We start from the raw sequence: 72,089 nt of genomic DNA, 5'->3' as shown, positions 1-72,089 counted from the left end.
GGAAGTATTTTCGGTTGTCGGTTTTAAAAAATGGTTCTTGGTCATGGGTTGGATTTCAACCAATCTGACTGTTTTTGTTTCACCTTTGGGATATAAAAAATTGAATGTCATCATATAATTGATCTGTATACTCTATGAATAAATAAATACGAGGGTATGCCCATCATACATACATACTCTCATGAAATCAGTGATATGATGAATGTCAATAGATATTTATATAAATGGGTTACTAGTGGCTTTCGATGATGAGGCTTTTGAGCATGCAACCTGCTCTTTTGGCGAGGTTGGTTGATGAAGAGGCATTGGCCCCGGGGCTTTTCCCTTGAGTTTCTTGTCAGAGTAAGAGTGGAATTCTTGAAGAACTTCTTCAAGAGTGGCTATCAATTGGAGAGGTTTTGGCATTGGAAATAGAAGCTCTTTCTCGTTGGTGAAGATGGAGTCAGAGGAGTAAATGGTATATTGGAGTTGGGTGTTGATGTAGAAGTTATATTTCCATGTAGAGGGGCTTCCGAGGAAGAGGCTTGGAGCTTTTTGCATTCAGTGTCATAGAAATCCCTTAGGGTTGGACCCTCTTCCTTGCAGTATGGTATCGTCAACTTTATGTTGTTGACCATCATGATAACCCTATCACTAGAGCAAAGCATAGTGGTGCTTGGGCAACAAAGTCCATTTATGCCCTAAGATCAAATCTGCTTCCAACATAATCAACCACAAAAAACTTGCAAGTAAGGGGATTAGATTCTATATATATTGTTTATTCAAAGTACCCCAAACATAGTATGTTCATGTCTTTTGTGAATGGAAATTTCTTTGGATAAGAGTTTAGTGTTGGTTGATTTAACAAATCCCATAACTCGAGGGACATGAGATTGTGCTTTCATTGTGAATAAAGCTATGCTTAGACTATGGTGATTTTATTGTAAAGTTCTAATCCAACCATAACTCTTTGGATATCCTGTTCAAGATATGTTGGGAGTTCTAGCTCCTCTCCAAGGGAGCAATTTCACAATGCTTTGCAAGAGTGTTCAAGGTGACTATTTGCATTGATTCATCAATTGAATACCATGAGTCATGTACCCAACTTCCACAAAGGATAACATTGTATTCAAGGGAATATAGGGTTACATGATGGAAGTCAAATTTCACACTTTGACCAATTGTTTGAGTAGCATAGCTAAAGCAACCTAGAACTTCAATGGTTTCTCCATTGGCACCTTTCGCAAGAGAATTTTCTTTAGGGATATGATTGTAGGTTGGCCCAATGATACCCATGTGTCTATTGTTACAAGGTTATGGCTTGCTCGAGGGATAATTAATACGTGCTTGCACTTAACATTATTCCCCACAGGGAAATCTAACCATACCATGATATAATTCTCAAGTAGAACCATGAAAGTTTCAATATTTGTTTCAACTTTAGTTCCCGTTTCAGTTTCATATTCCCATTCACTTTCATCCTCTTCTTAGCTCTTAATTTTTTTCAAGAGTGCACAATGTGTACAATGGCACACTTGGTCCTTTGACAACTTGAACTGAGGTATGTTTGGAAACTTTCGAATTCTTATAGTACCCTTCTATGTAGCTTTCAAATATTGGTATAACTCATGGTTAGCCAGTAAAGGTGCAAGGGCTGAAGCTATGCTAGCCTCACCACCATGAGAAAAGAGCACTCCTCCAAATGAGGATTTTAGAGAGTGCTTCAATTTCATAAGGGATTCATCAAATTCCTCATATGATTTTTCAACTGCATCATTTGTGCAATCCAAGATTTTTAATTAAAGGATAAAATCTCTAATGGTTTCGTTTTATCTTCGCTCAATCGAATAGAGTTGTCTTGTTGTACTCCACCGATCACCTTGTCTTGAAAAGCCGTGGATAAAGGTTATTTTCAAGGTCCTAAAGTTTGTCTTAATCGCATCAATGTGATGAACCATTGATTAGCCTTTCCCACTAAGAAAAGGTTCAACGTATGTACCTTGGTGGGGTAGTTTGGATTTCCAAAGACTTCATATCTCTGTTCAAATATTTGCATGAATTGAATAGGATCAATCGTTCCATCATATTTGCCTATGATTTTGGAAATCTATAGGGCCGTGTTTTTGGATGAGTCATTGAGGTCGTGTGTGGGTGCTCTTATGTTAGGATCTCATTTAGTCCTTGGGCAACCTCCCTTCCTAGATTAGTCAATATGTCCAAGGTTTGGGCATTAAGAGGTTACAAAGTGTTGGTATCTAGTACTTCTAAAGGTTTAGGTCTTGTGGTAGTGCTAGGCAAAGGACCAAATCCCGGAGGGATTGATGCGATAGGGGATGTAAAACCCAATGACATGCTTGTTGTTGGCATGGTAAATGGTATTGGAAGGTGCATTTGGGGCATGGATCTTAATGGTCTAAATATTTCAGCCATATTAGGTTCAGTTTGGGTGTCGGCCCACATAATCTCTCTATCGTTGTTGCCATATCTTGACGTTGCCAATTTTTCCTTAATGAGTAAACGCACACGTTTTCTTTTTTTTTTTTTGCTTTTTATGTTTTCTTAGAGCCTGTTTATTACAGCCTGTTTTCTTAGAGCCTGTCAGCCTGCTTACAGCCTCAGGAGGCCTAGCACACCTTTCTCTAGGTCAAACGAGAGTCTATTTTGCTCTAATTGTGAATGACCTCTTAGAGATATTTTTTCGAAAAAAGTGCGTACCAGTGGTGTCTCGGATGGAAGACAAGGTCTAAAAAGCGCATGTAATGTCCTCTTAGGATGAACCTTTCTGAAGAAAGTGCAAGCTATTAGCATCATAGATGGAAGAGATCTCAAAACCTATTTTCCATCACTGTCTTAAGATGAATTTTTTTTTCGGAAAGATTTTTCCTGTTTCGAAGCCTATTTTGAATGTGTTAAAAAAGGAATTTGGAAAAACGTCGTATATGAGAGAGTTGTAGTATTTTTGGAGTACTACAACTTTGTCTCTCTGGCTTTTTTATGACTTTGTTATTTAGACACTTAAAAAGCAGCCCAAATATAGTACGCGATCTTTTTTGGGCAATTTTTATTGCTTTTAGGCTTGTTTTTTGCCTCGATTTTTGGGACAAATTTTGAGGCTGCTGGTTGGAGGCCAAAACGATGGATTTTGCCCTCGGACGCTCAAGACCAATTTGAAGAGCTCGATGCAGGCTTTCCAATGAGCACTAAAACGCGTTCATCGGGGCGGATGCATGGTTTAGGATATACGAGCCTCCAAACAGGGCAGTTTTTTAATTCTCTCTCTCTCTCTCTCTCTCTCTCTCTCTCTCTCTCTCTCTCCCACACACACACACACACACCCTTTTCACGCCATGAAATGTAGGGACCTTTTCAGGCCGTGAAATGCATCTCAAACGTGAAATGCATTTCATGATTTATTTTTTTTTGCGCGTGGACCTTTTTCACAACGTGAAAGTGTAGGAGCTTATCACGCCCACGACACGAAATGGGGTATTTCATGGATTTTTGTTTTTGCGTGGACCTTTTCACGACGTGAAATGGGATATTTCACGGGTTTTTTTTTTTGCGCAGACCTTTTCATGTGACGTGAAAGTGTAGCACCTTTTCATGCCATGAAATGGGGTATTTCACGATTTATTTATTTTTTGCACACGGACCCTTTCACAACATGAAAGTGCAAAACCTTTTCACGCCGTGAAATGGGATATTTCACGGATTTTTTTTTTCATGGACTCTTTTCACACTGTGAAATGCAAGACCTTTTCAAGCATGAAATGCATTTCATGATATTTTTTTTGGAGTCGAGAGAAATTTGAGTTTTCTTTGTGGAGGGAATTTTTTCAGTTTTAAATTGGGGAGATATGGGCATTTTTCCAAAAAGGTAAGTGGAAATAAAAAAAGAACACTTTTATGACACCCCCTTACACCCTTCACATAAATGACTAACAAAAGTGGCCATTTGTCAACTAAGGGGCATCTTTTCATTCAATGCTCATTAGCCTTAATGAGTTATGAAAAAAAGTGCTTAAGAATTAATCCTTCCACTAATCTTTTCCCCTTTTGAATTAATCAAAAGTCCCTAATTAACCCTTAATCATCAATTAATCCACACCATTAAGTGCATCATTAGATAGAACCTTGGATTGCTAACCTTTATGCTTAAACTAAGATGTAAATTAACTATTAAAGATTAATTAAGCCCTTCATTTTGGCTCTTTTCTTTATGCAAAATAGGCCAAAGAGAGCAAAAAATTCTCTAATTGGTGAAGAAATTGATGTAATTAGATGTTTTGACGCATCTAGATACTCCCAAAACACCCAAATTAATTTTGACACCCTACATAATCGATTTTGACCCCAAAAAAATACATTTTCTAAAATTTTTGTCCCTTGAATTGAATTAATCACCCCTTAATGATAAAAACTAGTCAATTAAAAAAGATTAGTCAATTTCAAGAGTTTTTAAAAGTTTTTGTGAAAATTTTCAAATGATTAAGACACCCCTGATACTTGCTAACACTCTAGTGCATACAAATCAAACAAAAAACACACAAATCAAGCAAAAATTAATGATTTTAGCTCTATGTTTAACTCTAAAGACAGCTAAAAATCACAAAATTGCAATCCATATCATTGTTCAATGCAATGGATGCAAATTGAACCTAACACACTTGATGTACACACTTAACAAACACTAAAAACTAGATTAAAATTAACAAAACAACACATTTAAGCCAAAAACACATTCTTTCAAAAGATTAAAAAGAGAGCTATTTCTCACAAAATCACACAAAAATCTCCATCAAAACCACATCTTTTTCATGGGAAACCACTAATCAAGACAATGGGCAATGAAAGAGAAGCTAGCACTTACGGTGGACGTCTAGGCCCTCGTAGGAGTTTCTACAATAAAGGCCAGTCATTTAGTGGCGACAGCAAAGACCCTTACAACAAAGAGAGAAGCCGAGGATGGCCAAGAAGAGAACTACCTTCTTCGCAAGACTGGAGATTGAAAGATGGATTCCAAAAGCTCACTCCTGGCTATGCCAACATCCATCACGACAGTCATAGTTACTTTGGAAGGAGAGGGCAAAGAAACCAGCATTCTAGAAGATGGCGATACAACAACAATGACACAAGAAGACCAGTTGCAAGAAGATAGCATGTTCTGAAGCCACTAACAGCAGTAGTAGCGTGGAGGATCAACCGAACACAAGGGCTCATATTCAAGGATCATGGGCAACTCCTTTGTCTCCCATTTTTGTGTTGCTCATATATCACTAGAAGAGGTAGAGCCATCCTCACCTCATCACAATAAGAGCATTTTTTTGCGCTTTGAAGTAAGGGTGGAGTTAGGAAAGCAGCAAAAGTAGTAGAAATGGTGATACCTTGATAGAACCTGGCAACACTAAATCCATAGACACCTATCAACGTGGGAAGGTTGCCAACTGTTGGAAGTGCTGAAGGATCATGCCACGAGTCCCTAGAAGAACTATGACCAGCTACATGACTGGCCAATCACAATGATAATGTCCTACAAAGAGCAGCACAGCAAGCGGACAAGCACGAAAGCAACGAGATCCCCACCACATCAAGGAACTCAAGGCAAGCACGCTAGGAAGAAGCCAGTACTACCTCGCAATTTTTCTTCTGGAAATCTACTTCTAGAAATCAATCCCCGGAATTTGTCTCATGGAAGTGTGCTAGATCCAGCAATCATGGTGGGTCACAAAGTTGGTGAGGGGAAAGTTATACAAACTTCAATGAGTCCCATCATGCATAGTGTGCCCTTGCCAAAATGACATATTGGGGTTATGGTTGATAAATGTTTGGAAAAAGGTATTTCTCTTTCTCATTTATTTCCACATGCTGATATGATCATGCTTGAAGATGTTCTAAAATCAATTAAAATTTTTGCGAAGTCAAGTTTGGTAAGTTATTCCACGATTTTATAGATGATAGTTTACCTCATTTTAAAACTTGGTTGTGAAATTCATTGATGAGCCCCCCCCTCGCCCCCCCCCCCAAAAAAAGAAAAAGTAAAATCGATAAATCAATGATATAAGGTTGGTAATGTATAGTGGTAGTGATATTTAGTTGTACTAATTTACAGGAAAACTCTAAATTTATATATAACTAAGGGAACAAGAAGCACCTTAAAGAAAGTCAGGTTTGTCCTAGCAACGGGAAAAAACTCAAGCTACAACCAAGCAACAAGTAGAATCGTAGGTTCAACTGAAGAAACAAAGAAAAACTTGGACTCCACCCAGGAACCAAGCAAAACCTTGCCCTCCGCCCAATCAGAAAGCAAGATCTCATACTTTAGCTGAGCAACAAGATGAATGCTAGCCTATAAAACTCCAAGATAAGCCCATAATAAAAAGCAAGAGCAAGAATTTAACCACTAGAAAAAGTAGTGAAATTTTCTTCCCTAGCTTATTTAACCACTAGAAAAAGGAGTGAATTTTCTTCCCTAGTTTATTTAACCACTAGAAAAAGGAGTGAATTTTCTTCCCTAGCTTATTTAGTTTTCTACATGTGTAGTAGACAATTGCAATCTGGGCACTAGAAAAAGGAGTGAATTTTCTTCCCTAGCTTATTTAGTTTTCTACATGTGTAGTAGACAATTGCAATCTGGGCAAGATTGAGGTTGTAGTCTGTGATCCTTCAAAATTGGTTTGGCGCTAAGGGGAGGGGAGATACCCCAAGCTTTTGTTCAATTACGCAATGCTTGAGGAGGTTGACTCCTCTAGATTGTAGATTCAATCTAACCACCAAAGATTTGATCTAACCACCAAAGATTTGATTTCTCTCTAACGGTTTGTAGAGTCCCAACATGAGGATGGGTGCTCGGGGTTAGTGAAATTGTGCCTCCATGGAGTAATTACAATGTTGGAGAAGAGCAAAATATATGGGATATTACTAACATACTGGTTTGTGATAATGGATGTACCCTCATTATAAGCAGCTTGTCCTCTATCACTTATGGCGTTAGTAATGGCCGTTTATATACAGATGGGAGCAAAATATATGGGAGATTACTAACATGCTGGTTTGTAAGCAGCTTGTCCTCTATCACTTATGGCGTTAGTAATGGCCGTTTATACAGATGGGAGCTTGTAATGATGCACACATTAAGATGGAAACAGAGGTTTATATAATCCATGGAAGCCATGTAAGTTTATTTTCCAACAATGAATCTGGTGCTATCCTTCTTTATGAGGGCACCATCAGTATCGTCTTATATATACCTTGAGCTAGATTATTGGAAGGATGAAAGCGAAGCAGGGGAGTGGAAATATATATAGTCATGGAAAAGCATATAGAGGTGGGCATTTCTTTCCTAAGTTTGATGACTAAGTGTAGTTTGGAATCTTGGTGGTAGCTTGTTAGCTTTTATATGTTCATAAAATAGGTGGGTTACAATGTGGAAGAGTTTTTTTGGAAGAAGTTGTTTGAGTACTTGACCATTTTGAGAGATGTGGTGCTAGACATCTACCTCGCGAGAGTTGTCCAAAAATCTAAGGGGAGACATAGTCTGTGTAGAAACATATGAGCATGTTAATGAGGTTTTAGTGCCACTAGGCAAATTGTAATGGATATAATGATAGAATCATAATGGATATAATGATGGACACATGAAGCTCTTTTTATGTTTGTACCCTCTTTTTCTTGCGATCAATGCTTAATATCAAAATGTAGAACATGCAATCAAGAGTAAATGATGGGAACTTGTAACTTTCTTTTGTGTTGGCCTCACTTCTTCTCTCTCTCAATGGTTACTAATATACTGTTTGTGATGGAATAATCGCTCTAGGTCTGTTTTGTATTTTCATGGATAATGAATGTGTGTGTGTGTGTGTGTGTGTGTGTGTGTGTGTGTGTGTGAGAGAGAGAGAGAGAGAGAGAGAGAGAGAGAGAGAGAGAGGCAAGTGTTCACCTATTTCACTTGTGCCTTGTTGCTAAGAAGGTATGGGACTTTATTGCTCGAGTTTGAGAGAGAGAGAGAGAGAGAGAGAGAGAGAGAGAGAGAGAGAGAGGCAAGTGTTCACCTATTTCACTTGTGCCCTGTTGCTAAGAAGGTATGGGACTTTATTGCTCGAGTTTGAGAGAGAGAGAGAGAGAGAGAGAGAGAGAGAGAGAGAGAGAGAGAGAGAGAGAGAGAGGCAAGTGTTCACCTATTTCACTTGTGCCCTGTTGCTATAAGAAGGTATGGGACTTTATTACTCGAGTTTGAGAGGCTATCAATGACTTCCTCATCTAAGGTGAGGGACTAGCTTTTTAGGAAGCTCTTGAGAGGGGTTCGTGAGCCCGAGTTTGAGCATCTTTTTGCATTCTTTAGGTGGACAAGATTTTTGCATATATGGCTTACAACAAGGAATACCTTTCTAGAACAACTATATTAAGCCATATTCAACGAATCCAAGGCCTCTTACTGTGGCAATTGTCATCATTGGAGGCGGCATGGCTGGTTAATAAAGATAGGATTGTACAGCTCATGTATGTGGTGAGAGGAACTAGGGTGACACTTGCATCCTAGACACTTCGGGTCAAATGGTGAAGGGGCAATACATGGGGTACACATGAAATTTAAGATCTAAGACTCTAAGATTATACAAGATGAAAAATCTAGATCCTACTATGATAGGTACATGTTATAATAAGTGATGGGATATGGAAGAGCTGAATAAAAACAGTCAATCAATAGTGTATGTCAGCAGGCAAGGGTCCATCATCATGGGTGATATAAGAAGGCTAGAGATGTCGATAGTTTGCTGTGAGGATGTAGCTACTCGATGGGGCAGGCCAGGATCTCTTGAATCCAGGGTTGATGAATTGAGGGTGGGTCAGGGTCCACGGGACAAGAGCGTCCAACTCTTTGGAGTGACTCCCATAGGCCTACTGTGAGGAGGCATTGTGGTATAGGTTCCCGTATCAATTGTGATGGGCTTTGGTTCCTCCCTATCCACCCCTCTAGGCTGGAAAAAATTGGTGATGGGTGGTAAGTTAAGAGGAGGGCTACTTGAGGGCAAGGATCTGTGAGTATTGACTCTCTATGTGTCGACTGAGCTCCAGTAGGAAGAGTCAAAGGCACCTCTAATTTGGGTACTCCATGATCCAAGATAAGGGTCCAAAGCCCTCTCTAAATAGATAGTGAAATCTTCCTATGATCTCACAGTAGACTAGGCAGCACCGGCAAACACAGTGCTCCTCCGACTCAACCCCTATTTGATAGAGTCTACATGTCCTATCCTCTCTAGGTATCTACTCAACTATACAAGTCTCTATCCTCAATCTATGGGATGATACTCTAAGTTGGCCAATAGCTATCCTCATAGCATGGGACATGAAAGCATCAAGATAACTTGGTCTCTCTCTATGAAACCATGTGATGTGAATATCAGGAAATGATCTCTGTAGTACTGTATCATCTTGGTTGGCAATGGGCCTATTGGTGTGATTCATGTGTGTGTGTGTGTGTGTGTGTGTGTGTATAGATAACACACCAATAGGCAATGGGCCTACTGGTGTGATCTATTGTTACGTGTGCATATCACTAGTAGATCATCTTATTGGATCATCCGATTCTTGTCCTCATGTGTAAGCCTAATGTATGGGGAATTTGGATCTTACTGAAATGGAGGGAGCCGGTCCATCTATGATCCATGTGCCCGAAACCAGGTGAGTACTGTGCCATACCAAGATGAATGCCCTCCTTCGGCTGCTATCTGCTATGATGAATAGAGTGTAAGTGGAGGGAGTCGAAGTGGATCCATCTCCCCCACCCTTTGTATATAAGTGATTGCTACCAGGGCCTCCAGCAATATAGGAGCCGCAACAAACTTTGCATGGATGATCTATGGGGTTGCTATGTATCAACCATGATAGCATCATGATCCGAGGACGCTTTATGCGCTGCCAATCTGTTAGGGATAAATTTGGTGCCCAAAAGGGAGTTACATACATAAGTGCCGGGGTGACTAGGGTGTCAAAAATATAACCCTGCATCCTCAGCTCTCTCTTGAAACACTGCCTCTCCAATAAGGCTAGAGCTGCATATCCTCTAGTGAGTCTATCCTTTACTGCCTGTCTCATAGAGAAGCATGCACTAGTGAAGGTAGCTTCGAGATAGACATATGAGTACACCAACTACCCATATAAGTGATTCTTGTACGGCCTACATTTGGGTAGGAGGTGTGGAATACCATAACCTTGGTTTTCCCCAAGGTTGACTAAGAGCTCCCTTTGTCTATAAAAATCCTGTAAAGTATCCATCTGTAGCCCCTCCTCATAGAATCCATAATGAGTACAATATCATCACCATATAAAAGGATGGAAACAAGAATACCTCCTAGAAAAGCTCCTTCGCCTCTGGTTATGTCTCAATGAAGTTTGAGATCTCATCTATGTAAAGTCCAAAGAGGGTTGGAGATAGTGGGCATCCTTGTCTCACTCTCGATGGTTATGTCTCAATGAAGTTTGAGATCTCATCTATGTAAAGTCCAAAGAGGGTTGGAGATAGTGGGCATCCTTGTCTCACTCTCGATGGTGCTTGAGACCTCCTCAGATAGTCCTCTTGGGCATCTCACCCTGCCAATCATAACTGACTCATATAAGGAAATCATAGCCCATATCATGTTAGATGACGGGATCTCGAGATGTTGTAAGCACTATAAGAGATGGGCTTGAGGCACTGTATCAAAAGCTTTGCAGAAGTCTAGATGCATAATAATAACACGTTACATAAAACTCACCATGCCACTAAAAAATATTTATTCACCATGGCAAACACAAACACTTTAACATATGAACTCAAGATGACAAAACACAATATGAACTCACCAAAATAAGGTTCAAATATATATTTCTACATATGACACATCAAATGATGCATGATTATATATACTAGCACATATGTTTCAATTATATTTTCTGCATATGACACATCAAATGATACATGATATATATATAAGCATATAAATAAAAAATTAAACATACAAAAATAGATAGATGGATCTCTTCCACTAGATTGTATGGAGAAAGCCTATACCAAAGGCTACCTCATATGTGTGTGTGTGTGTGTGTGTGTGTGAGTGGCACTTTAAATGTCCTTTAGAATCACATTAGCAAGACTTACTTGCTGCCCTTTGCGTGAAACGGGCCTAGGCCTAAGGTTTTGGCTTCACAACCATCTGGGAACCCAAAGTGGCTAATATTTTCCTGTTGAACAAGATTTTCGTGCGGTAGCTCAGTCGTTAAGGTGTTTGGTTGATATGCCCGAGGCTATGGGTTCAAACCCTGCTGGCTGCCCCAAATGATGCTATCTTGTAACGTTGCCCGTGAGTGTGTGTGGTGTTTGTAAAAGGACATGCGAGGCCCTAAAAGGAGTCCTCTCATCAACTAGGAATTAGTTGCGCAAATTTTAAATAAAAAGGAAAAAAAAAAGTGGCCTAAACTGTTATGGTGGGCCTAGGCTCTAGCCTCCACTTTTGCTATCTCAAAGAGAGTGTCCACCAGACCGGACGTGTGCCACGTGGACTAGCTGTCATTTGCAAGGCCTAGGCTCTACTTTTGCTATCTCAAAAGAGAGTGTCCACCAGACCGGACGTGTGCCACGTGGACTATCTCTCATTTGCAAGCAGTTGAAACCAGTTCAGCTAAGGAGAGATGGCAAACGTGACGATTCAAACGAAGCAGGTTTTCATTCTGCCTGACTTTCTAGACTCTTCTAGACTGGTCTCGTCCAGAGCTGGGAACGCCCAGGTTGCTCAAGGCTATAGAAAATATGCTGCTACTCAACTATTGAGGGCGAAAGTACCCTCAAGCGTCCGTGGTAATACCTTGTGCAGATGCGAACTTGGCCCCGACGGAAACCCCAGCTCGCATACCGTAAGCTAGTCCTTCTGTTATTGTTTATCTTGGATGATTAGTTCATTCTAATTCTCATCTTAAAGGGGAATTGTCCTTAATTTGGTTCTTTGGAGCTCACATTTTGAGTTCAAGTATCTTAACCATGTTCAACATATTTTAAAATTTCGAGATTTCTCTCCTTGATTTGTTTCTTTGAAAGCTCAACTGAATTGGTGAGATTAACACAAATGTTGACATTAGGTATCTTAACCTAGGTCAAGCTTAACTCGAATGTTGAGTTTAAGCATCTTAACCTTGTTTTCCCCCCCCAAAAGGAGACTTCTATAATGTATAAAAAACTCAATACAACTGCGCTTTTACCTTCCGACAGAGGCTACTGTTTAAAGTAAACCAAGCAGGGATGTTGTGGTTCCAAACTATGTTAGAATCAGCATCCGTCAAACAAGGGCTATCTCCCGAATACACATGAAGGTATTTATACTCTGCAGTTTTGGAATGCGCTCAGTGGAATCTCACCAAAGTAGATTACCTGAACCATACGTCTGTTGGCATCTAAATATAAATATAAATATAAATATATATATATGTACATATAGCATATATCTATATATACATGTTAGAATCAGCATCTCACACACACACACACACACATACACATACACATACACATACATATACACATATGTATGTATGTATGTATGTATGTACACGTATGTGTGTGCACTGTGTATATATGTACACACATACATACACACACATATATATACACACACACACATCATATACACATATATATATATATACACATATATACATATATACACACACACACACACATATATATATGTGTGTGTAATATATATACATACACACACACATATATATGTATATAGATATACATATATATATGTATATAGATATACATATATATGTATATACACAGGTTCCTAAAAGGTAGGCAGGTGGTATGGGCCCTCTGACTTCTATACATACATATGCATGTATGTATATATACACATATGTACAAATACATATACATATATACATATACATCTATATCTATATATATGTATATAGATATATACATATATAGACATATACATATATATGTATATGTATATAGATATACACATCTATATATATATATATACATGTGTGTATCTATATACATATATACACATCTATATATATATATATACATGTGTGTATCTATATACATATACATATACATATATATACATATACATATACATATATATAGAATCTATATACATATACATATATATGTATATATATACATATGTGTATATATATATATATACATGTATATATATATATACATGTATATATATATGTATGTATGTATGTATGTATGTATACATACATATATATGTATGTATATATACATACATATATATGTATGTATGTATATATACATACATATATAATATATGTATGTATATATATATACATACATATATTATATATGTATGTATATAATATATGTATGTATATATACATACATACATATATGTATCTATATATACATACATATATATATACATACATATATATGTATGTATATATACGTACATATATGTATGTATGTATTTATACATACATACATACATACATATATATGTATGCATACATACATACATACATACATACATACATACATATATATGTTTTATATATATATATATATGTTATATATATATATATATATGTTATATATATATATATATATGTTATATATATATATATATATGTTATATATATATATATATATGTTATATATATATATATATGTTATATATATATATATATATATATAACATATATACATAACATATATACATAACATATATATATATATATATATATATGTATCTATATATACATACATATATATATATACTTACATATATATGTATGTATACATACATACATATATGTATGTATGTATGTATACATACATACATACATACATATATATATATGTTATATATATATATATATACATATATATGTTATATATATATATATATATATATACACATATATATGTTATATATATATATATATATATACACATATATATATATATATATATATATATATATATATATATATATATATATAACATATATACATAACATATATATGTATATATATATATAAAACATATATACATAACATATACATATATATACATAAAAAGGTACTTAGGATACAAGGATTGCTATGGTTGACCTCAAGGAGTTGGGTAGATTGGTACATTGGGTGATCACTGTTGAAAAGCGTACTCTAATGTTAGCATAAGCTGGGCACATGAGCGTAATGTAACTATTTGGTCCTCCGAGCTCTTTTCACATGATGGACCTCATGCGCGGACTCATGGACAGGTTGATGGACACATGGAAATAGGGGTTCAGGAAAAAGCACCAGCTTCGGTCAAAAAGCAAGAAAAAGCAAAAAGTTAAACTGTGTTGATCACAAACCAAGGGCACCATTGGAAAGAGGACACTGAGCCGGATCGAAAGCTAAAAGCCACTTTTCTAAAAAAGTAGTTGCAAGACCAAAAAGCAAGGCCCTGACGCTAGAAAAGCATAAATCAAGAACTTTGGCCATAATTATTACAACTCATTACTTCCTACCTTCCTGATGGTGCTATCCCTATGGCTACTCCATTGGATCCCACCATCAAACTATCCTAGGAAGTGGACTCACCTCCACATGAAGAGCGAGCCTACCGTCATCAAGTGGTTGGGAAACTTATTTGGCACACAAATTCTCGTCGTGATATCTCCTTTTGCACATTCATTTTGAGTCAGTATTTCAATACTCCTAAGGGGCCACATTGGAGTTCAGCAATGAGGGTTGTTTGCTATCTAGCAGGTACCTATTTGTATGGACTTCACTACAGTTGTGGGATCACTCTGTGTGGTTACACGGACTCCGATTGGGCCGTTGATTTCGATTCCCGGCGTTCTCATGGTGATTATTTGTACTCCCTCGGATCTGCCCCTTTCTGTTGGTCTAGCAAGAAGCAAGATACTATTGCAGGTTCTTCCGTTGAGGCCAAATACTGGGCCCTCTATGACACCACCAGTAAGGTTATGTATCTTCGACAGCTTCTTACGGAGACGCGTGTTCCCATTGACACCGCTTCTACCATCTTCGTTGACAGTTAACGAGTGCGATTTCCCTTGTTGGCAATCCTATTTTTTCTAACTGTGCCAAGCATGTGGGTGTACATTTTCACTTTACCAGGGAACAGGTTGAGCTTGGTACCATCAGACTCCAGTACATTCATACGGCGGACAACCGTGCAGACATCCTTACAAAGTCCGTCTACCGGCCCATCCTCGAGCATCTTTGCGACCGGATCGGCATCGGTCCTCCACCATCACCCTCCACATATTGAGAGGGGGATCTTCCTCTCCTTTCACATTTTTTATCATTATTGTACTGGGCACATGAGTCAATGAAAACCCCATGAGGGCGCGGCTTATGTGAAAACCCATTGCATTGCATTTTTTCCATCTTGCATTCCCTCTGCATAGCATTCTGTTTTTTGTTTGGGGCGCATGTGTGAATGAAAACCCAAAAATGGGCATTCATACATGTGAAAACCTCTTGCATTGTGGCATTTAATCCAGTACCACCCAATCTCAACCGGTTCTACACCATCGACAACCCTCGCACCATTCCTCGTAATGATCCTCTTCAAACCCCTTTTTTAATCTTCTCTCATGGTTCCCTTTTTGGCCTCAGAGGGGGTGTGTGGAAATATGCCATTTCATCCAGCCTAAAAAGGGCACTTTTGGATATTTTTGGTTTTTATTGTCTTGTGCTGCTGGCCGTTGCCACTTCACCCTGACCGACCAACAGCCCTTCACTTATATAAAAGACTCCAACGTTTTCTTCAATCAGATATACATCAAGTCTTGTTGCTGCTGGTGCAGGCCGCCTACATCAGGTGCAACTTCAGCGTTTTCTACTGCTAGACTGGTTGCCTACATCAGGTGCAGCTTCAGCATTTTTCTGTTGTTGGAGTGGCCGCCTACACCAAGGCTGTCTTCAGCAGTTTACATCGCCTACATCAGGGCCAGCTTCATCGCCTATGCAGCCCTACTTCAGGCTATCTTCAGCGTTTACCTCAGGCTGACATCAGCGTTTTTCAGCAGCCTTACTTCAGGCTCTCAAGGTGTGGTTTGTCTAGAGCTACCCATGTCCCATAAGAGATCAGATTATAACTTGATCCCATATCTATTAATGCAATGCTCGTCGTATGAATTTCAGTCGTAGAGACTTTCACCCTGAGCCATGCTTGCTCAATGTCCAGTTCATCCTCATCAAGGAGGGTTAGTGAAGCCATGTTCACATGCAATACTCTCTTTTGGAGTATCTGTTTGGCCTTGGCCTCTCTTGCCTTGCTTCTTCTTGAGCTTGCTTAATTTTTTCTTTTCTGTCGTTTTAAAAGATGCTCTTGCATGAGAATCTCTTGGGTTAGTGGTCCAAAATATTTTTTAAGCTTGCTCCCATTGACGTAACCCTCCATTTGTACACCCTCAATTGTTTCAGTTCTAACCAACCCTTGAGGTGTGATTTTGGACACTCAGAAAGGTCCTAATCCTTTGTACTTGAGTTTCTTTTTTCTGGTGCTTCCTACACCATACATGAGGACAAGGTCCCCTGTTTCTAGTTCCTTTTGTTTCAAGTTATTGTTAAACCAATGTTTTCTTCGTAATTTTTTGACCATAAGACCATGTGATGCAATTAGTCGGGTTTCATCAAGTTTCTCTAAGTCAACTAGCCTTTTAGCTAATGCATTCTCAGTCAATCGTTCTTGGACCGCAATTCTCAGGCTTGGAACTAGGTACTCCATAAGCATTACCGCTTCAACACCATAAGCTAGACGGAAGGGAGTATATCCCGTCGCTACCTTATATGATGTTCGATATGCCCATAAAGCTACTGCTAGCTTAAGTTTCCAATCCGTTCGACTTGTTTCTAATGTTTTTGTCAAGATAGTACACAAAATCTTATTTGTGCTCTCTGCTTGACCATTAGCCTGTGGATAATAAGGGGATGAATTTCGGTGGACTACAAGGAATCCAACAAGTAAGTGATCAATCACCTTATTTAATGAAGTGTGAACCACGATCACTGACTAATTCTAATGGGCAGCCGAATCTTGAAATGATTTGTTCATATAAGAACTTAGCTGTTGTTCGTGCATCATCTTGCTTAGAGGCTTTGGCCTCTCTCCATTTCGTGAAATAGTCTGTGGCCACAATCACATATCAGGCTTGTGATGGATGCACAGATAGACTGATAGGTCCAACAAAATCAATTCCCCATTTCTCAAAAGGTTGTCTTACAATAATAGGGATAAGTGGCATCCTGTCCCTTTGTTGTAGAATAGCAAATCACTTACACTCTTCGCACCTTTTAACAAACTCCATGGCATCCCCAAATAATGTAGGCCACCATAGTCCTTCTTGAAGCACCTTGCAAGCTGTAATTTTCCCAGTGAAATGTCCTCCAGCTATCCGAGAGTGTACTTCATCTACTATTGTGACAAATTCGTCTTCTCGCACACATCTCCTTAAGACATTATCCTTACCTAGCTTGTATAGTTCTCTAGCAATTAATTGATAAGGTGCAGCCAACTTAGCAAGCCGACACATTTTATCTTTGTTCAAGGGTCATTCTTGCGAAAATCATAAGCTAGATAATCTGATATTTCTTCGCTCCATTCGGGCACCATGTCTAGTTTGAACAAACAAGCATGGAAGGTCACATCAACACCAGTTGTCGGTTCCCCATTTAGAATTCTCGACATATGATTGGCCAATACATACTGTGTTCCCTTTCTTACCATGACCGTGAAGTCGAATTCCAATAGTCATAACAACCAGCGTGTGATTCTTCTCGTGGTGCAAGGCTTGTTCACCAAGTATAATAAGGCCTGATGGTCCACAAAGAATACAAATTTGTTGGCCAATAGGTAACGTCGATACTTCTTGACAGCATAGACCATGGCCAACCCTTCTCATTCTGTGGTGGTATAATTCACCTCTGCATCATTGAATTGGTGACTAAACCTGAAATATCAGTCAATTCATTCTCCTGTTAATATAGAACCTCTTCAGGTGGAGTTGCCATGTTAGACCACTTGTTGGGAGAATCCCTTGGATTCAAAGAGTACAAGGAGCTTGATGAAGGGCTGTCAATAGAAAGCCAAAGATCCTTTAAATTTGTTTTTGGTTTTGCAGGTTTGAACAAAGTTGTTGAAGAAAAAGATCATCTGGAAGTGGAAATCTTGAAGATTACTGATGGTGACACAGTACCAGTCCAAACTAGAGGCCTTGTTTCTGATCCACATACAGAAATGTTGGCTGAGGTGGTTCAGGAGATTGCTAATATGCAAGATCAGTTTACTGGAAAAGGAATCAGACAAAGATACTAGGAAGGATCTTGCTAAAGATAGAGAGGGAGGATCTGAGTTTGTTAAGAGCAGTACCTGAAAGATCAGGTGGACCTGTTAAAGTGGGTTCAAACTAGTAAAATTTTGGAAAAAATTGTGTCCACCATGATCGCTAGGTGTAAAACCTATGGTTTTATAGGATAGTATTAAGTATAGCGAAGTAGACTGGGTAGTCCAGTTTGAACTCATTAGGCTGTGCCAATACACATCCAATAGCAAAGTTCAAGGCATCGATGGTGGTCTCAGAATTGGTGTATTGGCCAGTGCTTGCTTCAATCTATAATATGATTCGTGGCATTCTTCAGTCCATTCAAAGACAATGAGTAGCTTATATAATGGTCTAGCAATTTCAGCATAAAATATTGTGAAGAAGCGGCGATAGTACCCAACGTGGCCCATAAATCTGTGCACACCTTTGTAATTAGTGAGAGGGGGCAATTCCAAGATCAACCTGACTTTGTCTTCATCATTGGAGATACTGTTCTTAGAGACAATGTGTCTCAATATTACACCATGTTTGATCCAAAATTGGCACTTTAAAGGGTTTAAGGATATACAATACAATCGACATTGCTCAAAACACTTTTCTCAAGCAAGCTAAATGGTCTATCCATCAAGAGTGTGCCCACAAATCATCAATGAATACCTCCAACCACTTTTGCAAGTAGTCTTTGAAGGCTATGCACATTAATTGTTGGAATGTTGCTGGGGCATTGGTGAGGCCGAAAAGCACGGTTTTGTAAGAAAACGTCCCTCACATTGTATTGAAAGCTGTCTTATGCTGGTCTTCGGGCGCTATAGACACCTGATTGTAACCTGAAAATTCATCTAAGAAGCTATAAGCTTCTTCACCAGCTACTCTCTCCAAAACATGTTCCGTATTAAGGCAATGGGTAATGGTCCTTCCTAGTAGCTGCATTGATCTTTTTGAGATCGACACAGACCCTAAGTTTCCCATTCTTCTTTGGTACTATTACGATTGGTGACAACCAATCCGTATGTTCTATCTCGTAGATGAAGTCCACAGCAATAAGTTTATCAATTCCCTTCTTTATAATTGCTACATATTTAGGATTCATCTGGTATGGTTTTTACCTGGTTGGTCTTGATCCGTCCATGCTTGGGATTGTGTGTTGCACCACTTCAGGTGGTACACCCTTCAACTCTTTGTAGCTCCAGGCGAAATAATCCTCAAACTCCTTAAGGAGAGTTACAAGCTCCTTTTCTTCGGCCGGAGTCAAGTCCTTAGCGATATAAACAGGTTTGGTTTTCTCCCCTGGCTTTGCAATATCAATTTCCTTAACTTCAATTGGGCCATCGTATGATGTGGATAACCCATCTTTCTTAACCCTTTTTGCCATCAATCGGACCACTTTTCGTTCGTTAATTGTGTGTGTTTTGAAATGGTCTGGTACTGAAAGCAGGTCTGGTTTATCCACATCCTCACCTTTTGTTTTAGCCATCACCTTCTTAGCCTCTTGCTCGACTTCTGCCAAAGCTTTGTTTCGTTTTCAGCGCCCGACTTTCGTAAGCTTAGGCGTTTCTGGTTCTCGAAGGGTGACTTCCTCCCTATGTTTTCCTTCAAGGGATATCTTGCTTAATTTCTCACCCCAATTCTTAGAAAACTCATCGTGTACCTTAGTAGCTTCAAGGTATCTCAGCCCACTGGGCATCCTTGGGTTTTCTTTGTAGCAGGGCATTTCGTGAGCAATATACCATTTCTTCTTTTGCCATCTTCTAAGGTGTTGGGCACTGGTATAGCCTTGTGATCCAGTCCCTTCTATGCTTGAAACTTCCTCCTCTAACCTCTTCAATGGGTTGCCAATTGACCATACATACAGAGGTAGTGGAAACAGTCCCAGATTCAACGTATTGGGTTCCTTGGGGTTGCATCACATCTATGGTGGCTATAGCACATGCATCCATTTTTCACTGAAATCCGAAGGAGGAAGTGATGCATACATTTCCGCTTCCTCTTCCTCTTTTGAAGCTTTCACCGTGGGTTGGCATATTTGTATGGATGTGGTTCGCTCGGTTGTGACCGAATCATCACCAAACAGTTACCCTTCCATGGGGTGTGCTTTCCATGTTCGCAGATCTATGTTTAGAATTTGCGAGTCCCTTTGAACATACACATGGTCTAATGTCCAATCATGCACCAATTTGGATTCCCTCATGAAGGGTCTCCCTACGATTATGTCATATGAGTCTGGTTGGCGCAGAAAGTCCATTACCACAAATGTATGATGGTAGCAGAATGTAAAGAGTTTAAGTCGCACATTCTCTAAAAGCCCAATGGGTCTTGACGATGTTCCGGCTACCATTGTAATGATGATAAGATATGCTCTTTTCAGAACGGGTTTTTTCCAAATTTTCCAACATCGTTTTGTGATGATGCTAACTCCCGCCCCACCATCTAGGATAGCTAGTGCTTGGTATTCGTTATGATGAATTGGGATTGTAGCATTAGTTTCATCACTTTCGTAATAACGCCCCAATTGATTAACCAATATTTTGACAAATCTGGGCGTTCTTTCCCTTGCGTGTTGTAAGTTTCTTTCTGCTAAAGGTGACTGAATCTCCTTGTGTGTTGTAAGTTTCTTTCTGCTAAAGGTGACTGAATCTCCTCTGGAGAGTCTGCTGGCTTTAGTCCCCGCCCTGTGTCCATTCTTTTATATCTACCCACAATGTTGGTGAATTGCGTAGCAGTTGTCCCAATGGCATTTGCATGGAAGTGGACAGTACATCTGCGAGACTGCCTATGTCTCTGGACTCTCTGACAAATGAGGGTTCCTTCCGTATGTGCATCTCATATCCATCCCTAGGGAATGAATGAATAGACTAATCCTGCGCAACCTCCTCAAACATTCTTGACATCAGGTTTCCTTGAGATCCCTCTTCCGACTCTTTTGGAATTGGAGTAGGTACGTCCAATTCTCTTTCCCTTGTCAGTTCGTTTTCATACTTATCCATTTCGACAGTGGTGCTACCCACCACCATATTCATCCGTGAGTGGTTGAAGCCATGAACCTCCCTCCAGATAGGTTTGGAGTTCCTATTTCTACAGGTGCTGCCTTTGAGGGAATGTTAGCAGAGGTGACTCCTATTTTGGGAAAGCTTTGCTTACAGATTGGAGACTATGTGGATCAAGAGAACTTTGTTGTAGGCAAAGTTGGACATTGTGATGTAATTTTGGGTATGCCTTTGCATAAGAAGATAGACTCGACCATTGATTGCGCTGTAAACAAGAGTAGGTTTTCTTTTAAAGGCAATAATGTAACTTTTGATGTAGGAGTTGAGGGGAATTCCATTCCACTCATTAGCTATGTACAAGTTCCCAAATCAATAAAGCAATCTCTTTCCTTGTACTTGATATATATCAGAGATCCAAAGGAGTTGGAGAGTAACTCCCAACTCTTGATCATGAAAGAAAAGATTTCTTAAAGAAATATGAAGATTGTTTTGTAGATACTCTTCCAGGAGAGCTACCTCCAAAGAGACCGGAAGATTATCAGATTGACATCATACCAGAAAGTTCACCTCCTAATAGACCTCCTTATCGTGTGAGTCAGCAAGTGAACGAGCTATTGGAAAAAGGTTTGATTAGACCTAGCTCATCAGCTTTTTGCTCCCCAGTCTTATTGGTTCCAGAAAAAGGATGGTTCTTGGCGGATGTGTATTGATTCTAGGGCTCTTAACAAGATCACCGTGAAGAACATGTTTCCTATTCCTAGGATTGATGACATCCTAGATAGATTGGATGGAAGTTGGAACCACCATCTTTAGCAGGATTGACTTCAAGAGTGGTTACCGTCAAGTCAGGATTGTTCCAGAGGACATTCACAAGACTGCATTGAGGACTACCTTTCGACTCTATGAGTATTTGGTGATGTCTTTTGGTCTTACCAATGTCTCGGCTACTTTCAACCGAACGATGGAATGAATATTTTGACCACATAGAAAGTTCGCAGCTACTTTCTTTGATGACATTATTGCTTACTTCTTCACTTGGATATGATATTTTAGGAATTGTGGAAACACAAGTTATATGTGAATGGCAAGAAGAGTGAGTTCTTTTTGTTAGAGATTCACTACTTGGGCCACATAGTGTCCAAGGGAGGGGTTAGGATGGACCCAGACAAGATCAAGGCTATTATGGAATGGTCAAAGTTGTCTAGTGTGCTTTCCTTGGCTTATGCTCTTACTACAGGATGGAGCCACTATCTTTAGCAGGATTGACTTGATGAGTGGCTACCATCAAGTCAGGATTGTTCCAGAGGACTTCACAAGACCACATTGAGGACTACCTTTGGACTCTATGAGTATTTGGTGATGTCTTTTGGTCTTACCGGCTACTTTCAACTGAATGATGGAAAGAATATTTTGACCACATAGAAAGTTTGCAGCAGCTACTTTCTTTGATGACATTATTGTGCTCTCAAAGAATGAAGACGAGCATTGAAAGCACTTGGATATGATATTTTAGGAATTGTGGAAACACAAGTTATATGTGAATGGCAAGAAGAGTGAGTTCTTTTTGTCAGAGATTCACTACTTGGGCCACCTTGTGTCCAAGGAAGGGGTCAGGATGGACCCGGACAAGGGCAAGGCTATTATGGAATGGCTAGAGTTGACTAGTGTGCATGCAATTTGAAGTTTCCTTGGCTTATGCTCTTACTAGAGGAAGTTCATCAAGTGGTTTGCCGTGGTAGCTAGTCCACTGCATGATTTGACAAAGAAAGCCGTGGGATTCCGGTGGGCCAAAGCTGAAAAAGAATCCTTTGAAGCATTAAAATTCTATGCTAGCAAAGGACTAGTGTTGATTATTCCAAAGTTATCAAAGCGTTTTATGGTAGAGTGTGATGCTTCATGAGATTGCATTGGAGCAGTCTTGAATCATGTGGGCTATGTCGTGGCCTGTGAGAGTTGAAGACTTCAAGGAGCCAAAAAGACCGTGCCTACATACGAGAAAGAATTGATGGCTATCATTCATGCCTTAAAGATTTGGAAGCGCTATCTTATGGGTGTCGAGTTTATTATCAAGACGGATCATTAAAGTCTTAGGTATTTCATGTCTCAACCTAAGATATCCGAAAAGCATATAAGATGGGCTAGTTACTTGGCCCAATTTCATTTTTAGATTATGCATTCCCATGGTAAAGACAACAAAGTAGTAGATGCTCTATCTCGGAGACCCATGACTCATGCAATTTCTATGGGATATCATATGTATTATGGACTTCACTACAATGAAAGATCTTTATGCTACAGATGAGGATTTCAAAGATACTTGGAACAAATTATAAAATGGAGACTTGGTGACCTCTTATGTCATGAAGGAAGGGTTCCATATGATGCAAACCCGTTTATGTGTGACTAAGGACTTGAGGCCAAAAGTAATGGAGGAATGCCATGCCCCACCGTACATGGGACATAGAGGTATCTCGACAACAGCTCAGGCTTTGGAGAGTTATTTTCATTGGCCTAGCATGAGAAGGGACATTGAGCAATATGTTCAAGAATTTTTGGTTTGTCAAAAGGTCAAGTTTGATCGACCAAAACCTGCCGGATTATTGCAACCTTTACCAATTCCCAATGTTCCATGGAAAAGTATTGCCATGGACTTTATCTCTGGATTGCCAAAGTTAGGATTTGTGAATGATGGAATATGGACTATTATTGATAGATTTAGTAAGCAAGCCCGCTTTATTCCCGTGAAGAAGACTATCTGCACAGAGCATATGGCTAGATTGTTTATTCAGTAGATTTTCAAACATCATGGATTACCGAAATCTATTGTGGGGGGTAGAGATCCTCGGACTACTAGTTTCTTTTGGAGAGCTCTTTTTGACAACAGGGAGATATTTGAATTTCTCTTCGGCTTATCATCCTCAAACAGATGGACAAAGTTTGATAGCAAACCTCACTATTTTGGATATGCTAAAGTGTTACGCTCTCGAAGCAAAGGATCAATGGGAGAAGTACTTGCCCTTGGTTGAGTTTGCTTACAACAACACCGTTCACGCCTCGACAAGCAAAGCTCCTTTTGAGATTATTTATGGCAAACCATTGTTGTTGCTCATTCTAAAAACCAAGGTAGAGATCTTCCATGCGGACGAGTTTCTTTGAGATTTGGATACAACCTTTGCACAGGTTCGAAGGGCTATCGAGACGTCTCAAGACAAGCAAAAGAAAGCTGCAGATAAGCATAGAAGAAAGGTCACCTTTGAAGAAGGAGATTGGGTCTTATTGAGATTTGAAAAAGCCAGACTTAGAAAGTCTAAAGCTAAGGAGCACAAGGAACCCAAACTTGCCCTTAGATATTATGAACCTTTTCACATTACTGAGAAGATCAACGATGTATGTTATCGATTGGACCTTCCAGAACATTGAAGGATACATAATGCCTTCCATGTTAGCTTATTGAAACCATATACGAGACTACCCCCAGAGGAGCCTGTGTTGGAGGATCCACCAGAGGTGGAAGAACAAGAAGAAATCTTGCAGCCGGAACAGATTGTATTTCATTCCATGAGAAAAAGAGGAAAGACAGTGGTCAGGAAATTCCTCTTGAAGTTTAAGAATTATTCGCCTATGGATGCGAAATGGATGCCAGAAGAGTACTTCCAAGGACTATCCAGATATACTTCGAGTTTATGAGGAAGTTGTTGGTCCAGATGTATTTGAAGTAGAGGCTTAGACGTCTTGTGATCAAGATAGATTTAAGGGGGAGGGATTGTATATATATTTACGTTGGAATTGATTATTATTATGCTTATGTAATGGTTGATTGGACATGCTCTAGTCTTGGGTGGCAACAATGCCTGGAAGCCTAAGGAGCAACATTTGTTGTCACATGCACTCTGCACTCAATGTATGGTGACAAACTGGCTCATCATCAGCAGTGCAACATTTGTACATTATTAGAACCCAGTATGATGATATTTGTCGTACGCCGTGACCCCATTGTACATCCTCAGTCCAGCCTCCAGGATAAGTCAGGCACGAGCTACGTAGGTCATTCCTCAGGCTTAGCGGGTTAGTCAGTTAGTCAAGTCCCTTAACCCACTTGGAGAGAATCATTCATGCATGTAGAGTGAGTAGAAGCCTTAGGGTTTGCATTAGAAAGCACTTTGCATCCTGCATAATATGCATTCATATGCCTGTGCATCATTTAGAACATCCCAGAAACCTTAGGAAATTTACTAGGATTTATCTGGTATTTTTTCCATATTTTATGGTATTTATTTAGCATTTAATGTCATTTATAAATATAAACTTTATTAAATAAATGACCAGCCAACTTGATCAGCCCCTAGTTAGTATAAATAGGCTTGCATAGAGCTTAGTTCAGCATTCAGTCTTCAGTGTGCTAAGAGCTTTCCTCCTCAGCCCTAGGAGTACCCTTGCCTTCAGCCTAGATTGAACTCCTGCTCCTTGGTAGTTGGTGTCTTCTTGCAGCCCTTCTTGAAGCCCATCTAGTAGCCCTAGGCGCAGCCATCAGACCCCTTCAGCTAGCAGCCAATAGTCCTTTTAACGTAGCAGTTCAGCTCTTCAATCCCCTGCAGACCTAGGCGCAGCATACAGTCCATAGGCGCCTGCAGTCAGCACTCTTTCAAGCCTCAGATCAGCATCAACCTCTGCGTTTGTGCATACAACATAACCAACAGGTACACAGACCAGTACAGCCCTGCATTTGCAGATATCCAGCCTTGTAAACTTGCGTTTCAGTCATACAGCAGGTGTAGATCTGCGTTACAGCCCTACAGACCTGCGTTTGCAGATTCCCAGCAGTTTCAGCCTTGATTCATCAGTCTACATCAGTATCCAGCATTCAGTGCATCATCCAGGCATACACTAGTTATCTGGTAAAGGTATTCTATCATTCATAAGCATTTACAGCATTCTAACATAGCTTAGAACAGTCAACCGCCTTCTTTTCTCAGCCTCAGGTGTGCAGCCCTTCCTCATGCCCTTGGGAAGAGTGCATAGGCTCGAGATCAGTTCATTGAGGTGTTTCTCTACAGTCGTGTACATTTCAGCCAAGCTTCAGATCCTTCGAGATCTTACGTTTGGCTTATCTACAGTCCACAGTCATTCTCTCTAAAGTAATAAAGCAAATACTATCTAGTTATCGGGAGATAGGGGGCCCTTCAGTGGGTAATTCGGGACCCAATATGGTAAACAGTTCTCATGTCTCTTTAAAGTTTGAAGTATTAAAGTGGATTGCTAAACTCATGAAACTCAGGATACAGAAGACGGTGTGAGCATTTGTGTGACAGGATCCTTCCAATACAAAGACTTCCGCTGCATATCACATTTGTATATGGGAGGCAACGATGCCAGATGACCCACTGGACGGTAATGATGCCAGATATTTTGGACTTCACAGTCGGGCGGTCATTGTGACCAGATGGCCCAGATGACTGTATTGGATTTCACAGTCAGGCGGTCATTGTGCGACCAGATGGCCGAGAAGACTATATTGGATTTCATAGTCAGGTGGTCAATGCAGCTAGATGGCCCAGATGACTATTGATGAATTCTCGGGCGGTCCTAGGGACCAGATGGCCTTGAGTGATAGTTTGAGCGGTTTCCCTTGGGAGCCAGATAACTTAGCACGTTTTCCGATGAAACCATACAGGACAATCCATGAACAGGAGGATCATTACTTGTGCATTGCATGCTGATGTATGTTTGAATTTCTTTGACTTTGTGTGCTGTTTTTGATATGTGGACAATGCTTGGATCATGGCATGTGATAGTTCATTGGCTCTAGACTACCTAGCCAGTACCTGGAGTACCCAATAGACACGAATGATGCATACTTGTTTGTTGACTAGCTTGTGTCTAGTTTTTGCAAAAGGTAAGTATGAATTTATTATATCTAACACATGTGATAGGCTTTGAAGATGTACCATCAAGAACAAGGACATCTATCAAAGAAAAGGCATAGAGATGTTGCCAGATGAGCAGAAGGCACCACATATATGGGGAAAGACCAGATGCACAAGAACACCAGATAGGGCTAGTACTAGGGACTTTTGGAATACTTGTATCCCACAGTTGAGAACAATTGTGATTTAAGAGGGAGGGAATGTAACTATTTGGCCCTCTGAGCTCTTTTTGAAAGAAAGTGAAGCAAATAGAAAACACAAATGTAGGCCCAAGTACAAGACCTGTAAATGTTGGAAACGGATGTTTATTGCTGAAAACTAAGCACGAGGGAAGCCCGTAGGTGCTGAACAATGGTAAGAAGCAGAAGCAACTGCTAATGATCTCAGCAAGATGCAAAAGAATGAGATGAAATGGGGGAAAGGGGGTCCAACCCTTATATACTCCCCCAGAGTGTTGGTTGGCCAGTTGTAGCAGGCCGACAACAACAGACCAATAGCATAAAATTCTTAAAAATGCCTAAAAATGGTAGAAAAATGCTGAATAATATTTGCTAAAATATGCCAATGCAGGGTCTCATAAAATGACCAGTACAAGCATGAAAAGGTGATGTAGACCCTCTGGAGATGATATAATCCAACACCTCCTCTTCAGCGCCAGAGGGGCGGTCCAATACCAACACGCTGAAGCAGCACCTCCAGAGTAGCGCTCGGAAGTGGTTTGGTGAAGAGATCAACCACATTGTCCTTGGTAGAACAGTAGGCTAGTCGAAGAAGTCCTAGCTTGATCCAGTCGCGTACAAAATGATAATGCACTTCAATATGCTTGGATTGTCCCCGTATCATAGGATTCTGTGCTAGAGCAATAGCACTCTAAGAATCTGAGAAGATAGTAACCAGGGAAGTTTCGGCACAGCACAAATGCTCCAGAATTTGATGAATCCAAAGTGCCTCAGTGGAGGAGAGAAGGTAGGATTTATACTCAGCCTCGATGGAAGACCTCTGCTTTTGAGACTTCCAAGAAACCAATCCAAAACCAAGCATGAAGAAATATCCAGATGTAGACCTCCAAGTATCAATACAACCTGCCTAATCAGAATTTGAGAAGCTAACCAAATCAGCACCACTGGAGTAGGTGATGCCATAATCCGAAGTACCTTGAAGATAACGAAGAACTCTCAAAGGTGCCTGCCAATGAGACCTTCTAGTGGTTGATGAGAATTGGCTGAGGACACTCATAGCATAGGAGATGTCTGGACGGGTGTTGGCAAGGTAAATCAACGAACCAACAATGTGCCGGTACTCTGTGGAATCCACCAAGGGTGTATCATCCTCCTCGGATAACTTGGCACTGGGATCCATGGGACAAGAGAGAGGTGTACAATCTGACAACCCATAAAGTGAGCAACTTCCTCACATACTTCTGCTGAGAAAGAAGATACAGTCATCTTTGTGGCAAACCTCCAGCCCAAGAAAATAATGTAGAAGGCCAAGATCAGTCATCTCAAATGTCTCTGAAAGCTTGGATTGAACTTGTGTGAGGTCATCAACATACAAAACGACGACACAAATATCTCCATCAAAAAGAAGCACATAGAGATTGCTGTCAGCATATGCCCTCTCAAGCCAACAGATAACAAGAAGGCAACAATCTTGTGATACCAAGCACAGGGTGCTTGTTTGAGACCATAAAGAGCCTTCTGTAGAAGATACACATGGGTGTCCTGTCCCTGAATCACAAAACCAGGAGGTTGCTCAACATAAACTTTCTCCTCTAAATCTCCATTCAGAAAAGCAGATTTGACATCCATCTGCTGGAACACGGGCCATCTGAAAAGTGTAGCCAGAGCCAAAACAATCTTGATGGTGGTATACCTGGCTGTAGGAGCAAATGTCTCATCAAAGTCTTCACTTGCCTTTTGAGCATATCCTCGAGCAACAAGGCGGGCTTTGTACTTGTCCCAAGTACCATTTGCATGAAACTTGACTTTGAAAATCCATTTCACACTAATAACATGACGATGTAAAGGCCTTGGCACCAAAGATCAAGTGTTATTCCTCTCAATAGAGGCCATCTTTGTTTCCATGGCTTGCCGCCACTGCGGGGCTGTGAAAGAGCCTCCTTTGGACTCTCGGGCTCATCGATCTCCTGGAGAGAACTCATGAGGGCATAATTCATTGTGTGATGAGATGTGGAAGCCCGAGATGAACGGCGAGGTCCACGGGTGGTGGTAGAGATTTGGTTATGAAGCTGTGCATCAGTGAGACCAGAATCTCTAAAGAGTTGCTGAACCCACCGAGGTAGACTGCCTTCCTCTCAAAGCATGAAGAAGAATATCCAGTTGCACTAGAGGAACTCATCCGATGCTATTGGAAGTGGTGATGAAGTAAGCACTGGTGAGGGTAATCCCGGAGTCAAAGTAGGACTCGTAGAGGGATTGGGAGATGTAGAAGTTGGTGCAACAGGAATGGGAGGATGTAAAGTAGCAGCTGGCAGCGGGGTTGTAGCAGGGGGAGGAGGAGGAGGAGGAGGGGTTGTAGCAGGAGGAGGAGGAGGAGGAGGAGATGGACGTGGAAGAGGTATAAGATCACCAGCATCTGCCGGGAATGGATCATCCAGAAAGTCGGAAGATGCATCAGATGGAGAGGAATCAATGCCAAACAAGCACTCATCAAACCGAGCATCATGAAAAATGATGTCGTCATCAATCTCCGGATCCCAAAAACGGTACCCTTTGGATCTCAGACTGTAGCATGTGAAGATCATCCTCTTTGACTTCGGTGAGAGTGTGGTCCTTTTCTTATCTGGGACATGCACATAAGCAGCACAACCGAAAACATGTAGATGAGAAACAGAAGGCTTGTATCCTGTAAAAGCCTCCTCTGGAGTCATCCCCTCAATTGCTTTTGTGAGAGAGCGGTTAATGAGATAAACTGAGGCAGCCACAACTTCACCCTTGAAAGCAGGACGGAGACTTGCATGATGCAACAAAGCATGAGCCATCTCTTTGACGGTCTGGTTCTTTTGTTCCACAACTCCATTTTACTGAGGAGTGTAAGGAACTGTAGTCTGTCAGTGAATGCCCTTCGAAGCAAGGAAGCCATCAGATGGTACAAACTCGCCACCATTATCAATTTGGAGGAATGAAACTCTACCCCTAGTCCTGAAACGGGCAAAAGCATATGACTTGCGAGCCAGAACCCCAGACTTTGTGAGTGAAATCATCCAGAAGAAGAAGAAAATATCGAGTCCCTCCAAGAGACTCAACCTCCATAGGCCTTGCAAGATTTGCATGTATAAGCTCCAATCTTCGGGTTGCTCGATGAGTGGCCTCCTTTAGAAATGCATCTCGATGGTGCTTGCCCATTATGCTGGATGACCTGCGTAGAATGGAACTTCTGTAAGGCAACAATGGGTACATGACCGAAGTGAGAATGCCACAGAGAAGTATCTACCTTAGAAACCAAAGCCATCAAGGGGAAGAAAAGTTGATGAATATGGGAATCAGTGTGAGGGATTTGGGAAGAAAGAAAAATTGGTGATCTTGTAGAGGCCCCCATCATGGACTCCATTGGCAACAACCGAGAGAGTCTTCCTGTCAATTACTTTGATGACCTCATCATCAAAGTACACACCAAGTCCCTTCTGAGAAGCTTTGTATACTGAAAATAGATTTTTGGAAATCCGTGGTACATGAAGAACATCATGTAAGGTGGTAGAGGAACCCAAAGAAGCATTACCAACACTGGTGACAGGAAGTGAAGAGTTGTTGCCGATGCGAACTGAAGAAGAGAGTCTAGTAGTCCTCCAAGATATGGGCCTGATTGGTCGTATAGGCTGAAGCACCACTATCACCAACCCATTCCAGTGCTTCAGGTGTGTCACTAAACTCTTCAGGACAAGTCATATCTGTGATCACGAGGAGTGAATCCTATGAAGAAGTGGATGAATCTATGACTGCCATGTATGCAACTTCGGCAGATTCCTCCTCTGAAACTTTTCCTTTATCTTTGGTGTTGTCCTTGTCAGATGCTTTAGAAGCATCCTGGCGTTTATACTTGGCTTTGGCTGCTCAAGAATCATCACGACGAGCAAAGCAGCGAGACTTAGTATGACCTGACCTGCCACAATAATCTCATTCATTGCTTTTGTCCTTGGATTCCTTAGAATCCCATTAACCCTTGCCTTTGCCTTTGTTTTGTTGTTGTTGTTGTTGGTGGTGGTGGAGTTCCCTTTTCCGCCTTTGCCTTTGCCCTTGTCAAAGGCAACAAAAGTAGACTCTGACTTGCCTTTCCCGCGAAGCATGCACTTGTCGTGGAGATAACTCACGACTTCCTCAAAAGGGGGGAGAGGATCACCGAAATAAATATTATCCCTGACAGAATCAAAGGAAGCAGGCAATTTACCAAGTAGTTTATGGATGGGATTGTTGATGGTGCTCCAGTACTCCTCAAGCTGCAGCTTGATATGGGTGAACTCTCCAATCTTCTCAATCAAGTTATTTGACTCATTGATTGTAAGCTTCTCCAAATCTGACTCCAATTTGGCAATCTTCACTATCGAAACTCTCCCATACCTCCTTTGGATCTTTGTCCACATCTGATGAGCATTACTCCGGGTAGAGACAAACTGTGCCTGTATAGATGGAGTCATGCAATGGATGATGATAAGACGAGCTCGAGCATCCAATATGCTTCTCAAAGCAGGGTCCACCAAGTGAGGTGTGGAGATAGCCATCCACACACTGGCTCCTTCCAGCAACAACTGAGTGTAGAAAGACCAAGTATGATAGCTGGTTGCTATAAGCTTCATGGAGTCACTGACTTGGGGAGGATTGTAGGATGGTATATGGGTAGGGGTGGGAGCAAGACCTAGATGAGAGAAACTCAGAGAGGAAAGATTGGGAATAGGAACCACGTGTGGAGTGGGAGCAGGGGATCCAGGCTGTGATGGTGCTGGAGAATCAATAGGAGAAGGAGCAGCAGTAGAGAAACTTTGTGAAGCCATGTCCTTTGACAAGAAACCTTCTCTTAAGAAAGGGGCTGAAAAACAAATCCTCCTCTCAGGCTGTGCACAGCAAGAAGAAAGGGAGGGAGCGTGGGAAACTAAAAGGAGGGGAAGAAGAAAGATCTCTCCAAGCTCAGCACCTAAAAGAGGGCTTCAACAATCCAATCAACAGAAAAAAAATCAGCAATATTTGCTGAAAATTCAGAAACACAATAGTTCCAAGCGTCAGATGAAGAAAACGCATAAATCTTGAGGAAGCCTCTGCTATTGGAAGAAAACGCAGCACCTTCTATGCTGAAATCTGCAGAAAACGCAACAAACTATCGAAGGCTCTGCTCCAAAACAGAAAACGCAGCTCTCTTCTGCTCACAGGTCAGCATTTTTATCTGATGCCAGTTGTGAAAGTGAAGCAAATAGAAAACACAGATGTAGGCCCAGGTACAAGACATGTAAATTGTGGAAACTAATGTTTATTGCTGAAAACTAAGCACGTGGGAAGCCCGTAGGTGCTGAACAATGGTAAGTAGCAGAAGCAGTTGCTAATGACCTCAACAAGATGCAAAAGAATGAGATGAAATTCTCCAGAGGGTATGTATACGTGGGGTGCCGCTGCTTGGTCGACTTCGTTAGGGCCTGCTATGGGCTATGAGACGGAGCAGGACAGTCAGGCCATCAGATTCATTAGGGGCCAGCCTCGCCTTGTTCCTTCACCGGACTTCTCGTCCGCCGGCTGGACACAGGAGAGGGATCTACGATGGGAGCTCCTCAGCAGCCTCACCATATGGTTCACCTGGAGGGCCCGGTGCTTCAGGGCCTTTGAGGGGAGACTGGAGCCACGAGCAGAGACTGTTCGGGGGATCTGGCAGGAGTTGATCCACACCCTGCGAGGACAGTATGACCGCATCCGGATGAGGCGATCTTGCGGCGCCAGGCCTTTCACACCACTTGGCGCAGCGGCCCCTTCTATACCCTGCACGCGGGGTCCCCCCGTTGGCACTACAGGCCACCTGTTTGGCTTTCCCCCCCTCCTACTGTATGATATAGCCTCTCAGTTCTTTGTACTGATACTTGTATTTTTCAGCACCTAGGGAGAGTCTCCCTGGCTGCCTTGCTTTGTTCTCTGCTCTGTTTTCTTATGAGCAGAGAGGATCTTTTGTAGCCCTACGGGCGTTTTTACATAACTAATGAAAGGATCTTTTCTCGGAAAAAAAAAGAATGAGATGAAATGGGGGAAAGGGGGGTTAGCCCTTATATACTCCCCTAGAGTGCTGGTCGGCTAGCTGTAGAGCAGGTTGACAACAGATGAGTAGCATAAAATGCTAAAACAATGCCTAAAAATGGTAGAAAAATGCTGAATAATATATGCTAAAATATGCCAATGCAGGGTCTCATAAAATGACCAGTACAAGCATGAAAAGGTGATGTAGACCCTCTGGAGATGATATAATCCAACACTTTTCACATGATGGACCTCATGCCCGGACTCATGGACAGGTTGATGGACACATGGGAATAGGGTTCATAAAGCTGGCTCAGGAAAAGCACCAGCTTTGGTCAAAAAGCAAGAAAAAGCAAAAAGTCAAACTCTATTGACCGCAAACCAAGGGCACTATTGGAAAGAGGACACTAAGCCGGATAAAAAAGCTAAAAGCGGCTTTTCCAAAAAAGTAGCTCCAGGGCCAAAAAGCAAGGCCATGAAGCTAGAAAAGCATAAATCAAGAACTTTGGCCATATTTGATTATTATTAAAATATTTAAAAGAGAAAAGATAAAAGCAAAGCAAAAAGAAAAAGCAAAAGCAAAGCATGGCACAAAGCAAGGACCCCCTTCAAGTATAAAAGAAGTATGGATCTCTTTGGATGACAGATCAACCCTGTGGAGAGAAATCTTGTGGAGAGCAAGAGAAATCTTGAGGAGAGCATCATTATCATCTTCTTGCCACCCTACGCCTCTGCGCGGCCAACATCTCCGCTACCTTGTGCCAGCGCTACCTGACGCGAGTTGCCACCTCTGAGATCGCCGCCCTCCGCCTCTGCTTCGCCTGGTAGTGCCGCCACCTGTAGCACCACCGCCTCCTTTAGCGCCGCTGCTGGTTGCTCTACCTGCGCTGCCCTGAAGCGCCGCCGTCGCCTATTGCTCGTGAACGTAGCCGCCGCCGCCTTCTAACACCTTTGCCGCCTTTGTAGTGCTGCCTGCCGTTCCTTGGCACCCAACCTTGTAGTGCCCTGCACCGCCCAGTCTGCACCGTCTCCACTACACCGCCCTGCGCTTTACTGTGCCGCCACCTCTTGTTGCTCAGCCGCTGACAACAACATAGTTAGCCAACCGCCACCCTAAACTGTCTCCTGTCATGCCCAGCAACCACCACCTTGGTGCTTGTCGTTTTTTTGAGATTCCTTACAGATTGGGTGCTGAGTTCTTGTGGGTATCTGTGAGCATCAAAATTTGATTGAGACCTTGGACATTGGTACTAACCTGGTGTAAGACTCTTGTGGGTCATCCTTATGGTGTGCTCGGCATCAGAGATCTTATGCCTCGACACTGACTTCAGCCCAACCTCGTCATTGACATATTTGTTTGATATTGTATTCATTTGTTGTATTGGTCCTAGCTTGGAAATGCCTGTGGATTGCTCCTGAAATAAATTCCTGAAAAGGGGGAGGGGCCTGTTCCCCGCTCAGTGTGTACTGTGCAAAAATCCATATACCTCTTTTTCCTCTCCCCTCTCTCTCTCTGAGATACGAGGCCGTTTCCACTGCCTGTTCAGAGAGGGCTTTGGACCACTTTCTAGAGTCATGAGATACCAGGATCAGAGATGCCTTGGATTGTACTTGCTGGAGCTGCGTAGACATAGAGAGGGTCTCCTGAGAGGGAGGGGATCAGAGAGGGAGAGACACCTACAGAGGCAGATTACAGACTTCTTTCGACCAGAGATTGAGCAGTCAGGTCAGTAGGCATTGCAGCTAGCCCCAGAGTACAGCCGCCCCGCACCAGAGGTACACTGATTGATCGGGCTATAGAGCTGGGGCGGTCCAGGCGCCCCAAGATGAGAGGCCCATCTCGACACCGGCGGAGACTACAACAGAGGATCAGGACCATACTAGCACGGCATGGGAGACGTCCAGTCAGAGTACTCACCATGGAGGATATTGAGGAGATCCGCCAGCGTCCGATGCGGCACATATTATGAGATGGAGGCACCTCCATAGTGTACCCCTCCGTCCCACATGATATTGTATCCCCTCACTATATTCCACTCACCTCCATAGCGTACCCCCCCCCCCCCCCCCCCTCACTATATTCACACCCTATAAGGGTTTCTGTTTACCTTCCATTTCCAGTTTCATTTTCTAGGTGCCTGTAGTATCATCTTTATTTTTCATTTTTTGGGTTTTTTTATCCAGACATTGTATCAGATCCACCATGATGCAACTTTTGGTCTCATAGGTCATTATGGCCTTTTGAAGACGTTAATATAACATTTCATTTCATTTCATTTCTCTCTCTCTCTATCTCTTGACACGTGGTTGAATCTGTCACTGCACGCTCCGTTGATCTTACATGTGAAGTGTTCCTCATCCTCAATATCATGACCTTGACATAATTTGCATACTTGATCTTTTCTTTCTAGACCACTCCATGCTCTAGTTTCAATGGCCAAATCATGGGAGCAGGTGCGAAGAAGTGTGATAGCTCATCTTGCCTTGGATGCATGGGAATGACAGGATGTGGTTGGGTGTGACCTGGTGTTTCTTTATAAGTTTCCCAACATGTTGGATTGATGCGAGTGCTATAGTACTTTAGTTTGCTATTTTTTGCGGCCTCTTCGCATTTGAGCTTAAGCACATCCACAATAGACGACTCTGGTGGTAGATCTAGTAGTTTCTCCACATTCCATCTCTCCTGCTTTATATTAGCCCCAAGCCTATATAAGTGAGTTATTGGCTCATAAGTGCATATCCGTTATGCAGGATCGAGATCCAAGCAAGGCCCAGACCTTGAGCTCTAGCCCACACCTTGGTGGGTGGGCTATGGTGGTATGGGATGTTGTGGCTAGGTTAGGAGGGGGTTGCTTTGCAGGAGCTATGGTTGGGAGGTGAGCCGCTATACGTGTGTTTGTCAGTTTCAGTTAGTATGAGAGCCACTTGATTGTCTTCTTGCATGCATTGATCATCTTTCCGTTTGCTACTGTTTTCAGGTTTGTGTGGGAAGATTGTGCTTTTTTTTTTTCATGTTGCTCGACCTTATTGGTGAAGAGAAGGCGTTTTTCTTTGTGGCCAGCCATGTATGGCCTGTCCAGGCTAGCCCCCCGGGGGCAGCCTGTTGTGCGCAAAAGAAGCCGGTTGTGTTGTGCTTTTTGCCATGCACAGGGCTGTAGGCACGCATGTGATCATTCTGCAGAAGGCAGCTATGGGTGCTGCGAAACAGCCTGCTTTTTTGGTATGCGAGAGTGCTTTGCAAAGCAGCCATCGAGGTTTTCAAGCATGCCTTTTGGGATTGCCCGGCATTAAGATCCTTTTGGACACAGCTCTCTAAATGGGGGGGGAATATTTTTGGGCTGCAATGTACATGGCTATTGGGTTTTGGGTAAAAAGATTGGTCCAGCAGAGGAGAGTAATAGCCTTTTTGGATTTGCAAGATTTACATTCCTGTGGGAGATTTGGTCTACGAGGAACACTCTGGTCTTTGTTAATGATGGCATGCAAAGTGTAGATCCTAAGAAAGTTATCTGTTTAGTGAAAGCTAACATTGCTAGTCTGGTGAGTGTAAACAGATGGGAGTCAGATACAATGAAACTACTCGCTAAGACGATATTGGATTGAGCAGTTTCTGTGGGTAGTTCTTCTCTTGATTGTTTGAGAAGACTAACCCACAGTTTATATGTACTTTTCATATTATTAATATAAATACATCTTCACTAAACAAAAAGAAATGGGGTGAAGCTTACTTATGGCTTTTCTCTTTAGTAAAGTAATGGTCTTTTTTGAAAGTAGTACGGGTAGGATGCCATGGAATCATATGCTTCTAGGTCCCTGTTACCAACCCAAGTAAGTGGTTGTGTAGCATGTTTGTGTGCTTACTATGGGAGAAGCATTTTATATACTTTTGGCATCCCCATAACCATTGGGAGAAGAGGTCCTTCAGGACATTCGATACTCTGTAAGTTGGAGGGTTAGCACAGGTTTATATCCAGACCTTATCACAGCTTGATGTATAAGATTGTGAGCGCTAGAAAGCACCAGTATTTAGGGGCTAGTAATAGGTTTAAAACCTTTGCATAAAAGAGATAACAAGGTGCATTTTTAGAGTAAGTTGGCTCTCTGTTTGAACATGCTTTCCTTGATGTTATTTGGTTGAGAACGTTATACCCGTAAGCGGTTTGAGTCCTATGTTGTTGGCTAAGAAGAAGGGGAAGGACTTTGTAAGGCCTTTTGGTCTTGCTACCCGTTCTTAGCCAGTGGGTTGACCACTTATGTCAGTTAGGGATGGATCTTAGATGAGTAGCACTTGCACGGTTAAAGAGTGTAAAACAAAATGTTGTTAAGAAAACAATATTCGTAAGTAAAATTTATCCTTTTTTTTTCCCAAATTGGCGTTTGGCCCAAGATCCTCCCATAGTTACCAAATTTCACCGCCCATAGACAGCTGCCCGTAGACACTTATTTCTCCACCTGTATAGGCGATGCCGCCGAGGAAACACCAAGGGGGGTTTTGAACATAGGACCTCTTGGTCCTAGGCAAACACCTTCACCACTTGAGCTATCACCTCATTGGCTTATCCTACTTCTCTCACAGGTTAGTCAAATCCTTTTCCTTTCCATCTAGAGTTTTTTGTTGCTAAACTAGCGCTAGGATTTATGGATCCTTTAATTTGGCAGGGGAGCAGGTTGCTTGGATATTTAATAAACCATATTGGGACAACTCAATGTGTTGATTGCCAGGTGTGATGTATGTTTGTGTGGTGATTTATTGTTTCCTTGCATGCCCAAAAGCTGTGGTATGCAATACAACCTTCCAATAAGTCTAATCTTCTACCTAGTAATCTACTCAATCAAACTAGAGCATGTGGATGTGCCTTTTGGAAATTGAGCACCGACACCACTAAACATGCTTGACCCTTGTAGATTGTACTTTTTTCTTTTGGTTTTGGGGAGGAGGAGGGGGAGGGGTGGTTGGTATTGCATGACATAGTACACACATATCACATCAAACGAAATTATGGTGAAGGATAGAATGCTGTGTGAGGGAAAAAAGACGAAAGGACCAGATGTACAAGAGATCAGAGCAAAACAACATAGCATGAAATAGGTGAGTGAGTCTATATATAATGGTGAATGAACATAAGTAAAAGAGCTCTCTGATGTGAAGTGACTTTGAGTAGAAAGACCAGTGTAGAAGATGATGTCGGAGCTGAAGCACGATTGGTGTCGAAGGCTCGTGTCGATGTGAGGCAAAGCACTCCGAGGTGGTAGTGGCAGCGGAAGATGAGGTGATGCAGGCTCAAGTGACAAGGGTGCTGCGGTACCTAAGGTGGTAGATGAAGAGAAGAGACGGCTACCGTCCCGAGTGGTGTAGTGGTACAAGCTCTTGTGACAAGGGTGTTGCAAGACCTGAAGGGTGCAGGCTCTGGTGACAAGGGTGCTGTGTACCTGAGGGGTGGTGAAGAGCAGAGAGGGTTGCCATCCAGAGTGGTGTCGATGGTGAAGATAAGCAGAGAATGGGCTGCTGTCCTGATGGTGTGAGCTGAGGAAAAAATGCTGAAGTGCTCTATGTAGCAAAGAGGGCTGCTGTCCCATGAGCTGAAGATAAAATGCTGATATGCTCTACTGAAGCAGAGAGGGTTGCTCTCCCATGAATAGATATGTAACGCTGATGTGATGTATGTGGCAGAGAGGGCTTCTATCCCATGAACAGAAATGTAACGCTGATGTGATCTAAATGGCAGAGAGGGCTGCTGTCCCAAAGTGTAGCCAGATGTAAAACGCTGAAGTACTGTGCTATAGCAGAGCAGGCTGCTGTCCCAAGGTGTGGCCTGTAGTAGCAGAGAGTGGGCTGCTGTCCCAAGGTGTGGCCAGTAGTAAATACTGATGTGACAAGCGATGATGATAAAGCAAGTATGGTGTATGCGCTGGCAACAGCAACAACAATAGCAGATGGTAACTGATATGGTCAAGAAGTGGTACCATGGTGAAGTGATGAGGCAAAGCTATATATAGTCTGTGGGATTGCTAGTCGGCCAGCCTATAGGCTGTCGGCCAGCAACAAAGACACAAATAATCCCAAATAAAACCAAAGCCCAGTAAAATCCCCTTTTTAGGGCTGGGAAAAATGCTGTTTTCACACACCCCCTCTCAAGCCAAAAAGGGGACCATGAGAGAAGATGAGAGATGCCAGGGTCCCACACTGACACACAGGTAAAAGGAATGTATCCCCCTTTGGAAACAAAATTTGATAAAGTCAGAGAGGGCGATCGTGATGGCAAAGGTGGTGAAGGTGAAGTGATGTAGATGGGTTGATCGTCTCCCAAAGTAAGATCTTGAAGGGGGCTCTCCTTTGAGTAAGAAGTCCCATTTCTTGTGTGGTCCAGATCAGAGTTTGGAGAATCAACTTCTGGTGAGAAAATTGGTCCTTCAGGAGTGTGGGTAGACGATCCATGCTTTGTGCTCTTGAGGTCTTCAATCCCTTTGCTCATGATAGCTCTGATACATGTTAGGGCAAAAGGATGAAAGGAGCATATGTACGAGAGATTAGAGCAAAACAACACCGCATGAAACAGGTGAGTGAGTCTATATATAATGGTGAATGAACATATGTACAAGAGCCCTCTGATGTGAGGTGACTTTGAGTAGAAAGACCAGTGCAGAAGCAGAGATGATAGAGTCTCCAGTTTGCAGAAAGATCCTTGCTTGTGAGTGCTGTGCTGTAGGCAGCATGCCTACTAAATTATATATCAAAACCTCTTTAACACATCAACGGCCAGTGCTCAGCACACTAAAAATAGTGAACCTAACATAGCAATAAAGAATGCAGGCAACGTTCAAACAATTTAACCCATTTTCACCCTTCATGCCTGCTAAATTATATACCAAAACCTCTTTAACACATCAACGGCCAGTGCTCGGCACACTAAAAATAGTGAACCTAAAATAGCAATAAAGAATGCAGGCAACGTTCATACAATTTAACCCATTTTCACCCTTCAAAGGTGAAATCCAATCTAGCACACCAGACCTGAGTCCAACAAGCTCTTCACTAGTTTGCACATACATGCAAGGTCTGCCATCACAAGAAAGAGGTAGTTCAACATCTCATAAACTCTTGCACTCAAATGCGATGCAAGCCTGCGAATAAAGTTACATGGAAATTGGTACATTAGACTAGAGTGTAGATTTATGGGACAGGTGGAGTGGAGGCAAATTGCTTTGTACACTGAGATCTGAGGGTGCTTTTTTTAGGGGCATTTAGTCCTTTGTAGAGTCACGTGTGTGAGAATCAGAGATGCATAGTGATTCTTTGGCATAGGGAGAGTTTCACCGTTTGACACTGAAGATTTCACTTTAGCACTCTGCACTTCTTTCCTTCCAGGAGTTTGCAGGTATCCAAGGATCAAGCCACGTCTATGTGTGGCATGGCAGACATGTAACCTGAAGCATGGGAGGAGAGAAGTCGGATACTCTTGATTCTTGCAGTTTTTTGATCTGTCTGTGAATTTAAATTTTGTGCAAAAAATTTCTTTTTATATTCAAATGAGCTGGTATAAAGGTCATGAGTGTCACAAGGTAAGTCAAAATGGGTTCATATCTAGGTGGATGTCTACCTTTGATTTTGTCTGATCTCTTCAAAGGTAAGTTGTACTAGCTGTGTTATGAAACAGGGCAGTTTCGTAAAACCTGTCTGACCTGTGCATTTAACTGTATGTGCTATAGGATACTGCAGATGAAGCAGCATCCGTGAGCAGGGATGCTGGTAGTTCAGATAGTGGAAACAATACAGAGACCGTTAGCTCAATGGAAGGTCCTACAAAGGCCACAAACAGAAATATTGCCATAACTTCTGCTCTGGCAGCAATTGGCTTGTTTTTGGTCACAAGAGGAGGGCTTTCTGGTGCAACCCTTGGCGAGCTTGCAGCCAGTGCTATACCTTATGAAGAGGTATTATGGGTGTGCTATATACTTTCCATGATATGGGTCCTGTACGTATCCACATCAGATTTGTGCCTATGTTGATGTAGTACTTCAATTGTAGGCTCTCTCAAATGGCAGGCCGACTGTCGTTGAATTCTACGCAGACTGGTGTGAGGTTTGCCGAGAAATGGCTCCTGATGTTTACAAGGTGGAGCAGCAATACAAGTATGCATTTCCATAGGATGCTTTTATCTGCTGCTTTGGTCATGTCCATGCCACAAATGTTTGATGTTTGAATGGAGTATTGCTATACATGCAATATTTTTGTTATTATTGTAGCCACAATTTTGTAAATTTAAGCAGTCAGCAACAGAAAGTCACACAAAACAACTTTGTTTGGGGTTTGAAAGAAGGGGAAGGGGAAAGAGGGGGCGGGGGGTGGGGGCGGGCTACACTTGGCTCCCTACCCCTCATAGTGGCTGGAAAGATCTTCCTGAATGTGTTTCCATTGGTGGCAGCGTGTATCTATATATGATACACAGCCCTAAAAATCTCAATTGAAGGTGAGGCAAACAGCAGGCTCTCCAAACACGCCTCGCAGTAATGCTGCTGATCATCCCCCAATGGGGGTCTCGGCGGCGTGTGGAGACCCATGTGGTCAAAAGGGTTTCAGGTCCTTTGGATGGAAAGGTCAATCTCATGGCAGAGGCTACCAAGCTTGAGGTGACGAAGCTAGTATCTTTTCTCGGTGGCATGTGGAGACCCATGTGATCAAAAGGGTTTCAGGAGCTTTGGATGGAAAGGTCAATTTCATGGCAGAGGCTACTAGTGTGGCGTGTGGAGACTCATGTGGTCAGAAGGGTTTCAGGAGCTTTGGATGGAAAGGTCAATCTCATGGCAGAGGCTACCAAGCTTGAGGTAGCTTGTCCACCCTTGAGCGATCAACCCAGTGATCTTGTTGTGTGGCAGGGCAGCAAGGTGGCCATGTAGAAGACCTTATGAGTGGAAAATTCTTTCAAGTCCTGACTCCTGAGATGCCCGCCAAGGTGCATCTGGAGAACACGTCAACTTAATTACTGATCGATCACTGCATTATTTTAGAAAACAAGAGAAAGGAACTGAAATGAGAGATTCACTGTGTGACTCAATCAAATGTCCAGTCAAGCCCCCCTGCAGAGTAGTAACTATATAATGTGAATAAACATAAAAGGAGTGAAGAAGGCGTGTAGAGTAATCCTAAGGCATTAGCCTAGTTGTGAGAGGCCATAACTTTCAATGGGGAGACTGGTCACTGGGGAGGCTGTGGATTCAAGACTTCTTGGAGCACACACTCCATATGAGAGAGAGGTTTCTCATGTTCTGATGTGTGTACGTGCTAGTGATCACAACTGTTGCCACGCTTACACACGACATCATTGTATGTCAAAAAGGACAAGTAGGATTTGCTTCTTGTCATTCTCTATGTTGATGACATGCTGTTGACAGGAACTTGATAACAGATTTCAAGGCGACCTCGCCTCAAATTTTAAGATGTTAGATCTTGGTCTTTTGCATTACTACTTGGGTATGCGGTTTATATAGCAAGATGATGGTATAGTCATTAAGCAGTCCAAGTACATTTAAGGCACTGCTCAATAGGTTCAATATGGAAAGTTGCAAACTAATCTCTATACCAATGAAACTTGGTGTAAAGCTCAGCCTGCAGGATCTTGGAGAACTATTCAACATAACCACTTATGATCAAGGTGTTGGATGCCTTATATATTTGTGTAACTCACGGCCAGACATTCAGTTTGGTGTGTCATAGCTTTCAAAGTTTATGCATTTCTAGGTACTAAGCATGTATCTTTAGATACTTACAAGGCACTCAAGACCTTGGATTGTTCTATTCCAAGGGGGGTGATTTAGAATTGTAGGCCTTCTCTGATTCCGACTGAGCATGTGACTATGATACACGACAGTCCACATCTGGAAATTGTTTCTTCCTTGGACACTCATGCATCTCCTGGCTAAGTAAGAAGCAACCAATTGTAAGCTGAATACAGAGCAGCATTTAATGTGACAGTCGAATGTGTATGGTTGAGAAGATTGATGGAGGATCTTTGTCTCAAGAGACACCGCTACTCCAATTCTCATTGACAGTCAAAGTGCAATGGCAGTAGCCAAGAATCTTGTCTTTCATGCTAGAACCAAGCCAACTAAATGACTACAAGATACATAGGCTTGGGCATGACCAGCCATTCTCATAATTACAACATTTATAGTGCCATTTCATGGCAATTATTGTGCTTTCTCTCATATGTAACGGAGAGACGCTAAGTTAACCTCAAAATGGGGTTAACATCTCTCCCTACCTGATGGAGATTCCATCCTCTGAATCTATTGCTGGAGGGCATGCTACCCTACATATTTCTTGCAACAGCTTTTTCGTGTTTGGAGGAAACACATAGTATTTCGGAGAAGGTAGAGCATCCTTCAGAAGTTGGTATGTATCATGTCTTCAAAAGTAGTATGATGTAGAATGGAAGACACCTAAGCCTATGGTAATAATACATGATGCCACTGTTTGAAGGCCTTGTATTGAGGTCAAAGCACATGCCCTCATGGTTGTAACTGTGTAGATAATCATCCTGTATATCCATGAGAAGTATGATAAGCTTGAAGAATCTCACGGTGGCCATGATTGTTGGATCTGGAATTGCTCTCCATGCTTGTACCATTGTGAGCATAAATTGATGTGGTTTATAGTGTCAAAATTGCTGTGCTCAAAATGAGGAAAGTTATAAACAAAATGAGAATCTTTGGTCCGCCTTTCACTGAATTGCCTGTCAGTAAATCTTCTTTGAATGGGCATGTATGATAGTTCAATTTGAATATGCCTTGGAGACGCCTTGTAAATATCTGCATATTGCTTGATAGTAAGGAATGGCAGTCTTCACGCTGGCTGGATACCAAACTCTTCGGCTGAAACCTATCCATCAACATTTTATTTGATTTCCTCATACCCTCCACGGGACTGTGCTTGTTGCATGTTCTTGCTTCCACCTTTTGTAAGCATGTGCTATCATGTAGGTGACAAGGCATATTTCCAGCAGATTTGCAAGCCATGGATTTGCTAGTCTGGAGCTTTTTGTGACATTGGTTCACAAGGACTCGTGTTGCTCTAGCTTTCCAAGCTCGATTGCCTTTGGCCTGTCCCCTATCAAGGGATATGGTAAAACTGGTGGCTTGGGGGGCTGTTGCATATGCTTTTACCTGAATAGGGATTGTGGGATCAAAAGGCGTGATTTGCAATAGAGCCTTACGCATTAGATGAGGCTTAAGCAATGGGTTCCCTATGAGAATAAGCTGCTCATATTCTGTTGGTGGTGGTAGATCCAAGATTGGGTCTTTGGTACGATCGGCCGGCTCCTCTTGAAGGTGTTGAGTAGATGGGTCTGCCTCTGGCTGACCGTCCAGAGGTTCCTTGGGGTCGAGAGGGTTAGTGTTGAAATCAAAAGAGGAAGGAGGGAAGTCACTCTCGATTAGTGGTGCATTAGTTTCTCCCTTATTTTGATTATCATATATACTAGATATATGGGAGGTTATGGGACTAAACACGAGGTAGGTGTTGTCCTCATCTTCCTTTTGCTTATCCTTATCCTTGTCATTGAAAGGTGGTGGTGGTTTCTCAGTGAAGGGCATGGAAATCCTCTTCCTTACGGAATGAAGGGTACTCTATGTGCAATTGCTTATACTAATAGAGTACGGAGGTGTGCATATATGATATCAGAAATTTTAAGAATGCCATAAGGGTGGTAAGTTTTACTATTATGTAGAAGAAGGTGTTGGTGTGTATCCCATGCTTCTACCCATCCGTGTGGGAGTATCCATTCTAGGTTCTTTTGTCTTTTGGGGAGAGGAGTAATAAAAGAATTAATGTAGGTAGGTTTCATGAGCTCTAGGAGCTCCTCACTTTGATTAAAGTTAGTTGAATTCATTAGTATCCTACACCAAGATCGAAAGTTAAGAACAATGGGGTGTAGGGAATATATATAGATTGTCCCTCCCTTAGCTCGAGAGCCCCTCTAAATACAACCATTATGACTGTGGGATGGATGTGTATATCTAGTGGTATTCTATTGGATTAATGCCAGATCCCTTTGTGTTAGTTTCTCACATAGATTTATGTTATATTGACAGAGGGAGAGTGTTAGTGAAGCAAAAAACAGAGTAAAGGTTTGTGAAGGGGTCCGAGCATAGTTGAACGTTGCCCTCATCATCATATTCGGGCTCCCTAATATCACCATGAACTGCCGAAGAAGACTCCGCAATGGGAGCATCCTCAACTCTAATCGCTTCGGAGGTAGAGCTCCAAGAGCCATGGCTTACATAGGAAGCAACTGGGCGATCAGAGCTTCGAGAGCCAAAGGCAAGAATAGGCCGAACCTGTACTCCACCTCTAGCTCGGCGGCCACGACGAGTGCGAGAGACTCGTATATCAATCTTCTCTAGCTCTTTGTAGAGCTCTACATATATGGCCTCCTCCTCTCCATTACGCTCCTTGTGGACACTTTTAAGAGTATCCACCGTCAACTTGAATTCGTCGACGTTTACTTTCAAGTTTTATAATTGATTAGGAGCTAAATAATAATCCATTGAAAGTTATGTAAGTCTAACATGTTACATAACAATATACTTGTCTAGCTTGACTCATATCGTGCATTGCACGCACCATTATAAGCTAGGGGAGTATGAGTATAATCAATTGAGGAGCTACAGCCACTCCTTTGTTAGGGATGCTCTCAATCGTTCAAAAAATTAGGGCTATGCAAGTGAATATAAGTGAGAAGAATGAGAAAAAGAAGAAGATAATAAGTGAGTAGGAACTCTAGTGCACATGCACCCGAAGAGCAATCCTAATCCACAATAAAAATAAACAATGTTTAGGATTCTAGTATCTACACATAATTTAGTAACTTGGTGCCAAGTGGTTAGTGGTTACCTGCGCTAGAATCCTCAAAGCGACTCTTTGTAGGTGAGGTTGTTGGTAAGTAAATGACTCCCACCAAAAGAGAGGCTTCACCATAGAATCCCTCCTCCAACATACCGCATTGGTGAATGCGGGGCCCCTCTGATCATTATAGTTGATGAGCTTCTGTAAGAACTGAAATTGCCCATTCTCATCATCGGGTAATGCTTTCGGTAAGAAAGCATCCCTAGCTGAAAGCAACCCTTGATTAGTGAAAAGTGAGAGTGCTTTGTAGGCAGGATGTAACAAAGCAGCAAGGCCATGGATAGGCCTCTTCATCCACTTTCATCTCTTCTCCACGAGTGCCAAGATAGCATCGCATCGAGGAGTAGTCTCAAGGGGATCACTGTGAATTTTAAAATAAAGGGGAGAATATCTTATATGAGAAAAACGAAAGAACGAGTATTAAGATTCAACATTCTATTTTAGTTATTACTTATTCTTGAAAAGTTGAATCTTATTTACCTTGTTAGCATTTACTCTGGATCAAGCTCATCGAGGACTGTGGTGCGGGTAATCTCAGCAATGGCCTCTCTCATAAAGTGAGTGAGGAGCCCCATAGTAGCCCTCTCCATGTCTGTCATGCGTAAAACCCTATATAAGGGAGTAACCGCAATGACTAGGGTGCGGACCTGGCGCCAAAACTTCTCTCTCAAGCATAGCCGTTGAATGGCTCTTGTCTCATCGACACGCGAAGGTATCTCACCTTGTATCCATTCCTACCACTCTAGTGAAACCAGTGTTACTTGGAGCTGAGGCATGACATCACAAAGGCGCTCTAGAAGAAGCCACATGTAGGCAAAGCGCGTCGAGGATGGCTTCTTCATCTCCAAGTTGCTGTGATGGCGGAAGATAGCAAGGATCTTGACTTTTTGACTGAAAAAAGTGACAATTTGAGTGGCTTGTGTCACCACACTCTTCACCCACTCTAACTTGCCTATGTCCTCCATAAGCAAGTCAAGCCAGTGAGAGGCACAAGGAGTCCATACTATGGACTTAAACTCCTCCTCAAGCAAGCGGCCCATCTTGCAGCAATTGGATGTATTGTCCATAACCACTTGAACCACATTTTTCGGGGCCAACCTACAAGGATGATGGATCATGGATGCAATTATGCATGAAAAAGGAAAATAAATAAGACTTGAAAGTTGAGTAAAAGGCAAAGGCTAAACTTTCAAGCTTCAAACTCAAAAATTAAAATTGTATCTTACCTCGATTATGGCTTGTCGAATGTGGCGATAGATGACCTCGCCCGAGGGTTTCTTCCCCGCCTTTCCGGCATCCACGGCCCGCAAGAAGTACGTGCCAAGAGGGCAAGATACTAGAATGTTGAGGATGCCTCTTCTTTCTATCGATCCATCTGCGGAGAGGATGGAACACCCATACTTCACCCATCCCGCTCAGACGGGCTCGAGGGTCTTGTTGATTCTCTCCTTTTCTTCATCAAGTGACTTCGTGTGCATGTCGTTGTAGGTGATACCATGCCAAGGGCCATGGCATGGTCCTACTTCGGCAATGGCCTTCACCATCCTTTGCCATTGAGGAGTTTTGAGGACACGAAATGCAAGATTGCACTCAATGATCGTGCGTGCAATCTCCACATTTGCATCTTGTTGCTTTGCTTGGACCCAAGAGAGAGAGGCCACATTTGCTCCAATGGAGCCTCCAAGAGTGGCTTGCCTCTTGTGTGGAACCTCAAACTCACTTGGTCTCTTTGATGAGGGGTTGGAGTTGGTGAAGGGGGAGAAGGATGCGGAGAATGATGAAGAGGATGTATTGCTTGCCGGCGGGATGACTTCGTCTTGAGCGGCGGCAACAGCGGGGGGGACTCTTCCACTATCACTTGCTTTGCCAAGCAAGGAGTACTTCTTCACAAGGCCATCGGAAATGTCTTGAGGGATCATCTTGCAAGGTGCAATTTGCCCCTCCATCTTGGAGAGATGTGCAAGAAGCCTAGTGGCACTACTAGTGTAGGCCTTGCCACAATACTTGCAAGTCCACTTCCATGCCCCCGACTTCCCCTCGTTCTTCTCATGGGTAATGGCATGCAAAGTAAATGCTTCTTGCTTTTCTCTCATGGTGAAAGAGGAGAGAAGGGTCCCAAGAAAAGGAAAGGGAGAGGTAGGGAGAGGCTTGAGGAAGAGGGAGGGAGAGGCTTGAGGAAGAGGGGGAGGCTTGAGGAAGACTCAAGACTCGAGAGAGAGCCTAGAGGCTTGAAAGTTGAGGAAGAGGGAGAGCCTTGAGCCTTGAGCCTTGAGGGGGAGGCTTGAGCCTTGGCCCTTGAGGAAGAGGGAGAGAGCCTAGAGGGGACTCAAGGGAGAGCATAGACTTGAGCACTTGTGAGGGGAGGGTTGAGCAATGAGAACTTGTGAGGATGGGGTTGGGGGAGGGCCTATTATATAGATAATAGGGAGAGCCTAGAGACTCAAGCCTCAAGCAAAGCCTAAAGGCAAGTTGGCAACCAAAGGGCCAAGTTGCCAAGCCTCAAGCCTCAAGCCTCAAGGCAAGCAAGCAAGAGCCCCAAAAACACCCATCAAACGGCTCTCCAAACGGCAGAAAAAACGGGCAGAAAACGGAACGGTCATATCAGGTTCGAATCAAGCCGGACCGTACTGTATCGAACCAGATCGAACCGAACCGATCGAATGAACTTTTCCAGTGGTGTGCGAACCGGGTGCAACTATGGGTCTGAGGAACCACTGGAAGGTCAGCCACCAAAGGGGCTACCCTTTCCGCTAGCTTACCAATGTGTCATCATCTACCTAGACCGGCTCGTTGTGATGGCTTAGGTGTTGTTGGAGAGCGGTTACCTGTGCTTCTGGGGCTGCTAATGCCATGGCTACAGCTTGTTCTCGACAACTTCTGGTTGTTGGCGGGCTTCAGTGAGCTGCTTGTGCTGAGTGGCTAAGTCATCTCTCTCCTTTGTGATGATGGCGACCTCTGCCTGGAGACCTGCGGTTACCGAATGTGCATCCAAGATTTGTTCATTGAGGTGAGATATTACCTGCTGATGGCTTTGAAGCATGTTGATTTTCTCGGCTTGCAAGACTTGCAGGGATCCTTTGAGATCGTTGACTTTGATATCAAAGTTTTCGCAGCTGATCTCATAGATCCTGTGCCACCTGGCTTTCCAAGGCTGCCATCTGCTCCTTCAAGCCCGTCTCTGTGGCCTGCAACTCTTTTTTCTTTTCCTCCAATCTCTTTTGAAGAGCGTGGCAGCGGTTGTCTTCTTCATTAGTTATAGCTTGTTTCGCACCTCTAGCACGGTCGTGTGTGCGTTGGCTTCGAAGTCTGCTACTTCAACCTTATGTTGTTCCTTGAGGCCTTCCACCTAGATGCAATTGTGTATGTTGTTCTCTTTCTTGCATCACCTCCTGCTTATGATATTCCAACTACTCGTCGAGGAGTTCTTGTACTTTTGTATTGAGGGCCTGGTGTCACCATTTGGCCGCCCAAGTGGTCTTCCTCTATTTGGTGCCAAGGTACCCGAGGCCAGGGAGCTTCGTGTCACCCGTACTACTGAGGCCAAGACTCGCATCACCTACGGGAGGCCAGGCCTCGTGTCACCCGTATTGTGTCTAGGACGTGGAACCCATTGTCAGGGATCCCAGTTTAGGCTTCCCACGGAGCCAGTTCTGTGCTCGGAAAGACCTGCTATTTACAGGTTGCAGGAACGGGGGAGATTTCCATTGCATAATTTATATGCATGCATCTCTGCTTGCTTGAAACTGTTTTCACGTGACTTGTTTTCATGTGAATGCTTGCTATGATGTGTCCAGTTCACGGGCAGGGGATGCCCACTTGCTTGAGGTTGGTCACAAGCAGTTGGGCTTATTGTCGGGGGAGAGCAGTGCTTTTCCATGTCTCTTCATGTGTGTTGGGTTAGTGCTTGGGGTTGTCGTTCAAGAGCAGTTCGGTCTCTATGGTTGGTGAGTTGGAGAGTTTTAAAGTGCCTTTCCATGTCTGTTCATGTGTATGCATGTATGTAGGTTCGTGGTCGGGGTTGGTCAAGAGCAGTTGGGTCTATGGTTGGGGTTGCTGTTTCACATCTGTTCATGCATACGTCTATGTTGGGTTGGTGCTTGGGGTTGGTCAGGAGCAGTTGGGCCGATGGTTGGGTTGGAGAGCTGCCATGTCCTTTTCCATGTGTGTGTATGCATACGTATGCGTATTTGCTTGGTGCTTGGGGTTGGCCAGGTGTAGTTGGGCCTTTGTTGGGTTGGAGTGTTGTGAAGTGCTTTTGTGTGTCTATTCATGTGTATGTTTGTGTGTAGAGCTGGAGGCAAGATGGAGGAGCTATGTTGTCAAATGATCAAAACGTGATGGTAGAGTGGGTGTGTGAGTACCTTTTAGAGGAAGCCCTCAGCTTTAAAATATCCCAAACCACTGCAAAATACTATGTATTTCCCATATTTTAGGTACCCATGAGGAAATCTTTAAAACCGGATTATAATGGTGGTTTGCTTGCAATGCAGGGGTCTTGTAAACTTTGTCATGCTCAATGTTGACAACAGCAGATGGGAAGAGGAACTTGATGAGTTTGGGGTGGAAGGCATCCCGCATTTTGCGTTTCTGGATAAACAAGGGAATGAAGAAGGCAATATAGTTGGCAGGCTTCCCAAGAAATATCTGGAGGACAACATTGTTGCTCTTTCAAAAGGAGAGGGGGAGCTACCCCACTCTAGAGTTGTTGGGCAGTTTTCAAATCCGGGATCGCGTCAAGCACCACGTGTGGCCGAACCTAGAAGCCATGGTGTCTGATAATTTTTAATTTTAATTCCTCGAAAAAAGAAGGTATTTTATGTCAAATTTATAAATTAGTCATTCCTTAAAGAGCAGGAATGTGGTTCACGACTTGTTTTTTATTATTTCTTTCATGGTTGAAATTATCACCAGCGCTGCTTTTTGTCCTGCTAGAAAGCTTGGAAGGGAATGAAGTTGGTGCCTTGCACATCTCTCTCATCCTTAAAACATAGCAAACAGCATCAGCCCACAAGCACGCTTTGTCACAACCTTGGCAACAATTGTTTTTTTTTGAATTAAGGAGGGTATAATTTATGTTGTCATTGAGAGAGTGTTGTTGACTCATTATTAGGTTGCTTTTTTTGTAAAAGTTTTCTTCAGTGTAACAATTTACTATTATTTAAATCACGTGTGGTATGATGACACACCATGTATGTGTTGTAAATAAAAGTTGACCACACAAGACACATGTAGGTTACTTGTAGCCAGTGCATAAAAAAAAAAAGGCATGCTAGTGTAGATGTACCGGCCAAAATTAAGAAAAAACCGGCTGAGATATTAAGTAGTCCTTATTTTAAGGAATGATTTTCATTATAAAGCCGGCATATTTTGAAACAAATACTAGGTAGATTTAAGAGTTATCTTTATTTTGATTGGTTGAAAAATATGTTTTTTTTTTGGGCACTGCTAGTAGTGCCAAGTACTTATTTTAAGGAATGATTTTCATTATAAAACTGACATATTTCGGAACAAAAACCAGGTAGATTTAAGAGTTATCCTTATTTTGATTGGTTGAAAAATATGTTTTTTTTGGGGCACTGCTAGTAGTGCTAGCTATGTCAAATTTAATTTACTACTAGCTATGTCAAGTTTAATTTGATGAGGATGATGTTGTGTGTATTGGCAGATAGATTTTTGTCACCGTAGGTGTGTATAATTGGGAGACATCTAGCTTTGGATTTTAGACATCCACCACACGAGTCTTCAAGAAAGACATAACCTTTATTAAGGTACATTCGTAAATTTGAAAGGTGATCCTAACAGTTCATTCGAAGAGCTCATATTAAACTTGCCTGTCTTGGTGAAGAGCTTGGATGGGCTTACTATTGCTTCTTCCAAGGCCATGTTCTTCCTTTGAAAGGGAAAGAATTTAAAGGCTTCGCATCCTTCTCTTGTGTGTGGACCGGACATGCATGACCTTGCCTATATACTTATCGTGCACATGTAAATAGATTAAGCATTTGGCTTCAATCAAATATGACCAACTTAGATTTCTTAACATACTTTTGCATATGTTGTTGGAAGTTATGCTTCAATGGAAATTACGGCAATTAATTTTTTTGATAAAGATTGATGATATTTATAGAGGCCTTAGAGGAAATGGAAGTGTCTTTGTGAAAGGTATTATGTTCATAAATCTTACTCAAATGGTCAAGTTCACGTGACATGAAGACTATCTAGGGTTTTTCATGAAGCATGACTATCCTAAAGATATTCACATCATGATTATCTCCTGGACTAACTCATTTGTAAATTGTGCTTGGTCAAATCAACTATGGAGACAATGTTGGTACATACTATCACCTTGAAATTGAAGGGTAAGCAAAAAACATACATGTGAAAAACCAGAGTCATTTATGTCATGAATAACTCAGCCCTCCTTTGGGCAACAAGAGACATAGGAAGCTAATAAAATAATAAAATTCGGTCCATACTACTACTGAAGATTTCTTACATGCACTTGAGATCCGAAAAAATGTTGGGACGTGAAATTTCTCCAGAGGATAGTGCATCAAACTACCAAGAATCTTCCTATATAGAGTTGATCCTTCTGTTATAGCACACACTAAAACGTGTTTTCTTGCCAGAGAGGTTTGAATTCAATGATGAACCAATAGTGAAGAGTCCACGGAGGATACTCAAATGATTGTAGATCACGCACAGAGGAGAAGTTTGTAGCCTCTCCCACACACAATATCCGTTGGTATTTTGAACATTGCCAAGGGACTATTTGGATTACTATTGGTAGCCAACAACCAGCCCATTTGGCCGCCGTCCAAGTTGCCCCCCAGATTGACCCGTTTTATAACAAACTATTATGGGATAAGCTTTCTTGCTTTGTAACATCTCTGGTAGCAGTTTCTTGCAAATGGGGATGGATATAAGTATCAAAGGGGATTATTCTCGAGTGTGTGGATTAGAGGCTAGAGAACTGAGTGGATAGTTGAGCGTAGGAGTTTATGAGCTAAGTGATTGCCAGTATATTGTATTGTGAGAGTCCAAGCTAATATTGAAGAGTGTCTCATGGGTTGGTCTTTGACTTGTCTATTATGCACTGCATAGTTCTGTCTATTTCGAGTCCATTCTATGTTAATTGTATTCCTTTTTGGATCATCAAGGACCTAAGAACTAATCTTCTTGTAGTCACGACGACTAACTCCCCAAGCTTAGGTAGATCGACAGCTCAATGCGCTAGCGTTGGCTTATCACATTGGGTGCAGTTGCATTAGTCGCTGCTCTTCAAGAGTCGACTAGGTGGTGGAACCACGTAAGTATCGGGTCTTGACCGAACACTGACACTTTCACTGACCTTGCTAGGGAGTGGGACACCAAGAAGGGGAGTAGGAAGGTAGAGGCTAGTTTTGAGGTTAGTTTTGCACAAGAAGTATGAATAGAAACGCTAGTCACGGTAGATCAAGAGAGGAAGTGCGTGCGTCCTTATGTTGGGTATGTTCACGAGGGAGGCATAGGACTGCAATGGACATTGCATGGAGAATGAAGAGAGCTCAATGTAGTATCTCGCAGGAAGTTGGAGGCCTCAGCAGGAAGTAAAGGGTGATCGCATCGTCCAAGAAGACTTTCGAAAAGAACACCACACTAGCAAGAATGGCAGAATCAACAACCTTTGAGAAATTAGGAGGGAGAGGGAGGGCACCAGGAGCTTCAAAATAGGAGACATGAAGATCAAGAAGAAGAAGAACCACTAGCTATGGGAAGGATGTCTCTCAAATACCGGAAGTTCAAGGGCAAGAGTGAGGAGGATCCAAATGCTCACATCTTCGCCTTCGAGACTACCTTCTTGGGCACCTGAGCTCCATTTTCGCAAAAGACAGAGTGCTTTACGACAACTCTAGATGGCAAGGCCATCCAACTTATACACCCAATATGGTCTGCATTATTTCCACATGTTTAAATAATTAAAGAAGGCTTTCCTAAAAAGATTTATGAGAGATAAGACCATCACGGAAGTACTGGAGAAGCTACAAAGGCTGCTCAAAAGAAGAGGCCAACAAAGGATTATGCGACAGAATTTAAAGCATTGCTAATGTGTATGGATCAGCCCAACAAACCTACCTCAGCCACATCGAGTAAGTGGTTTGTGAGAGGAATGAGGGAAAAGCTCTAGATGGTAGCAGCATCATATCATTTGGAGACCCTCATCTTTAAATGAGTGGTGGTAGGAGAAACCAGAGCTGAGGGGATCTTGAAGTAGACAAGCAAAGAACCTAAGAAGAAAAAGAAGGACAAGAAAAAAGAAGGAAGAAGAAAATTTTGAGTCAAATTCTAGTAAGACACCTCAGAATTAGATTCCAGTCAGGAGTGGGATGCCGAACAATGAAAGCCTCGAAAGAAGAAAGCCAGAAAGCAGGCAGTGGATGTTCAAGAAGACCGAAGGTTGCCCTAGCATGGCTTGCCGGAGGACACACAGGATCCGGAATGAGATTGGATGTCTGGTGCACGAAGTGTAATAACCCCCTAGGGCTATACAAAGGAAGAGTGTTAGATGAAAAGCACGTAGGAGCCATGTGCTATCTACGGAAAGAGCAACACCACTGAAACATGTTTTTACAACACTCGAAATAGGAATTTGAGAATGGTGGAAAGGTAGCAACATCAATCGCAAATAGGTCCCAATCAACCAAGTTGCCGAGTGTCTCAAAACAATAAATCCTATGGAAGAGGAGGTGGAAGATTTGGATAGGAGTCGGGCTGATATGCTACTACTGCCGTGTCCCTGAACATACACAAAATAATTGCTCCATATTACAACGCAATCCAGTAGGCAAGAGGCAAAGCTGCAAAGAGAGGCAAACCCAACACAAATTGATGCAACATAGTGAATATGGTAAAAGTGGACTAATGGGTAAGAAAACAACAAGAAAAGCCACCAGTAGTGATGGCCATGACAAGATTGCAAGGACTTGTCAAGACGGTGATAGGCAAGAATTCCGAGTTGGAATAGATGCAGAAGCCAAAACAATGGGTAGCAAAGGCTCCGTGAGAAAATCACCAAGCTTGTGCAGAGTGCACAAGGAATGGTGCCAAAAATGCATGAAAGCTCGTTCCTCCTGAGTGAGCATGCTGACACTGATCGGGACATGACAAGCTTGGTAAAGAGGAGGGAAGAAATTGCAGCATGCACTATGCAATGATAAGACAATTGAAGAAAGAATGTCGAAGTGTAGCTGGACCCCATTATAGCCGAGAGTAGTAGAAGCGTCATGCAAAAGGAAATGGAAAGAAATACGGAGCATGTCCGGATAGGAAAAGTCATAAGGGAAGGTCAGGGAAAGAAAGAGAAGCAAATGAGGAAGAAGGAAAAGTGTACAGAGGCCAGAGTATGCCAAGTGGTGACAAAGTGAGGAGCAACAACCCTGTGGTGGTGGAGGAATATGACCTGTGGTGGGAGGATCTTAGTAAGATGAAACTGAACATCACATTGGATCAAATGCTAAATGTGGTCCCCAATTACAGGGAAAAGCTGCTTCGGCCATAGTGCCAAGTGAAAGATTGGCGCAGATGCTTGCGCAGGAAATGGAGAACCCGGCCGTAGAGTGCAGGAATGTGGAAATAGGCCAAGACTATGACACAGCCGTTTTGGAGGCGACCATAAAAATCAGAGGGGAGATAGTGTCAAGGGTCATTTTAAATGGAGGATCAGAGTAAATATACTATCAGATAGCCTGCTGGCCAAGAAGCTATGAATTACAAATATGCAGCCTGCTCCATTCTAGATCCGGATGGTTGATTAGAGAAGAGTCTGACGAGTTGGAATCATCAGGGGGGGAGAACAAATTAAGGTGGCAAGATGCATGTCCACTGCTGTGTTTATAGTCCTGAAGATGACTGAGATTGCGAGTGCATATCCCATGCTATTGGGAAGACCATAGCGCAAAAGTGAAAGAATCAAGATCAAGAGCCTAGAACAGTCAGAGTCAGCGTAAAACTGAATCAAGAATTTAGAGGAAAACTTTGAGATGACTGAGATTGCGAGTGCATATCCCATGCTATTGGGAAGACCACAGCTCAAAAGTGAAAGAATCAAGATCAAGAGCCCAGAACAGTCAGAGTCAGTGTAAAACTGAATCAAGAATTCAGAGGAAAACTCGTGGAGCTGTTGAGATCTTATAAGGACGTGTTTGCATGGAACTACTTTGACATGAAAGGAAATGATCCCTAGCTTTTACTAGCACAATATAAATCTAAAGGAGGATGCAATTCCTATTAGGAAGAGTAGCTATAGAATGAACCCTAACTATGCCAAAAGAAGGTGAAAGAGGAGATAGATACGCTATTGAGAGTGGGGTTCATCTATCCAATTGACAGAGTAGAATGGCTATCATCAAGTCATTGTCCCAAAGAAGAACGAGAAGCTTATATTCTATATAGACTACCACAAACTGAATGCCTCCACCATATCGGATCCATTTCCTCTACCATTAGATTCTCTATATTGGATGTTGTAAACAAATCAGAAAACTCACTAGGCCCAATGCAAAGACTAAGATCGGGCCATATATGGATGCACTATTCAAAGGAAAGGCTTAACTAGGAGCTAACAAGGAAAAGGAGGAGGGTCCAAAGGAGAGTGCACTAGAGAATACATAAATCGCAAAGCCCTCTAGAAAGTCTCAGGAATAGGCCACCTCAAAAAAAAGAGAGTTTGATTTTGGGGATAAAAAGATCAGCAGCACGCAAGAAGGGAATGATGTCTAAGGAGGATGCCAGTAGAGGAATGGAGGTGCCTAGTGGTGGTTTTGGCAGTTGAAGGAGGACCTGGTCAAGCTTGGCAAGTACATGTTGTCCCAGAGGAGGCTGGAATACTAAAGCTGACACGGACAAGAAAATTTTAAATAGCAAGCCTGGATGGTGAAAGGGTAAAGAAACTGGTCAACGGATATAGGCTGAAGCCTTATAATGGAAGGATGCTAGAACAGGAAGGGACCCAAGTAGGAGAAGTAGATTCGGAGAATCTTTAAGAAGAAGAATCCAAGTCCAGCTAGGATCAGGAATTGGATGTGGGAGAGAGCGAAAATGGAAAATAACAAAATGTAAATAGAAACTATTTGTGTAAATATGGTCTTGCTTTGCACAGATATCGAGGAGCTTGCTAGAAACTACATGGAGGTGGCGGGAAAATCCATGTTGTCGCTCTGGAAAAGGATGCATGGATGGAAAGGAAAAGGCATCACATAACTTTTTCCCTCACCAATAATCGGGCCATAAATGACCTCGCAACTTGTACAATAGGCATTCATAGACATAATTTGAAAAGGATTCGGGTCTTTCTCAATCGAATGCCTAATTTGCATGTTTATATTGTGCAAAAGCTCTCTACTTTGCTGCGCTTCCTACTCTCTCTTTCCTAAGCTTTGCTATGTTCTTTGCCTTCTTTCCCTTAGCCGCCCTAGCTATCTCTTGCCTGACATGATGGTGGAATTCAAATATCTGTCATCCACCCTACATAAAGAAGTAGATAAACATGCAGAATGGCTGGAGAAGATGGGCCTAAGGCAATTCGTAGAGTTGCCCTGGGAGGAGCTCTAGCATAATTTCACAGCCAGGGAATAGTATGGAACAACTCCGAAAATCCAACATTATTACCCTTCCCTCAAGAGAGAAGGGAATTTAGTCCCTTATATGTAGCTGAGGTATTCCAGTTGTTGTCGGCAAAGGGAGAAGTGGAGATCAAGCCGATAGAGGATGATGACTTGATTAAAGAATTCAGCTTGTTGGAGGGAAGAGCCAAAGAATACAAAATAATAGGAATAGCGGACAATGATATGGAAAAGCTGGCAAGTTTTGTGGTGGAGATGATAAATCTCACCCACAAGCATTACTGCATGTCCATGAAAACTTTCAGAATGGTGAAGGCTACTGAAGCTGACACAAGAGTGGCCTAGGAAGAAGTACTCGATTAGAGCCTAAGGAACAAATCAGAAAACTCACTAGGCCTAATGCAAAGACTAAGATCGGGCCATTATGGATGCAATATTCAAAGGAAAGGCTCAACTAGATCTGAGAAGGAAACGGAGGAGGGTCCAAAGGAGAGTGCACTAGAGAAGACAGAAATCTCAAAGCCCTCTAGAAAGTCTCAGGAATAGGCCACCTCAAAAAAAACGAGGATAAAAAGATCAGCAGCAGAGCAAGAAGGGAAAAAGGAGAGTGCACCAGAGAAGACATAAATCTCAAAGCCCTCTAGAAAGTCTCAGGAATAGGCCACCTTAGAAAAAAGATAGTGTTTGATTTTAAGGATAAAAAGATCAGCAAAGCAGGCAAGCAAGAAGAGAATGGTGCCAGTAGAGGAATGGAAGTGCCTAGTGGCAGTTGAAGGAGGACCTGGTCAAGCTTGGCAAGTACGTGTTGTCCCCCCAGAGGAGGCTAGAATAGGAACAACAGGAGAGACCACCTTCACTACAACTCTACAGCTAGAGATATAGCCTGCATGGCAAGTATGTGTTGTCCCCCCAGAGGAGGCTAGAATAGGAACAACAGGAGACCACCTTCACTACAACTCTACAGCTAGAGATATAGCCTGCATGGCTAGAACTCTTTGTACCCATCTCACCACAGATGGTGCTAGCTTAGGCAAGCTTTCCGGATACAATTGAGATGTAATGGGTGTAGGGAGCCCTCAATTATCTATAACGATGCATGAATGATGGATTGAAAGAAATGACAAAACTTGAATCCATCATCAAAGTGAAAGATGTCACTTTGTAAAACATGATGAGCTAGCAGGAACCTCTACAGGAGGAGCTGCATAGAAGAAGGGAAGAAGCGGGCTGACTTGATGACATGTAGAGGCAAATTAAGGAGCTCCAACAAGACAACAAAGGAATGAAGGAGGAGGTGGAGGAGATGCACTTCCAAATGTAAAGGCATAACCACTATTAGACCTCTTGTCATACGAGCTACCTGCCCAATCTGCGTCTGTGTAGCCGTGTACATCCAAGCCTTTACCATGCTCATAAAGAAAACCATAATGTGCAGTGGTCTTTACATAGTGCATAATGCATCTCACTGCATCCAAATGAGGTTTTCTGGGGCTCTGCATAAATTAGCTTCTAGCCCCACAGCATAACTGAGATCCGATCGTGTGATAGTCATGTAAATAAGATTGCCAACCATCTTTCTATACATAGATGGATCATCCAACTCCACCAAAATCATCCCACAGCTTCACATTCCACTCCAAAGGTGTACTCATTGGCTTACACCCTGACATCCCATATTTTGCCAATATATCCAATGCATATTGGTATTGCACTAACCATGTCCCTGCATGGTCTTTGATCACTTCAATCCCAAGGAAATATCTCAATTCACTCAAGTCTTTCATGTCAAACTGCCCACTCAATGCCTTCTTGACATACATAACATCTATAGCATGATCTCCTGTGATAATCAAGTCATCCAAATAGATGACAAGCAAGACAATCAAGTCATCCAAATAGATGACAAGCAAGACAATCCCATGATCTGTTTTCTTCACATAGAGTGAAGAATCTGCTGAAGAAACCTGAAATCCAAGGGAGATAAGATATCGGCTTATCTTATCACTCCAAGCACGAGGTGCTTGCTTTAAACCATATATTGCTTTCTTTAACCCGCATACATGAGTGGGGTACCTTGGGTGTACATATCCTTATGGCTGTGCCATATAAACTTCCTCTTGTAAATCACCATTTAGAAATGCATTTTTCACATCCATTTGATGCATTTCCCAACCATTTGCTGTAGCCATAGCAATGAATGCTCTCACTATTCCCATCTTTGCAACTGGACTACATGTTTCATCATAGTCCAAGCCTTGGGTTTGTGCATAACCCCTAGCTACCAACCGCGCTTTATGGCATTCAATGGAACCATCTGATTTACATTTCACCTTATAAAACCCATTTGCAACCAATGACATTTTTGCCTTGTGGTAAGGCAACCAAATCCCAAGTTTGATTATGAACCAATGCGTCCATCTCAACATCCATTGCCCTCTCCCATACATGCTTCCCAATAGCTTTTGTATAGCATGTAGGCTCCACATGCTTCACCAAAGAGGTCATATATGCATAATGTATAGCAAAGTCATGATATGTCAACCTGTCAAGTGGATACCTGACCCTTTGAGACCTCCGCAATGATTGCGGATCACTCTGAACACCTGTCACTCTAGCATGTGGAGGCACATATCTATCCTGCCTTGCACCTGGTGTGCGTAAAACTGGTATGCCAAGTTCCTCATCCAAACTTTCTAAACTTGACAACTCATAACCTGTAATGCCAATTCCTTCAACCTTCTTTTTCCCTTTATCCAGAGCACTACTCCCAGTGCTCACACTCTCATGTCTCAAGCGTCTTGACCATGGAGTATAGTGCTACTCTCAGACTCTGCTGGCCCAGACATAGAGATAGAACTTGTTTGTGGCAAGTTCACATGCACATCAGCATCAATGGAATCAATGACACCCTCATCCTTTGCCTTGTACCAACTAGCAAGTTCATCAAACACCACATCTCGTGAGATAACCACTTGCCTAGTATGTGGATTGTAACATTTATGTTCCTTGCGATACTGTGCATACCCAACAAAAATGCACTTTTCTGCCTTAGGATCCAACTTCTTCCTTCTCTCATCTAGCACATGCTGCACATAAGCTATGCTGCCAAACACTTTGAGGTGTCCAATGTCTGGCCTAAAACCTGTAAGATGCATCTTTGGCATACTTCCATGTATGGCTGTTGTGGGTGTCTTATTAAGTGCATACACCGTTGTGGCACACGCTTTCACCCAATAATAGTCTGGCATGCTCTTTTCATTGAGCATTGCCCTAGCCACATCATCAATGACTCTATTTTTTCTCTCAGCAACACCATTTTGCTGAGGTGTATACCTGCAAGTTAGCTGCCTTCTTATGCCATGCTTTCTCAAGAAATTCTCAAAAGCATGTGAGGTATATTCACCACCTCCATCTATCCTCAAACATTTTATCCAAGAGACATATTGCTTCTCTGCAAAAGCTTTGAAGTCCATAAATTTTCCCAACACTTCATTCTTCTTTGAGAAAGTAAATCCAAGTCATTCTGCTGAAATCATATGAATGTCACATAATACAATCTGCCTTTAATGGGTGGGTTTTGTACAGGACCCCATACATCACTATGAACTATCTCAAGTGGCCTGCTACTCATGTTGCCTTCTTTAGGAAATGGCAACCTTGGTTGCTTTCCAAACTGGCAAGCATAACAGACATGCATATTCCCATCATACTTGAATCTAGGTAGCCCACCAACAATGCCTCTTGCTTGCATATTCTTTAACCTTTGTATGTTCACATGTCCAATCCTTTTATGCCACATGTCAATGTCCTGTACTACATTTTGGCTTTTAGAGAACATGGTTGATTTCAACTCAGGAATCCCAGCATCTAACTTAAATAACCTGCCTTCTTTCTTGCCTTTGGCAATGACTCTACATCCATTTTTGAAATCCTCAACGAAGCAACCATGCTCGTTGAAATGAACCTGTAAACCTTGTTCAACCATTTGACCAACTTTTTGTTTCACCATTGTGCATCACCAATGGTACACTTCTAACATGAGTGATAGCATGCTGGGAATCATCACCTGTCTCCACATAGCCTTTCACATCCATTGGCTTCATATGTTCAAACCATTCGCTATGACAATTCATATGGTTTGATGCTATACCGTGTCATCATTGTCACCATTTGTCATCATAGATCCCACGACATGTTTCATGGCAAACAAGTGATTTGCACTACCATCATGAGTGCTTGATGCAAAATTTCCACCATTTGCATAATTTTCACCATTTGCATAATTTCCACCAGGTTGTGCAAAATGTCCACCATGTTGTGCTCTACCCCCTCTCAAATCATTTTGTTTGTGGGGTAACAATCACGTGCCATATGACCAAGCTTCCCACAGTAGTGGCATTCCACATTTTGCATAGATGCTTGTTGGCCTTGTCAACATCCTCTTCCACGAGGATGACCTTTGGCTCTGTGAGGTGTATATCCACGACCACCTCTAGCACCATATGTAGGTTGAAAATTCTATTGTGGTGACCTATCTTGCCATCCACGACCATTACCACGACCTCGTGATGCAAACCTCCCCCTGCCTCTAAATCCCCTTTGTGAATAGAAAGCCTGATTCCTGCCATTATCATCATGGCTAGTAGATGCATCATGAAAAGAGTCACTGAGTTTGATTTCCTCAACAAGCAAGAGTGAAACCAACTCATCAAAATCTGGTAAACCTATACTCCAAACAGAGATAGATGTATCAAAAGACTTGTACTCCTTTGCCAAGACGACCCAAGGCAATGTCTATCGAATCATCATCAGGCATGGGGACATTGATAGTTGCCAATGCATCTGCATACTTCTTTATCTCTTGTACATAATCATGAATACTCCTTCCTTTTTGCTTCACATTATGAATCTGTTGTCTCAAACTGAGACTTACGAGCACTAGTATATCTGTATCAAACAGCTTTACCAACATATCCCATGCATCCTTGGGATTCTCAGCATCATGTATATGTATGAGTATAGCATCCGAGATAATATAGACAAGTAATGCAAAACTTTGTATTCTCTCTCTGACCACTGTTTATGAGCTATAACTTGTTGTTGTGTAGGTTGTTGGGGTAGTTCCGGCTTTGGCTCCACACCTGTAATAACAAGATTCCAAGTCCTTTTCCTTTTAGAAAGCTTTCAATCCTGTACTTCCATGCCTGGAAGTTCTTTCTATCCAACTTCTCACCCACAATCTGTACTGGGTTGTCTAACATATTTGCTCAATGCAAATGCACCTTTTGCACACGTTCCATTCTGTAATTGAGCCTTCCTCAGCTCAACCATACTCATAAGTGTTCCAGATACTCCAAAGTACTCAACGAACTTTTTCACTGTTGATGTAGAAAATCACATTCAAGTTGAACTGGCATACACAGTCCAAAGTACCCTATTTTGGTGCGCTTTCCAAGGCTTCAAATTACAATGTAGTGGTTAAATCAAGTGTGGATAACTTGCATTGACACCTAAACAAGCTCAATGTTACATATTAACACCAACCAAGGTGCGTACATACCAAAAATATCAAATCCCCTTCTCTGTTTTGAGAAAAACCAATAAAACCGGTAGGAAAAGTGCTCCAATTTCTTCAATTCTTGTCCAAATTGGGGGACCAAGCATTCATTAGCTTAGCAATGATGTCTACTAACTCCTTGTAAAAGGAATTGGACCAATTATAAAAGTTGAGAGAGTAATTAGCTAATTAATGACCCTCTATTTCACTAATTCACTGTATACAGCCTATTTAATCAGCTCATTATTATCTCCAAAATGCATAATTGCTTCAACCAACCACATAGCAACCTTCTCATCTATGTGTATCACAAAATTGCTAAGAACATTTTGATGATAATTAATCACCAAGCTTGAATTTGGCCTCCACTTTGCAAGACTTCCAACAAACTGCTCTGTTTTTGGCCTTCAAGTTGTGCCGCCTGCTGTAGAGGAGAAGGGTGGTTGCAGGATCAGGGTGCCCAGTTTTGTCCACTCAGGCACCCTGTAAATAGTAAAAAAATAGGCATTTATTTACCTTTAGTGGCCAATCTCTCCTAGCTAACGAAGGAATTTCCTTTCAAGTTCTTTTGTTGGAACATCACATGCAAAGTTGGGAATATAGTTGCATAATCTAATTAAGCATTAGATAGTTAAAAGTCCTCATTTCCTTAGGTACAAGCTCAATGTATACACCATGTCCCAAATTTAGGCTGGTTCCATAAAATGCTAATATCTTTCACATATAAACTCATATGAGATTTCCACTTTGCATCTTAGATCTTCACATAATATAGAGCTTAACTTGATTTTTTGATAATTTTTTAAGCTATTTGTCTATTTTCTTTAAATATTTCAAGGTCTTTAAAGTGTTATAATATATGCCACTTTTTGCACCCACAATAACTACCACTTAAAAATGCATAATCTTGTAGATCAAAAGAGTGGTAGATAGTGAGACATCGGTAGAATGTGGTGGTCAGTCAAAATTGCAAATCCAATGGTTTGATTTTTAATGATCTCTTTTCTAAAATTCTTCCAGGCTATCAGAAGGCCTGCAAATACTAATAATCTAATTAGTAAAATTACATTTTTTATGTAAATCATCTAAAACCTATAGGGACTAGTGTACTTGTATTGGTGCATCTATGGAAAAAAAATTAGATCACTCTAAGTATGGAAAGATCATTTTTTATTGTTTTATCATATTTTTGGTTAATTTTGATAAATTGGACTAATTTATACTAATTTAAGTTATATTGGGGTTAAATTTGAGTGTATGTGCATTTTCTATTAGTTTCTTGATCTCGTTTGAAGTACCTTTCTCCCCCAAATTTGTTGTCCAAGAATTGTCCCAGTCCAGCATAAACTGGACAAAATTGGACACCCTGATCTTGCAACAACCCAGAATTGGGTGGTTGCTGTGGCTATTGAATGCATATGTAGGTTTTCAACACTCCTAGGCATGTACACAATCCACAAATGTGTTGATTTTTGCAAAAGACCGGCTTCAATTGCATAAAAATGGACCTCTCTTCTCTGTTTTTGTGAGGGCTTCAAAACAGTAATTTTTCAATCACTCAAATGCATCAAGCTTGCTCCAAATTCATTGTAGGGCTTTGCACATGAGTTGCTAACACATTCCCATTTGCTAGATACATGATTCTTTATCAGATTTGTATTTATTTGCCTCATACATTCACCACACTCAAGCTTTAATGGTGGAGAGCTTGCAAAACAAAATTTTTTCCTTTTCTTTGGGCAACTCAAATCTGATGTTGTTTGTGTTTTTGCACCTGCAATCCGCTCAAGGATGTTTAGTATTCCTTACTTGGTAGGCCAAGCTTTCAGATTTGATGAAAATCAGTGTGTTCCAAGCTTCACAGCTCCAATGGCAAGCTTCACAGCTTCTTCTCCCTCTTCTCTCACTCACTCATAAACCCTAATAGAGGGAAAAACAGGTAGAGGGAGAGGAGACACACACATAGGAGCAAACCCTAATGAATTAATCAAACCCTAACCATAGAGGGAAGCCATGTCCCTTCTCACACACTGCATAAAGCCATAATCCATAAGCTACAACACACTACATGTGTTGTGTCCACACACAGCTAACCCTAGCTACTGTCCACACAACTCTGACCAGCTGGACGCGGTTTATGTCTCACACATGTTACTACCTAACATGCCAGCATATAGTGCAACTGGCACAAGCTGACATTGAGCTTGAATCTCAACAGTTTGTAAGTCCAAACAAAATTACTTTGTATATGCAAAGGTCTCATCCTCTACAGCAAAGGCGATTTCATGTTGGTCTTTAGGATCTATGGATACTTGGTTATATCCTTAAAAAAGGTCCCATATTTTGTAGTAGCAAAGGTAGTTTCCTGTTGGTCTTTCGGATCTAAGAAGCTATAAGCTTCTTCTTATGCTAGCCTTTCAAGCACATATTTATATAAGGCAATGGGTATAAGCTTCTTATTATGCTAGTCTTTCAAGCACATGTTTAGTATAAGGCAATGGACAATGAGATCTCTCACCATGATGGCATTTACCTTTTTCAAGTTCATGCATATGTAGATCTTTTCTTTTTAGTACTATGGCCATCGATGATATCCAATCTTATTCTAGCCTTTCAAGCACATATTTATATAAGGCAATGGGTATAAGCTTCTTATTATGCTAGCCTTTCAAGCACATGTTTAGTATAAGGCAATGGACAATGAGATCTCTCACCACCCATGATGGCATTTACCTTTTTCAAGTTCATGCATATGTAGATCCTTTTTTTTTTAGTACTATGGCCATTGATGATATTATCCAATCTATGTTTCTCAGCCTCATGCATGAAACTTACTGGAATAAGTTTGTGGACTTCTTCCTTGATGGTCTTGGATTCGGTTTCATTGTACATGTAAGGCTTTTATTTAACTGGCCTTACACCATCCAATAGTGGAATAGAATGCTGTTGGGCAGACTTATGGAGGGACTTCCTTGAGATCAAAGTACGAATACATCTTTGTACTCTTTGAGTAACTTTGTTAATTCAATCTCATCCCTAGGGAATAAGTGAGTAGAGATCCAAACCTTTTTGGAATCTTCCCCTAATAGTGCTAGGTCGATCTATCTGGCATCTTCATAAGAAACCCCCATTTCGTTTGGTTTCTCTCTTTTTGATGTTAGTGCACACACCTTCCTTTTCTCAATCTTATAATTTTTGTAATGTGAAGGGACTTGTCTCAAACAAATTTTTATGGGTCATCTAGGTCATGATTTACAAACAACAGCTTCTTATGCACTAATGTCTCACTTCCAGAGGGGTGACAAGAGCATTCTTATTCTGTTCTTGATGTGTTCCTAAGTCTCCGTATTGCTTCTTGAATTTTTTTCTGAAATGATGTCAAGGCAATAGGGAAGATTGTTGATTATTTGCTTGAACAGACAAGCTCTTGTGTTGGTACTGAATTCACGAGAGTGGTTGAGTGATTTGCTTGTTGTTGCTTGGGCCTCCATTCTTTTCAAACCTTAGGTGAAGGTTCAGTGGTGGTGAGGTTTTCTTCACAATGTTTGATTTTGGAAAACATATGATGGAATTACCATCATAGTATCCTTGTTGTTAAAGTACATGCACAGGCACACCCATCTTTGATGAACACTGTAATGTGGTTCCTAATGTGCTTGGTGTTGAGGCTTTCTTCTTTGTGCAAGCCTATGGGACTTTGTGATGCACTTGGGGACCCAAGCTTTGGTATTTCTTTGGTAGTACCCTTGTGCTTGCAGCAGTGTTTTTTGTACCCACTTGTTGCATTGGTGTTCTTTGAGGAACTCGCATAGGCTTTTGTGGATGGTGTTGTGGAGTACTCTTCTTCTTCCTTGGTTTTCGAGTGCTTCGTTGAGGAAGAGGTTTTGACTGTCGAGGCACCCAAATTTGATTGGCACCTTCATAGTAGCCTTGAGCTACAAGTAACTGCTTCTCCACCCACATTTTGATACTATTAAGATATCGTGATTGTGGGAGTCTTGGTGGAGTTTTCTTTAGGGTTGATGTGGAAGATTTGGGGCCTTCCTTGACTTTGGCTAGTGCTGAGGTTGTGGGTTTGAGACTCATGGGCATTGTTGATGATGATAAGGTTAGAGTCTCTTATGGAGTGGTTGTCTCCTTTGTTGCGATGAAAATGCATAGGCTCCGGGGTCTTTCCTTTGAGTTCCCTATTAGAGATAGATGGTTGGGCTCTGGGAACTTCTTCAAGAATATTTGTTGATTGTAAGGTTTTGGCATTGAACTTCGTAGGGTGAGGATGGGGTTGAGGGAGTAGAGGCTTTATCAGAGTTGGTTATTGACACAGATGGTAGGTCCTTGTGTAGAGGGCTTTTGTGGAAGAGGGTTGTATCCTTTTGTGTTCAGCATCATAGAAATCCATTAAAGTTGGATCAATATGGTATTGCCAACTTTTTGTCATTGACCATCATGATGACTCTATCGCTAGCAAAGCACAGTGGTGCTTGGGAAGCAACAGTCCATTTATGCCTCAAGATTAAATCTGCTTCCAACACATACTCAACCACAAAAAACTTGCAAGTGAGGGGGTTAGTTTCAATATACATTGTATGTTCAAAGTACCCCAAACATGGCATATTCAATTCTTGTGTAAAGGTAATCCTTTCAGGATGTGCCATGAGTGTTGGTTGACCTAACAAATCCCATAGCTCGAGGGTCATGAGATTGTGTTCTCGTGTTGGATAAAGCTATGCTTGAGCTGTGGTGATTTTATTTGAAATTTTTGATCCAACCAGAATCCTAGGAATCTTTTCAATAAGATATGTTGGAAGTTCCAGCTCCTGCAAGGTTTCTTCCTCCCGTGATAGCAATTTTACAGTGCTTGCGAGCGTGTGCAAGGTGACTATTTGCATGGATTCATCTAGTGAATACAATGATTCACTTATCCAAGGTCCTCCAAAGATGACATCATACTCAAGGGAATCTAGAGTTACATGAAATGTAAATTCCATATTGCCCCATCAATTGTTTGAGTAAAGTATCTAAAGTAACCTAGAACTTCAATGTTTTGTCCATTGCTCCTCTTACAAGACTATTGCTTGTAGGAATGAGTTTAGATTGTCCTAATAACACCCAAGTGTTTATTGTCACGATGTTATGACTAGCTCGAGGACTAATCAATGCGTGTTTGTGCTGAACATCATTGCATGTAGGGAAGTCCAACCATACCATGATAGAATCTTCCAAAGGAACCATGGATGTTTCGGTTATTGACTCGATTTTAAATTCGGTTTCTGTTTCATATTCCCATTCACTTTCATCCTCTGTTTGGGTCTTAGCTTTTTCAAGAGTACCAAATGCGTACAATGGCACACTTGACCCTCTGACAATTCTTAAATGAGGTATGTTTGGAAACTTGTGAATCCTCACAGTCCTGTTTTATGGAGTTTGTTATGTCCTTGTATAACTCAAGTTGAGCCATTAAAGGTGCAAGTGCTGATGTGATGTTAGCTTTAGCATGAGAGAAGAGCATTCCTTTGAATGAGGTTTTGAGAGATTGTTTTAATCTTGTAAGGGAATTATCGAATTCCTCACGTGCTTCTCAAGCCTATAGTTCATACAATCTATCTCAAATGACTCTTCTGTAGAGAGTATGTCTTCCTCTTGAAAAGGGAAAGCGGTACTCTTCTAGGCTTTGAATCTTGGTTGCTCTTTTAGGATTGGAATTATGAGGCTTGATTACAACCGGTGACCCTGTAAGACATTCAACCAAGCTAAGCATTCTCTCCTGAGCTTGCTTTTTGCGTTCCTCATATGTCATGTGATCATTATTATCCAGTTGGGGTGGTTGGGTGGGTTCTAGTTTCTTGATTGGTCTATGTGTGGTGCACTGAGCAAAGAGTAAGAACTTGTTTCATCCTCACTTAGTGATGTACTAGAACTTGTCTCATTTTTTGACTTTCTTTGGTTTGTCAATTTTTCATTATGTTTACCCATGCAACGAGATCGAATTTTCTTTTAGGTTTTTGTATCCTGTGTCGTACATATGGGTGTTAAGGTTTGTGTGGTGGTCTTTGATGTGGATGCTTCTACATCCTATATAGCTTTTGGCTCTTTCGTGTTTATGTCCCCCTTTTGGGTTTATGTCCTGTATAGACTCCTTTTCCTTGTCTTTTAATTCGACCTTGGTTTCGATAGTTTTTTGTCATGTGATGAACCATCGACTGGCTTTTCCCTCAACGCATGTACCTTAGTGGGGCAGTTGGGATTTCCAAAGGCTTCACATCTCTGTTCAAACATTTGAATGAATTGCACAAGGTTTGTTGTTCCGTCATATTTACCCATAATTTTAAAAATTTGTACAACCGTATTTTTGTATGAATCACTGAGGCCGTATGTGAGTGCTCTTGTTGGAAGAGACTCAGTGAGTCCTTGGGCCACCTCCCTTCCTAGACTTTTCAGTATGTCCAAGGTGTGGGCATCCAGGAAAGGGTTGGTACTTATAGGACTTGTGGGAATGTTAGAGGCAGCAAAGGGACCAAAGTCCGGTGGGATTGAAGTCATACGAGGTGTAAAACCCGATGACACACTTGTTATAGGCATGGCCCATGGCATTGGGAGGTGAATTTGTGGCATGGATCTCAATGGCTCGAAGATGTCAGCCACTGGGTTTAGTCCTTATGTGATCCTTGGCAATCCCTCCATCATGGCCATGTTGGAGTGCCTAAATGCTGCCTAAATGCTCCTTAATGAGCAGTTATAATATTTTATTTATTTATGCTTTTAATACTTTCCCACAGCCCGTTACAACCTCAAGAGGCTTGGTGTACTCTTTGTTAGGTCAAACGGGTGTCCGTTTGCCCCAATTAGCTTAGGTGCTATACGCACGTGAACCTCTAAGATACTTTTCTGGAAAAAGCGTATGCTAGGAACTTCCCAGATAGAAGAGGAGGTCCTAAAACCTATTTTCTTTCAATGTCTCAAGACGAATTTTTTTTGGAGAATTTTTTCCCTGTTTTACAGTACGTTTTTTAGGGTGTTCCAAAAAGAATTTTGAAAAACTCTGTATGAGGGAGTTGTAGTATTTTTGGAGTACTACAACTTTGTTTTCCTAGTCATCCGTGATTTTGTCGTTTATACCCTCAAAAAGTAGCTTGAATATGGCTCGTCATCGTTTTTGTGCTGTCTTTTACGATTTCTCGTAGTTTTTGGGTTGTTTTTTGCCTCGATTTTCGGGTCGAATTTTGAGGTTGCTGGTTGGAGGCCAAAATGGTCGATTTTGACTTCGAATGACCAAGCCCAGAGTCAAAGAGCTCGGTGTCAACTTTTCGATGAGCCCTAAAGAGCCTTCATCGGCGGATATACGGTTTAGGAGATATGGACCTCCAAACAGAGGTGGTTTCCAGAGTGCACTTTCTCGGCCTGCACATGTGAAACCCTCCTTTTTTTCAATGGCAGCCAGACCTTTTCACAGCGTGAAACCATTTTCTGCAATTTCACAGTGGAGCGATCTAGGTGCATCTAGATGCTCTCAAAACACTCAAAAACCTCAATTTTGACTACTCATACAATCAATTTAGACCCCAATTAATACATTTTCTAAATTTTTAGCCTCTTGAACTAGGTAGAATACTTTTCATGTACATATATAAAGTATTTGTATAAGAGTTGTCTAAGTTTTAAGTTGTTTTAAGTTTTATATATGTGTTGGAATATTTCATTTTTTATGAAACATTTCAAATTTTGATCATCATTGGCACCTATTATAATCTTTTAAGAGAGTGCATTTAGAAGGAGAAATGTTTAAAAAATAGGCAATTAAAAATATAGAAGCAAAGGATGGATTTTATTAGTACAAGAATTTGTCATTCTAGGGAGTAGCATCAAACACAAGAATGTAATGATCATGAATTCAATGTGCGACGATATATTTATGGAGAAAGGAATGTAGTAGACACACATGGGAAGTTTTTTCAGCAAGCTTATTGAGGCAAGCACTCACCACAAGTGAGCGTCTAGACTAAGACAATAAAAAGGGCAAGCTTCTACAACATAAACTTTCCCAAATTCACAAACTTCTATACCATACCCTTTTCAATCTACACGAGCTTCTACACCGCACACTTCTCAATATATGTGAGCATGTAGCTATGCACACACACACATTAAGGCAACTAATACATTGACTTCATTCACACAAGACCATCTTAAATATAGGATTAAAATTTTAAAATGGGCTTTTTGCTAACTTGTATCGAAAAGGATGCATTTGTGTCTATATGGAAGTTATAAAAAGGGCTTTTTGTACGAGAAGCCTAACTTGAATCAAAAAGTATGTATTCACGTCCAAGGAAGTTACAGAAAGGGATTTTATACAAGAAACCTAACTCGAATCGGTGAGCATTTCTACAAGAAGGAAAAAGGACTATGTGTATAAGACCATAACTTAAACCCATATGGGAGCTACAAAAAAAGTTGTTGTCCAAGAAGCCTAAGGGTATGACCTAGGCTCTATCAATGTAGAAGATAATTTTGACTATCTCAATATAGGCTCATGAATGTACATATGCACTTGCTCATCCAGTCCAAAA

The 72,089-nt window shown here is 41.8% G+C and overlaps 1 protein-coding gene across 3 annotated transcripts; it reads left to right on the top strand.

The window, feature by feature from the left end:
• The first annotated feature begins 11,546 nt into the window (after positions 1-11,546).
• Positions 11,547-52,294, top strand: HCF164 (Thioredoxin superfamily protein). Of its 3 annotated transcripts, none has more exons than XM_086781382.1 (5): positions 11,547-11,865; positions 41,175-41,399; positions 41,494-41,597; positions 50,859-51,177; positions 52,034-52,294. In XM_086781382.1, the coding sequence occupies exons 1-4, from the start codon at positions 11,644-11,646 to the stop codon at positions 51,142-51,144; spliced, it is 837 nt and encodes a 278-aa protein (XP_086637508.1). In that variant the 5' UTR covers positions 11,547-11,643; the 3' UTR covers positions 51,145-51,177; positions 52,034-52,294. The 3 variants fall into 3 exon arrangements, with proteins under 3 accessions (XP_086637508.1, XP_086637506.1, XP_086637505.1); XM_086781380.1 differs by lacking the exon at positions 52,034-52,294 and adding an exon at positions 51,301-51,457; XM_086781379.1 differs by lacking the exon at positions 52,034-52,294 and having other exon boundaries at positions 11,548-11,865; positions 50,859-51,457.
• Positions 52,295-72,089: the final 19,795 nt, after the last annotated feature.

Source organism: Cibotium barometz, chromosome 43 (genome assembly GCF_041138505.1).
Source record: "Cibotium barometz isolate CiBa-2024 chromosome 43, ASM4113850v1, whole genome shotgun sequence".
Taxonomy (NCBI): Eukaryota; Viridiplantae; Streptophyta; class Polypodiopsida; order Cyatheales; family Cibotiaceae; genus Cibotium; species Cibotium barometz.
This window is presented reverse-complemented; position numbering and strand designations above follow the sequence as displayed.

Excerpts from the sequence above, each read along its gene's own strand:
- HCF164 (XM_086781382.1), top strand. The coding sequence starts at position 11,644 with ATGGCAAACGTGACGATTCAAACGAAGCAGGTTTTCATTCTGCCTGAC. Across the intron at positions 11,866-41,174 it reads GAAACCCCAGCTCGCATACC|GATACTGCAGATGAAGCAGC; the intron begins GTAAGCTAGTCC and ends TATGTGCTATAG. Across the intron at positions 41,400-41,493 it reads GTGCTATACCTTATGAAGAG|GCTCTCTCAAATGGCAGGCC; the intron begins GTATTATGGGTG and ends CTTCAATTGTAG.